We start from the raw sequence: 67,048 nt of genomic DNA, 5'->3' as shown, positions 1-67,048 counted from the left end.
ATGGCCCCCAGTCCTTTTAGGTTTAAAGAGGACGACCACACCAAGCAATGAATGGACACTACAGCGTGTCCCACAAAAATGTTAATGACACTTTAATTAGGTATAATGTGAAAATTATAAAATCCTATTGTATATATGTTTCACAATCGTAAATTACCATGCTTTTCATACAACTGGCTTAAATTTCATGCGATATTATTCATTAAACACAGAGCTATGAGCCTTCTTTCAGATCTCATCAGAAAACCTCTCAATCCAAGTTTCGTTATAAAGAACAAGATGCAGTACAATCACGTGTTCATTCACTCTCTTTTTATTTCCTTTTTAGATTTTTGGCCCACAGCTTGCGGGCCGATACTTAAATTTCAAAAGAAATTAAATGTTTAAGAAGATTGGCATGTCTTTAGTCAAACGTGATTAATCAAACATGAAATTAATTGATTGATTGATTGATTATAGGCCAACTAAAGGATAAATGCAAGGAAATGAATTAAAGTAAATATTTTTAAATCCATGATCCCAAGCATCTAATAATCAGAGGGGAAGAATGAATACGTAATCCCAAGTCCTGAAAAAAAGGGAGATTCAATTCAATTCAATCATGGTTTATTTCGTATAAAGACAATACATGTTACACAGCCAAAAGGCTGAAATTAACATGTTTACAATAAAATTTTAACAAGTCATACATGGGTAAAACAACATGCATTGGGTAAGACAATTACAATTTAAACAGGTACATCTAAAGGATTTGTGATATACATAGATAATAAATAATTTTAAAAGAGCAAGTGTACATAAAAATTCATTAAATATAATAAATAGAATAAAAAAAAGCTATGTAGATACAATATTGAAAAGTTATGAATATTAGACAATTAAAAATTAAAATATTAATTGGATTGAAATGGAGACGAAGATAATGGCAAAATTTTAACTTGATTTGAAGGCTATGAAAGTAAAAATTTGTTCACAATTTAGTAAAATCAATGAAATATGGTATTGCACTTTTTCTAAAACGATCTGTTTTGCATTTTATCTTATCAAAGTTTGGAACACTTCTTAGAGAGATTGAGAAATTTTTCCTTTTTGGTAGCCAGTTATTACAGTGAGGTTTTTAAATCCTTGCAGATTTACGCCCATGGCTGAACGTGTATAAATATAATTTACACCACTTAACATGATTGCGTAACTACACATACTACTTAAAGGTCAAATCCATCTCAGAAAAATGTTGATTGATATCAATCTAGAAAAATCAGATAAGCATAATGCCTTAAATTTCATCAAAATCGGATGTAAAATAAGAAAGTTATGACATTTTAAAGTTTCGCTTATTTTTCACGATATAGTTATATGCACAAGTTAGTTAAATGAAAATGAGAGAATCGATGATGCCCCTCACTCACTATTTCTTTTGTTTTTTATTGTTTGAATTATACAATATTTCAACTTTTACAGAATTGACAGTATAAGGATCGACTTGACTGAACCATAAAATGTTAAACAATGGTAATTCCACAGGTTCAGGGAGAAATGAACATTTTGTTTCACAGGACAATGAGGAGAAAATTATGATATTTCATGTTTCATATAATAAAATACAAAAGAAACAGTGAGTGAGTGAGTGATGTCATCAGTTCCTTTATTTGCATACCGACCAGGATGTGCATATAACTATTTTCTGAAATTAAGCGAAAGTTTAAAATGTCATAACTTTCTTATTCTACATCCGATTTTGATAAAATTTTAGGTGTAATGTTTGTGGGATTTTTCTCTTTTTATTGAAATCAACTTTATGTTGGGTTGGACTTGTCCTAAAAAATTTTGATGGTTATTTCCTGTAGCTTCTTTGTGACTGACCCAATAATTAAACTTGACCGTGAAGGACACGTGCTATAACCAGGAAGTTTGTTTTATCCCATCCAGGGCCGAAGCTACAGGGTAGTCTGATGTGCAAACCCTTCACTCGAGTTAAGGGTCTGAATGTTCAGCCTACTCATGCCTTGTGTACTGAAGGCCCTCTCGCTCAGAATTGAAACAGCAAGTTTTGTTCGTGCGGCTAGTCTTTGCGTGGAGACACACTTGCTGATCAAAGTTTCAATCAGGGTCTGTGCCTGCAGACTAGCTACTGGGGGAGGTGTGATACTCCACCCCCCCCCCCCAACATACCAGTTGGCAAAATGGAGGATAGGGGGAAGGAGAAAAAAAAAGAAAGAAAGAAAGAAAGAAAAAAGAAAGAAAAGAGAAAGAAAGAAAGAAAGAAAGAAAGAGGGAGAATGAAAGAAAGAAAGAAAGAAAGAAAGAAAGAAGGAAGGAAGGAAGGAAAGAAGGACGGACGGACGGACGGAAAGAAAGAAAGAGCCTGGTAGAGGTACTAACTTCGATGAAGGTTACAGTATGTAGACTGAGTATAGACTACCAGTCGGCAAATCCAAGTCCATGTTATTGTAGGCAGGCTGAGGGCCCTACCAGTCAGCAAAATACAAAGGGCAAAAAGATGGAGCTACAAAATACAATTTAGCCCCCCAAAAGCTTGTGTGTTAGCACAATTATTGACAATTTAACATATGCTGTCGCTTTGTAAAATAAAGAGAGGCAAGACAAGGTAAAGAATATGGGGGTATTACCAAATTTGAAGTTAATTATGAAGTCATAGTATAGTTGGCAAATTATGGAGTAGGCCTATACAGTGCGTCTAACAAAAAAACTATACACTTTTGAAAGGGCTACCAAACAAAAAATATGTCACTTTGGGGGAAAATACTTATGTATATGGAAAGCCAATGAAGTCAACTTTCAGATGACACCAAAAAGTTGGAAAACTATTCATGCTTTAGTGAGCACTACCCACTTAAACAAAGGGTATGGAAATTAGGCTGGGCAGGAATTAGCCTTTTGATTTCTTTCAGTTTTTGAGAGGCAAGTCCTTGGAACTTGCCAACTTAGGGTGTTGTAATGAATTAATGGTCATTCATTATCAATTTAAATTGCTAGAGCAAATTTCAAGAATTATCAAATTGAAATTTCATGCATGAGTGAGCGTTAATTGCAATCTTTATTGCAGCATTTTAACTTTACAATGTGGATCACAGCAGTGTGTTCATTGGAGTCAGGAAAATAGGGGTAAGATAGGACTTCAGTGGGTGAAATAAGCTGATGGAAAAAGGGTCAACAGAACGTTTAGTCTCCCTCCTACAGGTCCGTCCCCCCCCCACCCCCCTCCTGTTGAGATTGAGACTGATTGCTATTACATGTATGCATTAAGTCCAGAGCGGACTGTCAATTTGATAATAAATTCTGAAATTAGCTCACCAACTTTTACCTATCAATCATTCAATCAACAATTTGTTAGTAAATCAACTCAATCAATGTGATCAATCAAATATTCATCTTTTTCAATAAATTATCAATAAAAAATTCAACTTTTTCAATAAATTATTTCATAAATCATCATGATAAGTCAAGTTCTTAATAATCATTCAATGGAAAAGAAAGACCAATAAACCATAAGTCATTTGGTATTTAAGTTTGAATGCCATCCAGGAGAACGAAAGGGGGTGGAGGGCGGGGGTGAGCACATGATTTCTAATTTGTAAGAGAACACAAAGAAGAATGCCCCTTTAACCCAGTCTTACCCTATCTCACCCCCTTGCATGTAACAGGTACCATCACATTACTCTGACTCTAACAAGCACACTTGATAAGATCCACATAATAAACTAAAAATGCTACACTAAAATTACAATTCCTGTTTACTCATGCATTGCATTTCAATTTAGTAACTCGTGAAACTTGCTTAAGAAACCAAAACTGATCTTAATTCATCAGTAATTTAGCATAACAACCTTTACTTTGCAAGTTCCAAAGGACTCACCTCTAAAAAAAAAACATGGAAGGCTAATTCCTGCACACCCTAGCAAAGGCTAGTCTCTCAGGAGGGGAGAAAGGGATAGCGAGAGAGAGGGGGGGGGGGGGTTAAGTGTTCAGTTGACCCTTATCCCATCAACCTACTTCCCCCACCTAAGTCCTATCCATATTCTGACTTCCATGAACACATTGCTGAGATCCACTTGAAAAAGTTAAGAATTGTATTTCATGTTCACTCATGCATTACATTTCAATTTAATAATTCTTGAAATTTGCTCTAAAAACCTAAATTGATAATGCTTGATCATTGATTTATCAAAACACCCTTAACTTTGCAAGTTCCAAGAGACTCGCTGCACTCGCATCTCAAAAACTGAAAGAAATTGGAAGGCTAATTCCTGCCCAGCTTAATTTCCATACCCTTTGTTTAAGTGGGTAGTGCTCACTCAAGCATGAATAGTTTTCCAACTTTTTGGTGTCATCTGAAAATTGACTTCATTGGCTTCCCATATACATAAATATTTTCCCCCAGAGTGACATATTTTTGGTTTGGTAGCCATTTCAAAAGTGTATAGTTTTTTTTGAGACGCACTGTAGTTGCAAAACAGAGTTTTTAGTTTTGACAATTTAGACCTAAAAAGGGATATTGTTCCAAATGTTGAAAGAACCTAGCTGTTACGCCAAATAAAATTTAACTGGCCTAGTCGTGTAAGTGAAATATTCAACCCACTGCAAGAGAGAATTTCATATAAGTATAAGCAGACAAAGTGGAATGTAATCATCTTCACATATTTTTACAGACGGATCCGAAATAATCTCTCCATTTTCTTCGACATCTCAATATGATGTTCGCACTGATGTTTGTAACTCTGTAGACGAAAACGTAGAATATAATGCACCATTGATTACCCACGACTTTGTGGTAAAAACTATAAATAATCTCTCGTGCAAGAAAGCTACTGGACATGATAACTTGTCTGTAAAACTGTTAAAACTTTTAATTACCGTCCCTATCGTTCTGTCCACGCTTGTTTATATCTTGAACCTTTCATTAAATGAAGGACTGTTTCCAACCGAATGGAAAACTGCTAGAATTCAACCAATTCCCAAATCAGGTGATAAAGCATTTGTTCAGAATTAAAGACCGATAGCTATTTTACCTGTGCTCTCCAAGATCATTGAAAGAGCTCTAAGTTCAAGCCTTCTAAAACATCTTCTTCAACAAGAAATATTGTCTCCTAATCAGTTTGGCTTTAGGCCTAATCATTCATGCCAGACAGCACTACTTTGTATGGTTGATGATTGGTCGAAGCAAGTTGATGGTGGGAGACTGAACGGTGTTGCATTCATTGACTTACGTCGTGCTTTCGACACAGTAGACCATTCACTTCTCCTCAATAAACTTAAATCATGTGGCTGCTCTCGATCGTGTTTAAAATGCTTTGAATCGTACTTAGAAAACCGCAGACAATTCGTTTCTTTTGGTAATGAAAAGTCTTCTACAAAAGAAATTAATGTAGGTGTCCCTCAGGGCTCAATTCTTGCCCCGGTTCTGTTTTCACTATTTATCAACGACTTATCGAATCATGTTACTAGTGCCTCAGTGTATATGTACGCAGATGACACTACTATTTCAGTATCTGGTAAGACTAAAGCAGAGGTCGAAACCAATCTAACCCAGGCACTATACGAGACCTATTCATGGATAAGAAATAACAAACTGATCTTAAACTATAATAAAACAAATCTTGATTGTTGCTCTTTTTTTGTCTTTCTGTGTTTCCCACTTATTATTTAGACATTAAAGCGTGTCGTGTTTTTTTTTTTCTGTCTTTTTATCTCGATGTATATTAGTGATGAAATTTCCAATGATGCGATATGTCTTCTGCTTGTTTTTTTTAATTCCAAAATTAAATTTATTAGTACTGTGTGATACATTGCCTTATGTTTTAACGATCTTTCATCTTTTTTTTTTAATGTTTTTTTTTAATTTTTTATATATATATATACATGTATAATCACAGGGCCCTGAGGTAGACCAGCTCTTAATGTTAATATTTTGCGTATTTATAATCTTGCCATCTGTAACTCGTAACATATTTTTGTATTTTACTTTGTATTTGTTCCTTTTTTCTGTATCTCATAATGACCTGTTACTATGTTTTTCGTATATTGTACGTTTTTTAATGCTGATCAGGCCACTCTGTATAAATATTCGAGAATAAATAAATAAATAAATAAAAAATATTTGAGTCGGAAATAGGTTTCCGGTTTATCATTGCAGAAACAAAGTTAACCAAAATTAAAAACATATAGGCCTACTACGTAACGTGTCTAGTGAATAAATTTATACGTTTTAATTGTAGATGACCATTTTAAATTTGCAATAATGACGGCCATCTTGGAATTCTTATGGGGAAAACATATTTTTTACCAAAATACCTTGATATCGCTCTAAATGAGACCAGTGTGCCTGTTACAAGAGATTAGCCAAAGTCTTGTGGTGTCACGTGCGTAAAACATTCCCCATAGACTTGTGTGTTGAAATGGCACTTAGGAAAAATTCATAAAAAATAAATGTGAAATTAGAGGGTCGAATGTTTATTACCTTTGGATAGGATATATATCTGACATTCCATATCTGACCAGAGAAGGGTATCGTAGCCAGCTCATTTTACAAATAAATCGCCATTTATGAAGATAACTATGATGGGATCAAATTCATCAGCTGAAACAGTAAGATAGCCCCAATTCCTCCGCCAGTCCAAAAATAGTTCGAATTCATTGAGATATCTTCCCAATTTGGGCAAAGGAAGTTCAGTAGTTACCATTTCTAGAATCAGTGTTAGATTTTGAATCATATTCATACACTTTTGTCAATCAGCAATATCAATTTGAAAAAAAAATGGAATGGGTTGGGTCGAACGAATATCTTTAGCCCTCCTGATGTAATTAGGCTCGTGGCACCTTGTCGCAGGCACACTATCGAATTGCTTCCTGGAATTTACTTGTTGGAATATCATCTATGCCTTGCTCAACCTTGTCTACTGCAATCATTTCATCGCAATTCTCAATATAGGGAAAACTGAACAATGACAACGACTCATTGCTTTGGTTGTAAACTCAGACGCCAATGATAATATAATATTTCGCTATGAACTTTTGAGTTTGGGTGCATTGTACTTAATATTTTTTTAAGTGGATTTAACTGAATTGGTTTTCACAATGATCGATAACTTTGTTTACAACCACTTTCCGTTCTTCAGATTTGGATTGTGTCAATAATGAGCATACGGCTACAACAAGAACTATTTTGTGTGTGTGCTCTTTTCAAGAACAGTAATGTTAAAACTACACCGCCATTGTTTAACCCTAAAAGGACTGGGCTATTTGAGATGTACGAGGACTCAGGGGGCATGATGCCCCCCCCCCTGATCTCGGCCGCCGTTCGTGCGATCGCGCCGAAATTTGGCGCGCACATTTTTTACCACATTAACTACAAGCCAGTATGAAAAGAATTCTGAAAATAATTATTTTTAAATTCATTATGAATAAAATATGCGAATTTCTTCATGAAAAACATTATTTGCATGTTTAACATCCAATTTCACTTCAAATTTTCTTCTTTTTCCAGATGTCACCTTTCCAATCTAATTTAAAGGTTTGATAAAAAAGAAATTGCGAAAGTCAATTTTTTCCTAATGTATTTCTTTATTTTTCGAATTTCTTATGTATTTTTCTGTTTTTTCATCTTTAGTTTATATTGTTTTTTTTCAATGGAAATTGTTATAGACCATTCAAAAAGTGACTAAATTTAACCCAAAAATAATTTAGCAGACCAATTAGAACAAAAAATAATCACCCTTTTATGAATTTCATCTCCCATAGACTTTGTATAAGAGTGAGCCATTTTCGGCATGACATTGTCTCATAAAAGTCACGTGGCGTCTCGATGCTATACCGGTATGTCGCGAATTTGATCTCAAAAGTTGCGCGACACTTTAAAAAAAGTCATAGAATTTTGCGGCGCTATCTTTTTGCGTTTCGGAAATATTGAGCGAAGCGTTGAGGGGGGGGGGCGTCATGGCCCCCAGTCCTTTTAGGTTTAAAGAGGACGACCACACCAAGCAATTGACACTACAGCGTGTCACACAAAAATATTAATGGCACTTTAATTGGGTATAATGTGAAAATTATCAAATCCTATTAAATATATGTTTCACAATCGTAAATTACCATGCTTTTCATACAACTGGCTTGAATTTTATGCGACATTATTCATTAAACACAGAGCTATGAGCCTTCTTTCAGATCTCATCAGAAAACCTCTCAATCCAAGTTTCGTTATAAAGCCAAGACGCAGTACAATCACGCCTTCATTCACTCTCTTTTTATTTCCTTTTAGATTTTTGGCCCACAACTTGCGGGCCGATGCTATCGGCCCGCAAGTTGTGGGCGGCCGATACTTTAATTTCAAAAGAAATTACATTTTTAAGAAGATTGGCATGTCTTTAGTCAAACGTGATTAATCAAACATGAAATGAATTGATTGATTATAGGCCAACTAAAGGATAAATGCAAGGAAATGAATTAAAGTAAATATTGTTTTAATCCATGATCCCAATCATCTAATAATCTAAGGGGAAGAATGAATACGTAATCCCAAGTCCTGAAAAAAGGGAAACTCAATTCAATTATTTCGTATAAAAACAATACATGTTACACAGCCAAAAGGCTGAAATTAACATGTTTACAATAAAATGTTTACAAGTCATACATGGGTAAAACAACATGCATTGGGTAAGACAATTTAAACAGGTACCTCTAAAGGATTTGTGGTATACATAGATAATAAATAATTTTAAAAGAGCAAGTGTACATAAAAATTCATTAAATATAATAAATAGAATAAAAAAAAGCTATGTAGATACAGTATAGAAAAGTTATGAATATTAGACAATTAAAAATTCAAATATTAATTGGATTGAAATGGAGACGAAGATAATGGCAAAAATTTAAGTTGATTTCAAGGCTATGAAAGTAAAAATTTATTCACAATTTAGTAAATCAATGAAATATGGTATTGCACTTTTTCTAAAACGATCTGTTTTGCATTTTATCTTATCAACGTTTGGAACACTTCTTAATAAGATTGAGACATTTTTCCTTTTTGGTAGCCAGTTATTACAGTGAGGTTTTTTTTTAAATCCTTGCAGATTTACGCCCATGGCTGAACGTGAATAAATATAATTTACACCACTTAACATGATTGCGTAACTACACATACTACTTAAAGGTCAAATCCATCTCAGAAAAATGTTGATTTATATCAATCTAGAAAAATCAGATAAGCATAAAATTTCATCAAAATCGAATGTAAAATAAGAAAGTTATGACATTTTAAAGTTTCGCTTATTTTTCACAAAATAGTTATATGCACAATTTAGACACATGGAAATGAGAGAATCGATAATGCCCCTCACTGACTATTTCTTTTGTTTTTTATTGTTTGAATTATACAATATTTCAACTTTTACAGAATTGACAGTATAAGGATCGACTTGACTAAACCATAAAATGTTAAACAATGGTAATTCCACAGGTTCAGGGAGAAATAAAAATTTTGTTTCACAGGACAATGAGGAGAAAATTCGAATATTTTTTGTTTCATATGATAAAATACAAAAGAAATAGTGAATGAGTGATTTCATCAGTTCCCTCATTTGCATACCGACCAGGATGCGCATATAACTATTTTCTGAAATCAAGCGAAACTTCAAAATGTCATAACTTTCTTATTTTACATCCGATTTTGATGAAATTTTCAGTGTTATGCTTATTTGATTTTTCTCTCCTTATTTCAATCAACTTTTTGTTTGGGTGGACTTGTCCTTTAATACAAACATTTGCTGCATGGAGATATTTCATGATGTGTAATGAACAAATGCTCATATCTTTGTTATTGAATATGATTGAATCATATCACATAAAACTCAATCCAGTTGTAGGAAATGAATTCTATTATACGGGCGTAAAGAATATAAACAATATAATGTTGTCATTCTAAAAGTATCCCCATTTAGAGTGCCACCAACATTTTTCGTGGGACACGCTGTTAATTGTGTTAGGTCAACACCACTGGCGCATTATAACACTGTCCATTTGATATTTTAACACCACGCAGGCCTATTTAGTGTCACTTTCAAATTCCGTGGTGTATAAACCTGAGGGTGCATGATTCTCATGAAACCATAGAAAAATTTAGTTAACTACAAACTATATTTACAAAACAAGTAAACATTGTTTTTGTCTTGTCAATCTGAGACACTACACTCAAAACAAAATATACAAAATTATAAGAGGTCTATTGTCTATCAACCTATTAAATGTAAACTGATTTTACATCACTCTAAAAAACGAAGTGCTAATTCAGCTCTTAAAGAGCGTGTATAGTGACTGCACTTCGGAGTGCTGATTTTTTAGTTCAAATTTGAACGAGAAAATCAGCACTCCGAAGTGCAGTCACTATACACGCTCCTTAAGAGCTAAATTAGCACTCCAGTTTTTAGAGTGATGCTTACACATTCTGCCCATGAAACCAGCCAACTCAAACACCTCTTTCTTCTCTCTCGTTCTCTCTCTTCCTTTTCTCACCTATTAATATGTAATAGAGGGAAACTCTGGGGGCCATGCCCACCCCCAAAAGTTCAAGCACCAAGATAAAATTGAGAAAATGAAAGAAAGGAAAGGAAGGGGAGTGAATTATCATTTTCTAGATATATTGTCTCAATCTATCACAAAATAAGCTAAAAGTGTCAATATTTTTGCTCGCTCTCTTCGCTCCCTTAAATGACCTTTTTTATAAATATAATTTCATATAATAAATAACAAAAGAACAAGTGGGGATATGACATCACCAGCCCACCTAATGAATATTCATGAAGACATTTCTAGAATTGCTTCACTGGAATAATGAAAATCTTTAAAATTCAATACCTTTGTTATTTTGTTATCCAATTTTAATCAAACATCCAGCATTTTGCACTGTGAATTTTACTATATTTATTGAAATATAAATATCTTCAGCCTGGAGCATCCGTTTAAATTTTACAAAATTTAGTGAAACTGTGATCCAGTTAACCATTTTTTTCAGAATATCATTCAGAGTAAAACATTCTTGCTGGATAAAAAAGTAGGAAAAAAAAAATTCGTGTAACCTGCATTTGTGATCATTATCTACCGTATTATCCTAATAGTACAAAATAATTGAATTGTATTGTGTTGTTCAGAATGGAATGTCCCATATCAGAGATATTCAAAGAGTTTTGTATCGTATCCTATACAGAGGATATCAGTCTTTAGTTCATAATACGCTCTCATATTGAATAGGCAACGGATGCGGGCAAAAATGCACATTAAAAATACATCGCTAAAACACTCTGTAGATTATAATCCTTGATATAATTACTTAGCATTATCAATAAATGACAACTATTATCATAATTAGTACTATAGGTATGGTGACCTTGATCTTTTATTATCATAATCAACATTATTATCAATTATAATGATTGTCACCATTGTCAGTAGTACTAGTATTATGGTAATATTGGCCATCATTGTCATTAAACATATAAAATAATCAAAATATTTAAGTTTATTATAGAAAAGGCTATAGAAAGTACAAATTAAAAAAAAAGCCTTCAAAAGGCCTTGCAATTTCAGAGCTTATAATCCTCAAGACCAAGGCTTCGAAAAAGTTGGCCTTAAGGTGCCTTAAGGACAAGCATCAGGGCACTACAGCACTGCAAGGGAGACATATCATTCACACGTGTCTTTATCTATATCGGAAATATGTTTCGTTCAGAGCTTCGACATGTTCGAGTCAATAAACATCAAAATACCATAGCAAACATATAAAGCTGTTATTACATAACAAAATCCTACACCTTAGTCAAATTATTCCCCGCTTACCGGGACACACCACCTCGGGATCTGTGTGTGGTTGTGTGATTGTTCCAGTCATTTATTTATTTTTTTAACTGTAGCTTTTTGTGATCAAGCCAATCACTGCGAAGGACATTTGTGATAAACTAGGAAGTTTGTTTAATCCCATCTCATACTCATATTCATTGGTCTTTCTTTCGCCAATTTGTGACTTTGAATTCTGAAACCAAATCATGTGAGGGGCTATAGTCAGGGTCCTGGGAACGATGTCAATTTTGACAAGCAAAAAAAAAAAGAACGGTTTCACAACAAAATGAAGGTCATTTTGGTCCGTTGAAATTCGACAAGAAAAAAAGGTTTTACCACAAAATGTACGTCATTTTGATTATATATTTTTCAATTTTGTCACACCTTTCCAGAATTCCAGGAGGTGCTGCCTATGTATGCTACACCCTAGGAAATTGTTTGGGGTGCCACGCACCACCGCTATACAGTGCCATGGGGTCGGGGGGGGGGGGGGAACTGAAGTTTAAACAAAACACCAATACATTTTGGCACTGTTTTACATAGGTTATGTCTATGGACGTTCCATAACAGTTCATCATCTCTATTTGTAAGAATACCTAAAACTTTAGTACAGTGAACTCTATCTCTGTTCCGAGTGCCAAAAAACACATTTTAAGTTTGCTTCCACGTTTGTTGGATTTCCCTTGATTCCTCAGTTTTCTCCCCGAGAAGCATTGTTGACTATGATTTCCTCTGAACGATTACTTATACTTCTATTTTTTAAAATATCTATATATATATATATATATATATATATATATTACGAATCGGAAGGTTGGCAATTGCTTGAAACCGGAAACAACGAACAATCAAGATCAGCATGAACAAAATAAATCAAAGATGAATAGTTAGGAAACCAATAATCAATAAATCCCGACATACTCAACAATTCCTATTTTGTGGAAATATATAGTATGATGATTTTACAAAATATGTTTAATAGAAGGTCCAACAGAACTGGAAGGGATCTTTCCTTTCACGTTGAATATACCGTTATCTTTCGTCATGATTGTCTTTAAAGATTTTTTTCAAACTCTTCCCAGGCAGTATTCATGGTCTCTGCTTGTAGCTGTAACTTAACGTAGTCTACGGGCCGTTTTTGAGGATGAAGATTTTTGAACCAGCCTTCCCTGTCTCTTATTTTGATGCCCAGCGCCTTTAAAAGTATCCCGCAGTAGACATCATCGAATGGAATTTCGGGCGGCAACTTCCTGGAAGCTTCGTAAAGCTTTTGTGTAACCTTATGTGATAAAATAATTCCATGTCCGAGGGGAAAGGGCGGGTACCAATCCTCGGGGTACAGTTCCTTCGGGCAATACCACTTGCTGTATTCATTTCGATCAACGGGGTTTCCATTCTGCTTACCAGCAACGAAGTTTGTACGTTCCTCTAACGGTAAACCTTGAAGGTCTTTGGCGAGGGTCACGATGTCGACCATGATGTCATCATCCGTCGACATCACAAATTCACAATCGCAAAATTTCGCTGCCCACTTCAAACCCATGACGAATTTTTTGGTGAGATTATAATAATGTTCGACATAGTCTGCCTGTAGAATATCTCCGTGAAGTCTGGCCTCCTCGTTGATTTGTACCTGTTCCTGCTCCCTTTTTGGGTATCCGAGACTAAAAACCACTTTTACAGACATATTATACTTAGTGATGCCAATGACGTACGTATTTCGGATTTTGTCCCTTAAAGCAAAGTGGTAAGTTGCTGACTTTACGAGGACAAGCAGCGTGACACGCCTATTATTGTCCCGATTATTGTGTCCTAACTTGCACTTTTCGATAGGATTCTTCATAAAATCGTATTCATCTGCCCTAGCTCCCGGTATCCACTTGACCCGCTTTAGCCATCCAAGTGCTGGCACATTGAGTTCTCTCTTCGGCTGTTCGGGCTTAGATATTTTTTCCGCCACTGTAAATGTATCCTTTTCGTTTTTTGCTTCACTTTTTCTTCGTCTCTCTGCCACTACAGATTTAGCAGTTTCATTTGTTCCTTCGCCTATTATCGCGTTTTCTCTCGGCGTTCTAGAAGATGTACTGCATTGACACTTGCTTTTGTTTAGGACGGAAACCAACCAGCTACATATCAAAATCATACAAAACGTCTGTAAGGTCCACTTCCACGAGGACGTTGGCACCCGCATGGTCAGTCGTAGCGCAGATCGCAATGGAATACGTATTATTTCCAACACTGTTTTCGTCTCAAAATATTTACAACGGTAGTGTATCGATACAAATCTTATTCCTTGTGATATTAATCAGTTGGAAATCTTTTACTGGAAATTTAGTTTTACTGAAAATTGTAAAGTTGACACTCACAATTCTCTGTAGTCACGACGTTTCACCAACCAATGTTGGCTTCATTTATAGGCGAATAAAACTCCAACACGTCTTTTCATCTGAGTCTGCGTAAAAAAACACCGCCACTTGGTTACCCAGGGGCGGGAAGTTAGTCACGTGAGAGACGGCTTTGAACTTTCCGCAGAATCCCTCCCAGGCATGCGATAGCAGAAACCGGAAACCGCCTCTCCGATTCAAAGTTAGTCTAGTTCTAGACGATTTCAATTGAATTCTATTCTCCGTCGTATCGTACTATATATCCCGTACGTACGTGCGTAAGCCCAAGCCGAGTGAGCGCGCAAATCCGAGAACCTGAACACCCGGATTTGCGCGCTCACTCAGCTTGGGCGTACGCAGGTAATAATAATAATAATAATGATGATGATATAGGTAAATTTATCCAGGAAAACCACTTCAGTTCTGAAAAGTGTTCTTTCAGCGGGCCCTGCTATTATATACCCCGGCTATGGCTGGGCCGCTGCCTAGCTAGGCGCTAAAACATTCAAGGAATTTTTTCCTACCGGGTACCCTTTCTCACCCGGGTTGAGTGCAGAACAATGTGGATCCATTTCCTGCTGAATGAAATTACGCCATGGTTGGGATTCGAACCAACGACCATCTGTTTTGACCGAAGACTTATCCGCTGGGCCACAACGCTACACACTTACGGGATCGATAGTACGATACGACGGAGAATAGAATTCAATTGAAATCGTCGAGACTAATTCAAAATCGACTTTTCCATGGATTTTACGTGGATATTAATGTGGGTTTATGTTTCTTATGCTTCTAGAATTCCCAATCATATCAGTCATTAAAGATTGTTGAGGTACTTCCTAGCTGCATATCAAACGCCTGTAACTCTGTTGGTCACCTACGTTTCACAGACAGTTATGGGCGTACATTCGAGAAAAAATAATTTAATGCAAAATCGGATCCAGTCGGTGCCCATGGAAACACAACTAATTACATCTGTGTATATAACATATTAAGCTCATTTGTCAATTTAATGTCCAAACTCGTTTTTTTCTTATCACGCTCATGGAATAAAAAATAATGGGAGTTGCTATGGTAACTTCGGTCGCTGTCGCGTGACTATTTTTCTAATTTATCAGAGTCCGACCTTAGGGCTTCTCCCAAAATATTAAATGATGGGCTTATTGTGATAATATTATTCCAATGGCGTGGGATGTGTCGTTCTGTGAGGGTGTGCGTACAGTGTGTGTGAGGGTGCCTTGTGTATCTGCTTGATCGGTGAGCATAAATAATGGTCCAATTCTCGGATTAACACCATCATTAGGCGAGGTGCCGTGGCCGAGTGTTCTAAGACACTTCACTACACCATGGAGGTCCTAGGGTTCGATTCCCTGTATTGCCACGCAGGTTGTCTCCATTGCTCTCGCATTACTGGTACCAACGTGTTCAGTTGTTGACAAAATAATCGATGATATACATCTCGCTGATATCGAAAATGTAACTCGTACAGTGATATCCATTCACCATCGACAACATAAACAAAACAGAATGAAGACACACAAACACATGTCCCTTTCAAGGTACAGTTTATTTGATTTAATGTCTCATGTTCCCAGTATAATACTTGCTCATATCACAACATGGAGGTTGTTCTTTTCCCACATATTTCATTTAATATCAGATGCCCGTTACATTTATAGAAATTTTGATGTTAATATTTGGAATACTGGCTTATTGGCTATACAGTGCGTATCAAAAAAAAGTTTACACTTTGAAAAAATCCTGTAAAATTATACATTTGTAATATCCTGAAGATATTTCCACATTTTAACATTGGCACAGATCCATTTAAGCATATGAAGATATAACTATCGAAAAATATTTCCGCTTGAGTGAGCACCACTTACTTTTGAAAAGTTAGTGAAAAATGATTTGCGCAGAACTTTGAAATAGTTATGCGAATAAAAGTAGACCTTAATCATGAAGAACACGTGGAATTTAGCTAGTAAAATTGATTTGAGGATATCTTTTACCTTTTCTAACTTGTTTCCTTGCCCAAAACACTTCGAAGAGTGCATTGCGCCCCACCCCATTCCCCCACAATCCGAGGCCATCAAGACGATATTTGCTTTACACTGAGCTGTGATTTACATGAAATGGCTTAGGCTTGAGTATTATATGAAAAATGAAATGTAAACCCACTTTAAATGATAAAGACTTAGTGAAAAAATCATTGAACCGTATCTTCACACTTTATATAATTATGTAAAATTCGAGCATTTTAACATTGTGACTCATCACGTATTCACACGCACGATACACTGCGTGAATACACTGCATGTAGGTGATCTTTAAAGCAGCTATACACAAAATAAACGTGCATTGCACTGTGGCTAAATTTCTTTGGTAAAGATGCGTTGCACAATAAAAGTTCGTTGCTCTGTGTACCATGCGATGTAGAAGTATATACGCGTAAGAATTGTTTATTGCTTATATTCTTAAGTACATGTCCTGCATCTACATGCATTTGTATCATATTAACGATAACACAAAATAATAAGGCAGTATCATTCCTAGTAACACATATTTTAATGAAACACCATGAATTATTTTCTTATAATTGTTCTGTTTTCATAGTATTTATGATATTCTTATTTGTAACACGACATAGAAAAAGTAAATGGAGGAAATTAAATACTTTAAAATCGATACTCCTCTTTCCTCGAGTATTTTGAAGAAAAAAAAGAAATCGAGATTATTAAAACCATCTTTAGTGTTACACAACGATTTTTTGATAATAGGAAGTCCATTGTGAAATGAAGTTGTTTTTATTGAGAAAAAAAATAAAAGAAACTTTATAGATCCATGAAAATCCGTCTATGAACAGAAATACAATTTTCGTGACGTCACATTCGAACAGCTGCCACGTTATAAGATAATTCTAAATGAGAATTCAGTTTTATGGTCCATTATGACCGAAAATAGTTATATTCACAAGCATGTCTGATGATGTATTGAAAGCACTAGTTGAATCAGTATTTAGACTTTATTAATAATTCTGAGAAAAACTTGAATTTTATGGAAGTTATATCGCATGAAATAGTTGGGAGCTTCTCCCGTCTGACGTCACACAAATTGCAAAAGAAAACAAATCTCTCATTCCCTGATAGATTCTCTCCAAATCTTCATTAATATGCATTTCTTATTTCACAAATTCTTATAAAATCAATTGATGGCGATTCCTTAAGACTTCCACGGACCAGTTCCCGTAAGAAATGTGACCATGATTTTTTTTCGTTACGTCACACACTTACGCCATACCTGAGTCAAATGTCACGGAAGCCGGTTTTATAACGTCACACTGCGAGTTGTTTTGCTCTATGAATCAGTGTTGTCAACAATATTTGGCAAATTCAATCAATCAAACACTATTTACGCAATCAAAATTTGAAAGCAGGCTTGTATACAATCACGACGGAAAAAAGCGGTAAAAATATGCAGGCTATACAAAAAATAGAAAGATGGCAAACGTAGTAAAAATTCAACACATATTAGGATTGCACTGAACATTTCTGAATCAAATGAGTTGTAATGCAACGAATCAAAAGCAATAAGAACTACGTATTGCGCGACATTTCGATAATTCGCAGAATGTCATAATTCTTAAATAAAAAAAAAGACCCATAAAAAACATATATGATATATTGAAAGAAAAGGTACTAATATACGTGCCTTCCATATCAAGTTTTAATATCACCCAATCAAATCAAATAATTTCAGTAGCTTTAAACCGTTATTGAATTTTTAAAAGCAAATTTTGTCAAAGGGGTCCCAGTACTTTTCTATCATTGCAAGTTTAGACATTAAAAGTTTTGCTGAATTCAAGGCCCACCTCTCAACTGCTTTATATCATTTATTATGGTAATACCGTATAAAGAAGAATAAAGGGAATGCAAAATAATGGTAGGCCTAGTTTTGGGCCCCATCTTACACAGAGTTACGATTGATCCAATCAATCGTAACTCTATGGAAATCCATCAGTGTCATCATTTTGTCTAAAGTAAATGGGTACCGGCAGGAAGTTATTCCTTAAAAAGCTGTGCGCACCGTAATCGGTATACTAGCTTAAAGCCGGGGTAATATAGGAGCGCCTTGAGCACCTAGCTAGCATGGTGGATACGTGCGCTATACAAATCCTATATCATTCATTATTTTGTAACAGGAAATTTACAAAATGCCCACTTTAATCAAAGGCAGACACACCAAATTGTCAAGAAAACAATTTATGAATATGCATTCATATTTAGCAAAAAATAAAAATAAAAATTTAGATGTTGATGTTGCTGGCCGTCCATAGTTGTGGTTGTTTGGATCAATCGCAATTCTTTGTAGGACGGGGCCCTGGTGGGTGTTTCATAACGTTGTTTGGAAGTTAAAAGCGGCTTTAAGAAGGACTGGTGACACTTTCTTGTGGTAAATGGTAGTATGTTCATTAGCGATGGTTAAGCACGTATACCGGTCAATCTTAAAGTCCCACTGAACTTACAAACAGCTTTACGAAATGATCCCCAGGTCTTATTGTAATGTCATATTGCAAATAGGTTGAAATAACCTAAACTTTATAAGAAATCTTTGTTAAAACTAAATTTGATCATGTTGGCTTGTGTGCGTAACAATAAATTAACGGAGCCCGACTTAACTCAATATCGAAGGCAACATCTCAGTACACTGTAAAAGTTATAGGCCCGTATTCTGAGGTCGGGTTTAAATTAAACTCTGGTTTTAAGTTGTGGTTTAACTATGGAAAGCCAGTTGTTACGTAAATCTATAACAGTAGAGGTTCAATGTATCAGCTCATTTGACTCCCAAGTATGACAGTTGTCTTCACCATTAAAGAATTAGTGAAGAGCAGAGTAAACATGAGAAGCATTCACTGTAAACAAAATTTTGAAACGTTTGGCTTCCCATAATTTTAGCACAGAGTTAGACCATGGTCGAAGTTAAACCCGACTTCAGAATACGGGCCTATGTGTTCAGACTGACAGTTCGTGTTCAGAGAGGATTCCATCATCAAATGTGTCGTAAAATGTTCGGTCTTTTCCTATGTTAACACCAGTGATCTGCAGGACTGGTGATCTGGACCCCATCTTACAAAGAGTTACCATTGATCCAATCAATCGTAACTCTATGGAAATCCATCCGTGTCTTATTTTTCCAACAGAAACTTTGCAAAATGTCCTAATATAGTAAACAAATGAGAACACACCAAATTGTCAAGAAATCAATGAATTGATGGATATATATTTATATCTAGAGATTTTTATGAACAAACATGCATTTTATATGTTGACTTTGCTGGCTTTCCATAGTTGCAACACTTTGTAAGACGGGTCCCTGGTTTATCACCACTGAGTTTTCAGTGTAAAACACCGGTGATCTGACTTGAACAATACTGAGTTTTCAGGCTAAAACACCGGTGAACTCTACACCACTGAGCTTTCAGTGTGAAACACCAGCTGAATCTGGTTTTAACACCACCGAGTTTTCTAATTCGAACAATACTGAGAATCGGGTATTGCACCCACAGTAAAAAAATTATGCAACGCTGTTTACTATATGAACCTTACAGTAATTGTTTAAACAGTTTAAACAACTGTTTAAATATTAAGCAACAAAGTTTAATTTTCAATAAATTAAACATGATTGTTTAAACGGTTAAACAAATACTGTAAGGTTCATATAGTAAACAGCGTTCTATAAAATCTTAAACAGCGTTTTTACTCTGCCGGTGAACTGGTTTTTACAGCGCTGAGTTTTTAGTGTACAAGGTGTTTCCAAACACCCAGAGTGGAATGTGGTTACATGTATTTGTCATTATTTCACTTTCACTGGCCCAAACATGTACCCTAACAAGCTTAAAGGTCAAGTCCATCCAAGAATGATGTTGATTTGAAGGAAAATCAAACAAGATTAACGGTGCAGATTTAATCAAAATGGGAAGTAAAATAAATAAGTTATGCAGATTTAATCAAAATGGGATGTAAAATAAATAGGTTATGACATATTAATGTTTCGCTCATTTTTCACAAAACACTTATATGAACAAATAACTCAGTGATAATGAAACGAGTCAATGATGTCCTTCACTATTTATTTATTCTTTCTTTTTAATTTGAATATTACAATACCTAACTTTTTTACATATTTGACAGTAAGGGGAAATTTCACTGAACCACAAAATGTCAAAACGATAATAATTCCATACGTTCACGAAGGAATAGAACTTTGTTTCGCTTTACAATGAGGAAACAGAAATATTACATATTTCATGTAATAACATACGACATACATAGTGAGAAAGTGATGCCACCAGTCTCCTCATTTCAATACGACCAGTAGCTTAATATAAATGTTTTGTGAACTTAAGCGAAAATTTAAAATGCCATAACTTTCTTATTTTACATCCAATTTTGATGAAATCTCCAGTGTTATGCTTGTTTGACTTTTCCTTTTTATTCAAATCAATTTTTGTTGAGTTTGGACTTCTCTTTTAATCAGGAATGTATGTCGCTGGGGCAGCATAATTGGCTGGTCCCATGAATAAATCAATATTACAAGCACTTTCCAATAATCAAGTGTCAACGGAGAGTCATTTATTATCCATGAAAGACCATGACACTCGATGCTAACACCCTGTACGGTTATTGAACTATACATCACACTTTAATAGTAAAGATGTTATTGTCCGTCATTATACATCCATTCACCATTAATGAATGGCTAATTAGACACCGGTTTTAGCCGGTGTTAACCGTGACTTTTGAAGTGTAGATGTCATCTTGACGTTAACCCGAAAGCTTTTGATCAAGTGTACACAGGTATTATCGTCCTCCACATCCATTCACTATTGCAGGAAAGCCCAAGGAACTGATGTTAACATTATGACTTTTGAAGTGAACAAAGCTGTTATAGCCCTGTACAGTCATTCACTATTCAGGAAAGCCAAAGACAAGACACCGAGGTAAACACCGTGGCTTTTGAAGTGTACAGATCCTTTACATTCACTCACTATAGAGGAAAGCGCAAGACACTGATGTTAACACCATGACTTTTGAAGTGCACGAATGTGTTGTTCTTCTCATCCATTCCCCATTCATGAAAGCCCAAGACACTGAGGTTAACACCATAGCTTTTAAAGTGTACAAAAGTGTATTCTTCTACATCATTCATCATGCATGAAAGCCCAAGGCACTGATATTAACACCCTTAAGGTGTACAACACTCATAGTATAATAGTTTAATATGCTACTGTCCTTTACACCTTCTCCAACGAGGATTCCAAGGTAACTTTTGGATGTTGACAGAGATGTTGGTATAAAGAGGATGCAGTTCTATTGTCGGTTGTTCATATCTCAAGTTTGATACACCGTCAGTGGTTTGCCTTTGACCGTAGTTACTAAGAAGACAGAACCTGTACAGAAGGGAGGGGAGGAGGGGGGCTACGTTCGTTATTAGTGTTATTACGGCTCTCTTGTATTCTTCTTTCTTCATTTTCAAATATATTTTCTCTGTATACTGTTGTGTAAACTTTTTAAATGTTTACTCTTAGTTTCATTACAAGTGTTTCTCTCAACCCCAGCCCTAATTACTGCGTATTTAACTGCTTTTAAAGAACAATAAAACAAGCAATGAATTAAATTAAAACACGGGTTTAACAAATAGAGTACACAATCTGTCGAAAGAAAGGAAAACTTTTTGCTATTTTGTAAATAGAGGTTTGATTTTTTTTATATTTCGTTTTAATACCCTGTTATTATTATTCTTATTGGTAGTTAACGTTACATCTCTCTTAACTTCTTGGTGATAACATTCATTGATACACGTTGTTATTATTTCAATGTATACGTATTTATATTTTTAAAGGTCAAGTCCGCCCCAGCAAAATGTTGATTTGAATAAATAGAGAAAAATCAATCTAGCATAATGCTGAAAATTTCATCAACATCGGATGTAAAAAAAGAAAGTTATGGCATTTTAAAGTTTCGCTTATTTTGTTCACAAAACAGTGATATGCACAACTCAGTGACATGCAAATTAGTCAGTCGATGATGTCCATCACTCACTATTTCTTTTGTTTTTTATTGTTTGAATTATACAATATTTCATTTTTTACAGATTTGACCATAGGGACCGACTTGACTGAACCATATAGTATTAAACAATGCTAATTCCACATGTTCAGGGAGGAATTAGTCACTGTTTCACTTAACAATGAGGAGAAAATTAGAATATTTCATATTTTATATAATAAAATACAAAAGAAATAGTGAGTGGATGACGTCATCAGTCTCATTTGCATACCGACCAGGGTGTGCATAAAAACTGTTTTGTGAAATTAAGCGACATTTTAAAATGTCATAACTTTCATATTTTACATCCGATTTGATTAAATTTTCAGTGTTATGCTTGTTGGATTTTTCTCATTTTATTCAATTCAATTTTTGTTTGGGGTGGACTTGTCCTTTAAAAAAATTTACAAATATCAAGAAAAAATATGACTTTACCTTGCTTCGTTAAACGGGCTTGACTCCTTTCTTTCGTGAACGACGGAATCGAAGTACCCGATCTCCCCTTTTGGGCGTGATCGTTTGAAACCCTTGGCATTTACCCTGTTTGCGAATTCATCGTCTTCACCGCCCCACCCCCAGTAGACATTGGGCAGACCGTTGATGTCATAGAACTGTTGTTTGGTAAGCCCCGTCACTCCACCAAATAGATTTTCGTATATTATCCTGTAGGGAGATAAAAACGACGGGTAGTATTGAGTTAATTTTTATACCAGCAATGTATGTATATTTGTTTAATTAATTTATAAGCTACTTACCATTAACTGATTAATATAAATCAGGCTTATACTGATTGATTCATTTCTATATTCATCTTAATTAATTAGTTCATTGATTTCCATTAACTTTATCATTCATTAATTCCAGGTTATTCTGCATCCATATTTTTAGAGGCGGTTAATGATATAGAGAGGTCGACACGGAAATGTAAGACGTGAAGAACAATCGAGGGACAACAAGAGAAGAAGAGAGAAAAAGAAAGGAGGAAGAGAAAAACATGGAGAGGAGGGGGATGGGATAATTATGAGAGCTAATAATAATACGCAACAGCTATATTCTGCTTTATAAATGTTTCTATATTAAGGCGCTTCATATTAGGTAAATACCCGGAGTTAGCACGGCTACCCTGATCAGGTGTGCGTGCTCGAGTATTTAAGGACATTCCTTCCTACCGGGTACCCATTTACTACACCTGGGTGAAGAATGGCATTTGTAGCTTAAGGCCGTGGTGGGTTTCGAACCCTGGACCTTGTTGTTCAAAGTCCGGAGACTTATCTACTGAACCACAAGACCCCTACAGGGATTGATAGAGAGCAGACTACAGAGAGAAAGTGGGCCAACGAAGAGTGAGTGTGGGTGTGTGTGTATGTATGAGGAAGAGAGGGATGGAGAGTGGGCCAACGGGTGTTAATGTGTATGACGGAGAGTGGGCCAAAGATCGAGTAGTGAATATTGGTGTCTGTGTGTTTGAGGGACAGTGGGCCAATGAGGAGTGTGTGGGAGTCAGTGTATATGACGCATTGAGGGAGGGTGGGCCAAATAGGAGTGAGTATGTGTGGCTGAGTGTATGAGGGAGAGTTTGCTAACGAGGAGTTAGTGTGGGTGTCTGTGCGTACAAGGGAGAGTAGGCTAATGAGGAGTGAGTGTGGGTGTTTGTGTGTATGGGGGAGAGTGCAGTAACGAGGAGTTTATGTGGGTGTCTGTGTGTACGATGCATTTAGGGAGAGTTGGCTGAGGAGTGAGTGTGGGTGTCTGTGTGTATGAGGGAGAGTTGGCTGAGGAGTGAGTGTGGGTGTCTGTGTGTATGAGGGAGAGTTGGCTGAGGAGTGAGTGTGGGTGTCTGTGTGTATGAGGGAGAGTTGGCTGAGGAGTGAGTGTGGGTGTCTGTTTGTATGAGGGAGAGTTGGCTGAGGAATGAGTGTGGGTGTCTGTGTGTATGAGGGAGAGTGGGCCAACGAGGAGTGAGTGTGGACGTTTGTGTGTATGAAGGAGAGTGGGCCAACGAGGAGAGGGTGTGTGTATGTGTATGAAAGAGAGAGAGAGTGGACTAACGAGGAATGAGTGATGGTGTCTGTGTGTATGAGGGATAGTCAACGAGGAATGAGTGTGGACGTTTGTGTGTATGAGGGAGAATGGGCCAACGAGGAGAGGGTGTGTGTGTGTATGAGGGAGAGTGGGCTAATTAGGAGTGAGTTATGGTTTCTGTGCATGTGCATGAGAGTGGGAAAGTTGGCCGATGAGTAGTGAGTGAGGGAGTGTGTGTGTATGAGAGAGAGTGGGAGGGAGAGTACATTTCAACGAGGAGTGAGTGTGGATGTTAGTGTGTATGGGATAGAGTACGCCACCGAGGAGTGAGTGTGGGTGCTTGTGAGTGAGAGAGAGAGATAAAGACAGAGGGAGAAAAGAGAGGGGAAGCATGAGATAGAAAGAGGCAATAAAAGCAGAAGGGAGAGGGGGAGAGATGTTGGAGAGAGATAGAGAGAGTGAGAGAAAGAGAGAGGGGACGGATCAAGGGGGGGGGGGGCGTGTGCATGTAAATGAAAACAAAGAGATCGATATTGTGGTAAGGGAAAATTGATGATTGAAGAATGAGACGATGATGTGCATGGGCAAATAGAAACCAGACATGGGAAGAGCGAGAAGAGAGCAAATGACAAAAATACACACACAATTAAGCTTACCCCCAACGACCAACACGCGCGCACACACTGTACACAAATGACTCATAGAAAGCAAAACACAAAAGGGATGCAGCCATCTTTGAGTGAAATGATGAGTGGGAAAGATGATAGATAAATAGATGTGATGGTCGGTAATTAATTACAGTCCGAAAGTCTCGATTACCCGACAATGGGCTGAATAGATTACGGAAGTACGGTGTTTTACAGAGTTGTACTTACTTTAGTGCATTGCGTTTAACCCTGCGAAATCAATTTTCAGTCTTTAGAGGCAGGTATCGTAAATTTGCCTGAATTATAGAATTCGATATTGAATGTGCAGATATATATATATATATAAAGGAAGAGGGCCCTTTGCATAACGTGTGATGCAGCGCGTCATGTTCTATGTATATGCGTAAAATAATCCAGGCATTTGACGATAGACGTAACTTTCAAGGTATCTCATTTAATGCCCAGAAACCCAAGTTAATCTCATCGCCGGTAAATACCTTGTCTTTCTTCACAGTTTAAGTTACCAAATCCTTTTCTATTGTACCCAACCATCTCGTTTAATTCATTACCTCCTTTTTTTGGTTAACTTACTGTTATCCTTCTGATCTGTACCTTCTGTTACCCTTTATTTACTTTGTTGTTATTACGAGTTTATTTGTATGGTTTTGTTCTATTTTGTTTTTGTATGTTTCAATACATATAGGCCTGATGAAGGCCCTACTGGCCGAAAGCTAGCATTAAATGAGATACCTTGAAAGCTACGTCTATCGTCAATACCTGGATTATTTTACGCCTATATATATATATATATATATATATATATATATATATATATTGCCAATGCACTCTTTAGGTAATGTTTGAACATCATGTATCATGTTGTTTTGTTCTTTTTCCCCATTAAAGGTCAAGTCCACCTCAGGAAAATGTTGACTTAAATCAATAAAGAAAAATCAGACGATCACAATGCTGAAAATTTCAACAAAATCGGATGTAAAATAAGAAAGTAATGACATTTCAAAGTTTCGCTTAATTTTAACAAAATAGTTATATGAACGAGCCAGTTACATCCAAATGAGAGAGTCGATGACGTCACTCACTCACTATTTCTTTTGTTTTTTATTGTTTGAATTATACAATATTTCAATTTTTACGAATTTGATGATTAGGACCTCCTTGCCTGAAGCACAAAATGTTAAAATAATGGAATTCCACGTGTTCAGGAAAGAATGAAACTTCATTTCACATGACAATGACGAGTAAATCAAAATATTTCATATTTCATATAATAAAATACAAAAGAAATAGTGAGTGAGTGATGTCATCAGTTCCCTCATTTGCATACCGACCGAGATGTGCATATAATGTTTTTTTGAAATGAAGCGAAACTTTAAAATGTCATAACTTTCTCATTTTACATCCGATTTTGATGAAATTTTCAGTGTTATGCTTGTTAAATTTTTCTCTTTTCATTCAAATCAAGTTTTCGTTGGGGTGGACTTGTCCTTTAAAAAAAAAAAAAAAATCATTGGGGCCTTCGCCTCTCGAGCCCGCACCCCCCCCCCTCCGGCTAGTCTGCAGGCGCAGACCTTCATGGTATGCCATTGGAAAGAGTGTAATAGCTTTGATCGGTCTGGGGTTGGTTTCAGTATTGTGGCTTCAGCATATTAGTCTGTAGACACAGACCGTTGGTTTTCGCAACTAGCATAGTGCATGATGCAGAGTCTGAAGTAGTGAGACTAGATTGACTCTACACTGTGATTGCCTCTTATTTGACACAGGCGGATGGTTTGGAGTCTAGTCTTTACTCTAGACATCTTCCGTGGAAGAGCCGTGGTGTGTGGAAGAGCCGTGGTGTAGTGGTTCTGACTCTCGCCTTGTAAACAGAGGGTCGTGTGTTCGAATCCCACCGCGGTCTAGCGTCCTTTGGCAAGGCGTTAATCCACAATTTGCCACTCTCGACCCAGGTGCTAAATGGGTACCCGGTAGGATGCGAAAGATATTGTATGTTTGATTTTGCCAGCGCCATAATGAGGCTGCGATGAATGCAAGGAATGCTCCCCAGGGAGTGGATATTGTGCACTTTTCGTGCGGGATTGAAATGAATCCAATGACCGGGGTAATAATATGCTGTAACGCGCTTTGAGCCATTCAGGGAAAAGCGCTTTATAAAAATTTGCTATTATTATTACTATTATTATGGTACAAATGGTTAAAAATATCAAATTTGAGTCTGTGCCTGCAGACTAGTAGCATGTACTGGAATATAGTAATGTTGAAAGAGCAACTTACTTCCATCCCCATATTGCTTCACCGGATATAAAATGTCGGGGCATGTTCTCACAGCCGAAATAATTTTTAACGTTGATGGCAAGGTGATCGATGTCGTGGAACACCACGCAGTCGTAGTTCGTAAAATTTAGGGCCTCGACGAAGCCGACGTTCATTAACATCGCTCGGTTGAAACGTTCGTCATTTCTCTGTATTGAGTGAGAAAAAAGGAGGAATCATTAGCAAGTTTTACTCGACTACAACAATGTTCTGTATTCTCCGGCGTGAATCCCATGGGTACGTGCCCCCCCCCCCCAAGCAACTCCCCAACCTGTGTACTATTGTACATTGAGCCCCTGCCCCCATTGTGCTTCGATCCCCTTTCATTTCATGTTTTTATTTCTTGATTGATGGACAAATATTTTATGCCGCCATATATACATGAATGTTGGATCTGTCCCTTTAAATATGATCATGCATACGAAATGTTTACAATTGTACAAATGGATATGATAATCTAGACAACATATTTAATCACGCACTGATTGTTATTGACTTCCGTCTTATTCATGGAAGTCATCCATGGAATTTAAGTTGTAGGAGTGAAATGACGTGACATATCCACATTCATGACCGCCCCACTTCATTGCTTATATGTATTTGTCATTGTCATCATTATATTTTGATATTTGGTATTCTAATAATCATGTTCATTACTACCATCATTATCATTGTCATCATCATAGTTATCAGCATCATCATCATCAACATCATCATCATCAACATCATCATCATTATCACCATCATTATCACCATCATTATCATCATCATCATCACCATCATCATCACCATTATCACCATCATCATCACCATCATCATCATTATCACCATCATCATCACCATCATCACCATCACCATCATCATCACCATCATCATTTTTATGATTATAGTAATACTTAATAGTACACTATCTCTGATTATCATTATCATATTATTTACCATTATTATAGTGCATATTATTTCTCATCATCATTATCATGATTATCATTATTATTATTGTGATTAATATAATGATTACTACTACCACCACTACTACTACTACTACTACTACTACTACTACTACTACTACTACTACTACTACTACTACTACTACCACTACTACTACTACTACTACTACTACTACTAGTATTAGTAGTAGTAAAAGTAGTAGTAGTAGTAGTAGTAGAAGTAGTAGAAGTAGTAGAAGTATTATTACCACCATCATCATCCTAATCATCATCACTCGTTATCACTATCAAAATTATCTTTATCATTCATTCAGATCTGCTTCTTCACTTCAAATTCAAAAGTCATTACCTGCTCTGCTATAAAGATGGAGAATTCAAGTTTTTGTCTCTTCAGCAATGGTACAATGTGGCGGAGAAATATCGGGAGGTGGTGAAAGCGATTTCTGAACGGCACGACAATGGCAACCTGTGGCAGAAATAAGAGAAAATGGAAGTTAAGCAATATTTTGTACAACAAAATAAATTCATAAAAATAGCTTCGAGTTAAGGCATGTTATTTAAAGCTAGTTCGGCTTACGGCTGTCACTATGATGAGGCTAATTTGGCCAGGTGATTCTGTTTATTACTTGAGTAAAACATACGAAAATAAAGGTTTAACCCTTTATCTTTGGCAAAGCTCTGATGTTTTTGTGACATTTGTTCTATTATTATTAATTTGATGTCTTTTTGTTAATTTCAAAGTTTTGCTTCGAGAAGTGCTAACGAAAATTTTAGAACATTCATGACTACTGAAGTGAAAAAAAAATGGCAAACTTGCTTTGAATCCATTTTTTAAATTCTTATGAAAGTAATGGAAGCCAGCACCTGATGAAAAGTCACGTGACACTGCCTAATTTGCTGTCAGCCAATGATACGCAGGGATTTCCAGTAGCTTATAACAAACTTCATGAAACATGCCAAATTCGTTATGTTCAAATGCTGCTATATTAGATTTAGATTTATTTATTTCCCTTCAACAAAATAAACAAGGCACTAAGGCACATACCACGACCGGCTCTATGACATTTGCTCAGCTGCATATTCCACACATTAATGGAATGACCAACTTCAAACCTGGATTTAACACGATACCCTATCCTAAACCTAACATAAAATCATATTGGAAACCCAAGCCTATATCTTAAGGCGACCGCACACCTTACGATTGGTCTGCGACCCGATTTCAAAATAAAATGTAGTAGAATTTGATGCTAATATTGAGACTTGGAATATCTTACTGTGTAATGTTCTAAATCATCGTACAAATATCTATGTTCAAATCTGTAACTATGCTATCATCCTTATTAGAATAAAAGCGAATTTAATATCTGGTCGTAATGACGTCATAGCAGTCGTACGATTGGCTACGATTTGAGACTAATTTGGCCTTTACTCTTAAATAAAGGCTTGCAATCTTTCAAAATGGTTATATTAGTATTCTTTCAATTAATTCTAACCTCAAATAAAATGATATGTTCCATTCACAATTTCAGAAAATGAGCAGAATACGATTTGTTCTAAAATCGGATCGCGAATAGTCGTAAGGTGTGCGAAATAAAGCCCGGAGTAATTGTCATCTGAGCAAATGTCGCGTCACCACCACGACCTCACCGTTATCAGACCGCATGTAGCCTTGGTTTTACCATGGGGATATTAAAGAGGCAAGAAATTGACAAAATTATGGGGAAATAGAATCTATAGACATGCAAAAGACCTATTTATTTGCACACTATAATCATGTGAGCCTGTCAGTCTAATGTGATAAAAATTCGGAAGGCACGAGTAGGACCTATCTCGGGATCGCTTATCTCTTTCTTCGAGTTGTCGGAAGTTCTAAACAATCCTCAGTCAGACTTAAAATCCTTTATGGCAATTGGTTGATTGATTGATAAACCATAATAAGCAACATGTATTATGTTTATAGATTTCAAAGTTCAAGCTGGAAAAATTGAGTTTTCTTTTGATTGGGGGGGGGGGGGTCTACGACCCATTTCTCCATCGCTTCCTTTTCTAACTGATGTCGATTACGTAACAAGCTCCATGCCTTGACTGAGTGAGTCTTTGTAATTATGTGTTTCATCAAGGAATCAAAATGTAATACAATATCTTCACCAAGAATTATAAACTGATAAATACATTTCATACAAATTAGTATCAAAACGGACACACCAAACACACATACCGAACAGTTTGCACTATAAATCACGTAACTATAGAAATTAATTGCTTGTCTATATGAACAGCTGCTTGGCTTCATATTGCACGAAATATGAAACGTTGAGCAACAACTCGTGGCACTTATCACAGAATAGAGAGTCTTCGCATTGCAACGGTGAAGGTTTCAAGAACATGGCGGACCATGGTAATTGCATTGAAAATTGCCCGTCTAATCACAATGAACAGCTGAAAGGGCTTGGTCGAAAATTGGTGAACCAGGACAGCAGATCGTCCTAAAATTCTGAGCTGACGAAAAATTGATAATATGTCGTTTGTCCAGAGTCGCGGACGAAACTGTTCCTTTGATTCACAGATTTTCGACAAAGATTGCTTTGACATGAAAGAGTTTAATTTTGACAATAGATTATCTACGCTCCAGAAAGCTTCTGCGTAGTGTTGCGAAAAGTACCCGATTATCCTTGTATCGAACCGAAGCAAACCGCGTCCTCTCGGCTGTGAAAAAAAGATCGGCCCCTACACCCCCACGATTTCTCGGTTAAGAGCGTCTTTGACACCCCTTGGTTTAAAAATGACGATCTGCATTAATTTATTCCCTGCAGCTGCAAAAATAAATGCCAGTTGTGGTAAAGATCTCAAAATGAGTTCGAACAGGATCCCATAAAATGATCATCAAATTGTTTGTATGTATTAATGTATAAGTGCCAAGTGGAAGAAAATGTGCAGTTACTGAGAAGTGAGTAAAATATTAAAAGCACGCAGCTCCATACAATGTCTGGTCTTTTTCCAAGAAATATTGTTACACTGTCCCGCATATGCTTTTCTGTGCTAGTTATCAGAATTATCAGTTTCACCTAAGATTCAATGATTTCGCAAAGATGAATTTACATTAATGTACCAGATCTAGATCTATAATAATATGGAAACCTTGATTTCAAAGCCGTTCTCATGAAATATTTACTGCAACAACATTCTTTTATCTTAGAGAGCAGGGAACAGTCAATTAATGCAATGCCATTGAACTACTTTGAAGAGACACCCCCGAAAAGAGAGAGAGTATAATTAGTTGTTCGTCTTTACATTTCTGTATACATTTATTGAAAGAGGGGTTCGAGGTACAGCGCCTTCAGCCCAGTTTCGAGACCCAAATGGTACATATACACACTACAAATCGGACGCATCCGAGAATGAATCAACAATGGTTCGCTAGGCCTCGCGATCTCACACGAGAGTTGGTAAATCGTGAAACAAATTATTTATAGTTTATAATTAGTATTACGGTGTATATATATATATAGTGCGAATTAAAAAAAAAGTTACACTTACAAAAAATCCTGTAAAATTATACATTTGTAATATCCTAATAGTTTTTCCTCATTTTAACATTGGTACAGATCCATTTAAGCAAATGACGATGTAACTGTCGAAAAATATTTCCGCTTGAGTGAGCACCACTTACTTTTGAAAAGTTAGTGAAAAATGATTTGCGCAGAAATTTGAAATAATTATGCGAATAAAAGTAGACTTTAATCATGAAGAACACGTAGAATTTAGCTAGTAAAATTGATTTGAAGACATCTTTTACCTTTTTTTAACTTGTTTCCTTGCCCAAAACACTTCGAAGAGTGCATTGCGCCCCACCCCACTCCCCCACACACCGATGCCATCGTGACAATATTTCCTTTACACTGAGCTGTGATTTACATGAAATGGCTTGATTGGCTTGATTTTCATTTTGTTAATCATTGTCAAGCTTGGAAAAAGTGTGTAGAGAAACAAGTATTATATGAAAAATGAAATGCAAACCCACTTTAAATGATAAAAACTTAGTGAAAAAATGCTGGAGATGTGTGATATAAACTTTTGTTCAGGTTCAGTTATGTCCTCAGATCCAGCTGGCACAAAAATGGTAAAGGTTGTGCTTACTAAGTGTTGAAGTTTCAATTTGGGTGCCAAGATTGTTACAAAATGCTTGCATGTATCCGTTTTATTTCAATCGACTAAAAGTACAAGGGAAATGTATGATAAATATTTCGCAGGGTGAGTTTGATTTCGCCCTTTCCCCTTGACACAGTGTGAAAACGAGCATTTCTGCGCAAACAGATTTCAACGAGCCTTACAAAAATGGACAGTGCTCACTCAAGTGTAGCATTCTGTCAAAACTTTTACTTTCATTCGATAGATGAGACCCAAACCCAAGATTACATGTGAAAAAATTACCCACATGTTGTTTATTTTTTAATTCCCAGGGCTTTTTCAAAGTGTAAACCTTTTTTGATACGCACTGTATATATATATAACAATAGCAAAGTCAAGTGATCTGCTCGGAGATTATATGAAGGTTCAAACAAAGAAAAGTATTAAAACTCCGTGGACAATACTTTGTTTAACGAATTTTCGACATATATATATGGCCATGCGTTTTGAGTTGGGCCCACTTCCGTTACAACTCAAATTTTCCTCTAAAATCGCACCGTTTCATATTATTGCATTTTTTCTTATGTTTGACATCCTTTACCCATTAAAGTATATATATTCTGAAAGGAAATTGTCTGAGAAATTCTAAAATGCAATAAAAAAAGGCATAGGGTAATGTCATAAAAAGTTAAAGGTCAAAATATGTGGAAAACTGTGAAAAATATACTTCCCAATAAATCTTAGAATTAGATAAACTTTACACCCTTTAGAAAAATAACATGTATATTTCAATTTTTTAGAGTGAGACCTTTCCAATGATATATAACTTGTTAGGGATAACTCTTACCAAAATAATTTTGCGCGATCATCTTTTAAGACAAAATTTCACATCACATTTTTTTCGGGTAAATATGTAACATTGTTTGATTTACCCCCAAAATATTATGTAGTATTGAATTTAGTTGCATAAATACACTTGCAAACACTAACCAGTATATTATAATATATTTGCTGTGGTTATTTATGAATAAAAAATGATTTTATTTGACTCAAATCATGGGATTTGTCATCTCTTGGCTCAGAGACCGGTGGACCAAAGGTTGACAACTGAGAGTCAGGTTTAACATAAATATAGACAAAATATGAATGCACAATAAAAACTTTTCATAATTGCTTTAGCTTATTTAAACTTAGTGTGAACAAAAACAACTAACATGTTATAAATAAATCCATTCACCTGGCAAAAATACTTTGATTATGTTATTTTATAGTGTTATATTTTAAATATATCCTCTTGCTCGACATTCTGCAGGAAATGGTCTCTTGGTACGGTACTGGGTTGAATGTCAATGCACAAAACACATTCTATGGGTACAATTGCCTCTGTTTAGTGTAATCTTTGTACCAGTTTCGTTCTCAAGTAGTTTTGATAATTTTGATAAATATTCTCTGAACAATTTTGTGCCAGCCAATTATGTGTCATCTACTGATTCATAGACGCAGTGTGATGTAACATTAAGAAAAAAAAGTAAACACATGTAGCATCAGATGAGGGCTTTTTTGCTACAAACAAGTTTTCAGCAATCAAAATTGCATAAAAGGTGTACTGGCTATTTGTTATGTTACCAGAATAAACCGGAAGATTCGGACACATCAAAGTCATCACTGTCAGTCTACACTGTCAAAATTGAAACCATGAGGTCATAATTAACAATATATTGATTTATCTCTGAAGTCTTAAATTAGTTTGTGCTTTTTCTTTTGGTAATTTTGCAGCTTCTAAATTTTATTGAAGGTGTGACTCACAATTTAATTCTATCTCTCCTCATTTTCTATACATCAGACAGCCACAATTTCAATCGTGTTAATTTCATGATTTACATCAATTAATTATACTAATTAGCTTAATTAGGTATCCTTTAAACTTAACAGTTCAAATTTGACCCACTTATGGTTAAAGAATAAGCCAGTGAGCCCTAAAACTATTACATATTTAGGTACTGTGATGTTACACATTTAGTTTCTTAATGAAATGAAAATTTATGCTCCCCTCGTCTACCACCATGCAAAAATGGCCAACTGATGTTACATAATTGCTAATTACTGGTAAATGAAGTAATCTCAGGTATTTCTTTTTCTTTCAAGTAATTAGTATAAAGATTCCCTTTGATATGATACCAAATATACCCATGTAGCACATCTATTTCAAGTTTTATACCATTAATCATTTATGTACGCATGGCCATATATATATATATATATATATATATAAATGAGGCAAAGTGGTAATGCATTGTACTTAGTTCCAACAGTTTATTTTGAATTCCAAATTTTCGACGTTAAACATACGTCTTCTTCAGGGATACAATAAAGCTCACAGTGACAAGAACTGAAATAATAACATTCATGATTGTGGTAGTCACGGAACCGCGAACAAAACAGCATCACCATCATAATAATAAAAAAGCATATTGGAGACGCAGGCTGTAAAAATTATCGCATGAGGATATCATTGTGATGTCACAATCACATGTTATGACGCCACCACAATCAAGAAAATGCAATAGAATGGATAAAGGCTTATATATCAAGAAAATAAATTACGATAAAAGGAGGTGACAATGACCTCCCAAATCACTTGAAATCAACTGTTAACATAGTATACATATATATATATGTATATATGATGGTACCAGTAGCGTTAAAACTATACAGGCGGAAATATCTTATAATATGGTTATTGAAACTATAAGTGTGGTATCCGGATGGGGCTAAATATGGGCCAATTCAGTTTCATTGTCGCATTCAGTTTATTTCTAGCATGTTTGGATACTCAACCTCTTCATGATAAGAGCAAGTGCGCATAAATTTTAGTCCGGACTTTTCGCATTTACTACGAAAAAAACTCTCTACAACGCACTAGATTCCTTTGAAAATTATGCAAGTCAAACCACAGCAGAGAGCTGGGAGGCTTTCGTCAAAAGTTGGTGGACCAGGACAGCATCGGAATCTCCTGACTCTGGACAACGACATACTTGCAATTGTTTGTCTGGTGCCAATCTTCGGATGATCTGCTGTCCCAGTCCACCAACTTTCGACAAAAGCCTCTCAGCTCTCCAATGTCATGAATGTGATTTCAATTGCGTTTTCAAAGGAATCGATGCGTTGCAGAGAGCTTCCCCGTAGTAAATGCGAAAACTACATTTGCACAATGAAGGGTGGCTCCCCCAGAAAAAAAATGGAAAAATCAAACCCCATTTATGCGATTTCAGCGTTTCTGAGGTCATTCAATCTATGTAAAAAATTACCGATTTCATAACTAAAATGTGCGTTTTGATGACCTAAAGTTGACAGAATGCGGTGCCACTGCGAGTAGGACTATGCATGGGTCTGGTCGGCCGATTCGAGGGCGTAACTTAAACATGGGTATAGAACATCCTTCCAACATTTCTTTCTGCTTTAAAGCGTTTCTCTCAAGTTGCAGGTTGCCCCAAATAGGGGGCGGGGCCGGCTCGCCCCCCCCCCTCCCGGATCCGTCCCTGACATTTGTGGGCGCCATTACATTTATAAAAGTAACAGCGAGCCTACCCTCAGAGGATATAAAAATACGCGCACGCACAAACTGAGTAGTCAGGGATGCGCCAGCTAGCTGTAGATCACCAAGGCTTACAATAATATTACAAGGCATTGGATTCAGCCTCTAAGATGGCGACCTGATGACGTCACTGCATGAGGCATATACCAAAGCTGATTTCATAGTATGTTGGCCTCTTATGATGGAATGGATATGTTAGCCTGCGCTTCACGATGTATCTTTGACAGTCATTATTTACTATTTTCACAAACCTGCATGGGATCAGTGACTTTACTATCCAAACCAGCGCCGATCGCACAGAATCGTTGCTAGCTAACAGAGCGCCAACAGTAAGCCCAGTCACATCTTTCGGATTGTGAAGTCAAAACATTTGTTTCAGTGTAAGAGTAATGCATTGTTGTAACATTAGGCATCACTGCCACATTGCCGGTTGTAACAGATCCTCTGTGAGCTTTTTTCTTTTTTAACGTGAGCTTATTGTTAGCGTTTCTGTGCGATCACTTTAGGCCTTCAATTTCGATGTTTTAGTGCAAGATCACTTTTCAAGAGGGCACATTTTATATTATGCAGCGCAAATAGGAACAGTAAAAAATGGCAGACAAATTTACTCAAACTAATGAGAGGGGTTGAAGCCAATTAATAGGGCATCGTCCTGGTCCTTGGTTGAACGTGGATTAAATTGAAGCCCTAGTCACACCCAATGGGTTCCATGACATTTTCTCCGGCGACAATTGCTCCGCTCTAAATTCCACACACTAATCGAATGACCACATTTAACACCCTGGGTGTAACACTACACCCTACCCTAAACCTAAAGCTAAAACTAACATAGAACCATATCGCAACCCTAACCCTAAATTTTAGATGAAACTAAGCCCGGAACAATTGTCGCAGGAGCAAATGTCGTGTCATCCTCCTAATGGCATTCAAAGACATAATGCCTGATAAATCAATATATACATGTATATATATAATATTCACCTTCCAACGGGGGTTACACGACAGTGGGATCCAATGACCACCAGGAAGTAGCCGGTAGTCATCGAAGTCGACAGCGAGGTTCAGCTCCGTGAGCGTCTTGTCAATCTCGTCCGCTGCTTCCCTGATCGACTTGCGCTTCGTGATGATGCTCGCGAGAGTTTGATTGGCCACATCAGTCATGGCTTGTGTCTTTGGTAAGAACTTCCCGAATACGAATTCGTTGGCCCTTTGAACGGTCGTTGCTTCTTTGTTTGGTGTAAGCCTCTCATCTTCGAAAGTCAAATGAAAGGTATAGGACAACATTGCAATGGCCTTGTTTTTTTTAAAGAGATAACATTAAACTTTTATTTATGTTGATTTTAATAGTGTTCACATGGATAAAAATAAAACCAAGGAAGAAAAAAAAAATCGCGCATATTTTTACAAGATATCTGTGACTGAAAATCATCATTCACAAAAAATCCTGGGGAGATTGATATAATACAATAGTGCATTGGATGTAATTAAGATGGATGTGTTTCCGGATACTTCATATTTCACTCTTTTGAGCATTCAAAAATGAGTTTGGGGCGAAATGTTTTCAGGGCTTCATTATTGTTTAAAAATATCGCAGACACATGTGACCATTCGGACCTTGCAGCTCAGATTTTTAAAGTTAAATCAATGTTAACTTTAAAACCAATTTTCGACAAAGTCCTCCAAGCTGTTCATTGTAATTTTCACTGGCATTTTCAATATATCTGCTGCGTTCTAGAATTCGTTCTGAGTGGCAGTGTGAAAACTCGCTATTATGTTCAGAATTGACCTCATCAAGCATCCCCTAAAAAAAAACATCATGATAAAAACTGTCCAGATACTTTTTTCTTTGTATTAAAATGGAACCCTTGAACAAGTTCGTTTGTATGAAAGAGAAAAATCAAAGAATGAGATCAACAAAAGTTCAAGAAGAATATTGCACAGACAGTAAGAAAGTTAGCATATGAATGTTGAGAACACTTATGGGGATCCAGCCATTGGCAATGTGAAAAAGATATGTGATGTGACACATGTACAACTCTATATCCCCTTTGGACCCTGAAAATATACCCAAAAGATTGTTTTTCCTCGCTCCAATGAGAGGGCAAACAATTCATCCAGGATATAACAAGAATAATGTTCTGAGACCTTTATGACCTATCCTCACATAAACAAAAGAACGTCAGATCTGGCGATAGACTAGATTAAAAAGGAAAATTTAAGTGAGATATGTACTAAAGTAATCGGGAAGTGATCTTGGAAAGGGAAACCAGCAGGGGGATGGGGTTTCACCCACCCCCACTTCTTTTGATAAATGAAATTAACAGATTGTGATTTTTTTTGCAAGGTCCCCTCCCCACACACACAAACATTTGGCTCAGCCCCGTCCCTCACTTTCAACCCTGAAAGCCCTTGTCCATAGATATATAGAATCAAGTAGGAAATGGGGGTTTCCGGGCAACATCTGAGAATATTTTAACCAACTTTTATGCATTGCCAGAAGTGTCTAGTTAACGACTCTTGATGTTCCCATTGTCAAATCGTGTTCCATGGGGTTCAAACTTGATAATTTTGGCAGCCATCTTAAAAGTTCATGAAAAACAACTATGTTTACAATTTTTTTTACCTAGACAATATAATTTTAATGTTTTTTTACTAAGACATTGATATGCTTCATGACAGTATTTTTTTTATTTGCAATAAAAATCTTCAGGAAAATTACAAGGTTGTATAAAGCATTTTTTACTGCCCCATGGGATTTTATTGACATTTCTTGTTTAGTTGGTCTTAAATTCGGATAAGTGACTTACTTGGGAGGCCATCTTGATTTGGGCATGTCGTCAACACCTGTGCGTGTGCGGGTTGTCGAAAAGATGTTTCTGGATTTAAAGGATTAGGAATACCTGCAGAATAGAAGTTTAAATTTAATACTTAAAATTGATATTACCCTTAAATTAATCATTAAATGAATACAATGAATCAATCGTATAAAGTCCGAACATATTCACAGGTTTTATATAATACACAAAATAAATTTCAGTTACACGAAATCCTTTGTATAACTCTAAATAGATCTCCCCGTCGTTTAAATCTTATTTTTATTGTTTTTTTAAATTTTGTTCTAATTGCATATTGCTCTACCGGTGTATTCCGTTACAATATTTTTGTTTCCTCCAATTTACGCCTTTTTAAACATTATTTGTGAATTACGTATTCACATTTTTATATTTTGTGCTCTAATGAATCTAAATGACTTTATATGAAAACAATAATGTTAACTGGAATGAATGAATGTTAAAGGCTATTTGAATTGAATCTGTAATTTTGGGTTTGAAATAAAAGAAAAAGCATGTAATAATTGTTTTTTTCACAAACAGTAGGTTGGAGCTATTTGACCCCTCCCCGCAATTTACTCTAGACTTAAAAAAAAACGCTGTTTAAAATTTTAAGCATGTTGTTTAAGCCCGTCACTCTAAAAAACTATTTTTGAAACTTTTTAAACAACTGTTTAAACTTTTCAAATAACTGTTTAAAATCTTTAAATAACTGTTTAAACTTTTTAAATAAGTTTTTTAATCTTTAAACAATTACCAAAAAAAAAAATATGTATAAACAACTTGTTGTTAAAGTAGAACTATATTGAAAATCGTAAAAATGGAGAATCATATATCAAATTAAAGGAGAAAATAAGGAGAACACGATGGTGTAAATCATTTATCATGGAGACCGATGGAACTCAGTTAATTGATAGTTTAAAGTTCTCTCTCTGAATGCTTCAAACACGCAGAATTACGTCCGCGAAATTGGGGATTTTTTATGACGTCACTTTCTGTACGAGGGGCGTGATTGGCTCTCCAACGTGAAGCTCCACTTGCATGCAAAACCTGTTGCGAGGGTACGTTTTCTCCACATTGTCACTGAATACTTCGATCCCGAAATGAAAGAAAACCCAGAATTTTAACTAGATTTGGATTTTTAAATTGATGATTATGAAGATGAAGAGAATGATAATGAAGTTTCTAGCTCTAGAAAAACAAAGTGACGTGGATAGAGGTATACATTAGGGGAATTACGCCGGTGATGATGAGTAGGACAATTCAACTTGCATGCCGATTCGCTACCAACACATGCAGCTGATAGCTGCACCGCGGCCAAATCCATGAAAATGAATTCCATCACGACCACATCCAGACAGAGTCTCTTTCTTCTATCAACAACATAATGAGAATGAAAATAATGATATAACTGTACTTACAAACAAGTGAATATATCCAAACCTAGGCTGAAGGTAAATCAACTCAAGGAATAACAGCAGACGATATGCACCGACGATGAATTTCACGTGGCTGGGAGATTGTCACTCGTTCTGTTAGATAAAATTTCTATCTCATTATTTTGACTAAATTACGAAACTCGGAGAATTAGTATTCTACATAAAAATTAAGTAACACCTGGTACTATATTTTTTTAATTACGATAAAACCTTTTTGAAGCAAAGAAAATGAGGTGAATTAAAATTAGATATAAAAGATCATCCGCCTAGCTCGCATTCGATTGTAAACAATCAGCAAGGCGAGCACATAGAGTTGGATAAAGCTACGCTTTATCCAACTCTATGGGCGAGCAAGCCACTGAACTGAAAATACGTATTTTCAGTTCAGAGGAGCAAGCTGGCCATGTGCTTTTGATTGTTTGTTTACAATCGCATGCGGCTAAGTGGATGATCCTTTATATCTTATTTTAATTTACCTCAATTTCTTTGCTTCAAAAATATTTTATCGTAATTCAAAAAATAGTACCAGGTGTTACTTAATTTTTATGTAGAATACTAATTCTCCGAGTTTCGTAATTTAGTCAAAATAATGAGATATACATTTTATCTAACAGAACGAGTGACAATCTATTCCAGCCACGTGAAATTCATTGTCGGTGCATATCGTCTGCTGCTATTCCTTGAGTTGATTTACCTTCAGCCTAGGTTCGGATATATTCACTTATTTGTAAGTACAGTTATTTTATTATTTTCCTTCTCATTATGTTGTTGATAGAGGAAAGAGACTCTGTCTGGATGTGGTCATGCTGCATGGAATTCATTTTCATGGATTTGACCCGCGGTGCAGCTAGCAGCTGCATGCGTTGGTAGCGAATCGGCTTGCAACTTGAATTGTCCTACTCATCATCACCGGCGTAATTCCCTTAATTTACCACCATCCACGTCACTTTGTTTTTCTAGAGTTAGAAACTTTATCACCATTCTCTTCATCTGCATAATCATCAATTTGAAAATCCAAATCTAGATAAACTTCTGGGTTTTCTCTCATTTCATGATCGAAGTATTCAGTGTCAGTGTGGAGAAAACGTACCCTCGCAACAGGTTTTGCATGCAAGTGGAGCTTGACGTGGGAGAGCCAATCACGCCTCTCGTACAGACAGTGACGTCATCAAATTCGAGTCAATTCAGAGACCGATGCGAGGCATATTTCGGAGAGGCATTTTAGCGCTTTTTAATTGGCGATTTCCACCTTATGTATTATTTTCGTTATTTTTGAATGACCTAATGGTAATCCTCACATCATTACCTCTCCACTGATATATAATAAGGCCATATTCATAATCAATATATTTCTCCTTTAAAGTGACAGGCTTAAACAACGTGCTATTTTTTTACTAAGAATATCTATGTTGTGAACCTATTTTTAAGACAATACATTTTAAATAATAATATTAATAGTAATAAATAATATAGGATATCCACCTTGCTAGGTGCTCAAGGCGCTCCTATATTACCCCGGTAAGCTAGTCTACCGATGTTGGTGCGCATAGCTTTTTGGGGAATTACTTCCTGCCGGTATCCATTTACCTCACCTGGGTCGAGTGCAGCACAGTGTGGATAATTTTTTTGCTGAAGGAAAACACGCCATGGCTAGGATTCGAACCCACGACCCTCTGTTTGAAAGGCGAGAGTCAGAACCACTAGACCACGACGCGCCCACCCCATTTTCGTACACCGCGGAGCAAAATCTCCCTATTAGAAACAACCTACCTCCCAAGATATCACCTATGTCCAATTAAGGTGCCGTAACCGAGAGGTTTAAGGCGCCTTGCTATACATAGAAATTCAGGGTTCGATCCCCGGCCACGGCACTTATGCTTTTTTTTTTTTTATCCTGCATTCAAATAAATGCAAAGTAGTAAACAAGTGTGCACTTGTAAAAAAAAAAGGGGGGGCTATTAATGTATAATTTGGGAAGTTGTGCTGGTATTTTTAGTCAATTTCCTGTCGGGATATAACCAGCAATTGTGTTTGATGCTATTATAAATGGTGAATTATGCCAGCAGAATTCACGAAATCCGGATCACAATCTTATTTGAACTGGAGGAAAAAAGTAGGTTTTTTTCAGCACACTTATGACTGCTTTCTTTCTTCTTCTTTTTTAGTCGCCATCAAATAATAACTATGCCACTCAATCCTTTAAAGTGTCCTTATATAATTGAACATTACTTCTATGAAAATTTGAGAGAGGTTATTTCAGTTAACAACTCTCTTTTAAGCATTCATAATCAACGTATTAACACTCTAGGGGGTTTCAGACTATCTCGATCTACATGTTCAAGTGCAATTTTATATGTTGACGAATGAGTCAAAACATGCGGTAGAATACTATATAGGATGTCTACATGTTTGGTAAGGGGGTCTTCAATCTACCTTTGAAGGATTTAGTTACAACATAACACGGATATAAGTTCAATGCGACCAAATTGTAAAATATTGTTCTCCATGTAGTTCCACAGCAGTATTACAGGGATGCAAAGTAATAATTTTGAAAGAATGCAAAGGAAAGTATGTAGAGGAAACATGCTTATATCACATACATGTATACAAATGAATTTCAAGCATGTAATTTACTAGCTCTGGGGGGGGGGGGGGACTGTGACTGTGTGAACAATTTGCAAACTGATTTTGATATCACGTTTTTAGAAGTGGTTACCTAGGAAAACACACAAATCTCTTCGATAGTAAGATAATGCGACAGGCCCAAGTTCATGGACTTTTTCGGGCATTTTTATTTTTTTCACCATTGTGAAATCATAGGGTGATTGACCCATGACACCAGTACCCTTATTTACTCCCTGCTTGAAATAAAAAAACCCGAAAAACTCACCTTTCTCTCTCTTTACACCTTTGGTCTGTGTTTGTTCCGTTAAATTATCTTGACCTGTGACATCCAATGTCGAATTAGATGACATCACAATAGACGTTGATGGTTTTGAACTTCCGGTATTAGTTTGATCGCCGCTTCCGGTTTGTGGTGGGTAATTTGAATTGATTCTTGAGCGGATAGAACCTCTGGAAAAGTCTGAAGATAAAGAGATTTTTTTTAATGGTGTTGTTATACACCCAAAAACTGGAGTGTTAAACAAACACCAGTTGGTGTCAAGGAACAATCCTTAAGGTAGACCACAGACTTTGTATGTAACACCTGAGAAGTCGTTTACGCTCGAAAAATTGTGTTTAAAAGTAACCGACACTAGTCCCGAGAGCAGCACATACTATTAAGGCGTTAAAATTACAACACATGATGTGAATGTAAAACCATAGGTATTGCTGCCCTCGAAAAATTGGGGTATTAAGCCCGGCACCAGTTCCTGTCCCGAGAAGTATTATCCTAAGGTGTTAGGCGTTACACCATGTAGTTTGAACGGACTAACACTAAAGATTTTTAGAATAACAACCAGACCAGGCAATAATAATAATGATGATAATAATAATAATGACAATCATAAAAATAGTAATAAGAATAATAATGACAATGATAACAATAATGATAATGATAATAACAATAAGAGTAGTAATGATACTAATGATACTGATAATAATAGTAATAATAATAATAATAATAATAATAAACGATACAGATATAATCACATCAACATTATATGAATAAAAAAGAAAAAGGCCCCAAGACAAAAAAAGGCACGAAACAGATAAAACGCAATTTCCAATGTAATTTATGAGTAAACCATATATATGTATAAACACCTGGTTTATCATTTGATTTGCAATAAATGAACACTTATGAATGTCATAACTCTCAATAAGTACATGATGTATATGCCACTTGAAATTGGAAAGCACAGTCAGTGGCGTACCGTGAGTCACGGCATTGGGGGGGGGGCACCAGCAAAAAATTTGAGTCACTTCGTGAGCGCGCGAAGCGCGCTCAGTTGCAAGGTGTACTGACGTAATAGAGGCATTTTAAGGACAGTGCTATTAAACGGATATGTATCTCACTGATCAAATAATGCGAGCGCGAAGCGCGAGCTGAAAATTTTTGATATTCAGACCTAAAAGGGACATCATAATCAAATTTTTGTAATCACGATACGTACCTGTTTCGCTAAACAATGTGAGCGCGAAGCGCGAGCTGAAATTTTTGTATACATTGACCCCAAACAGGAAGATTTTAAGGACTATATTTTAAGAATCCATGAAGAGTATATATATCTCACCATAGTTATCTTAGCGAGCGCCAAGCGCTTGCTGATTTTGTTAGAATACATGAAGCACTTGCAGTCATTGTAATCATGAATATCATACGCATCTCACCAATCAAATATTGCAAGCGCGAAGCGCGAGCTGAAAATTTAGATAATTCAGACCTGAAGAGGGGCATTTTAAGGCTTGTTTGTAGGAATTCACGAAGACCATACGTATTTCACTAACCAAGTGATGCGAGCGCGAAACGCGAGCTGAAAATTTTTGATACTTAAATCAGAAAAATAGACATTTTAAGGACTGATCCTTATTCATGGAGAGCAGACATATCTCACCAATCCACTAATGTGGACGTAACCAAAGACAGGAAATGTTTTATATTAAAACCTTAACATGGGGCAATCACTTTAAGTAGTCATGAAAAAGAAGCATATGTCACTACAAAAAATGATAACTCGAAGTGCGAGGAAATATATTTGTTGTATATTGACTTGAAAACGGGAGGTTTTAGTACAACAGGATCATATATCTCATTAAACAGACAATGCAAGCACCAGGAACAGTGAAGACATAGACCCTGAGAAAATTATGTTTCATAAAGTTTCGATAAAATTGTTTCTATGTATATAACATAACAAAATTAGAATATAACATTATAATGAATAATAAGTTCTTCTTTCCCACTTCGTTTCTCTTCCTTTCTCCCTCTTTTTCTCCTTTTCCCGTTTTTTTTTGTCAGCCCCCCGTAGTTACGCCACGGAGTACAGCAATAAGTGGTCTCTTTGTCAATGGAGAAGATAACTTGCGAAAATTTTGGAGTGCAACTCATGAAAACCCGCACCTATTGTTATTTTAAAATCATTATAGAACATGGTAAAGGATTTCTATTCCGAATGAAAACTGCCTCAGTAACAACTGAGTACTAGGATCACGCTTGTCTACATATGACGTTTGTTTTAAGATGTTCAATTTCCTGTGAAAATCTGCACTTCCTAATTTCTCAGAAATATTTCAAACTGTCTGGGCATTAATTGGAATTGGAAAATAGGCCTATCAGAAAGTTAGGCAGATTAAGGTAAAGTGAGTTTTCATAGTTAGCCCAAGTAGACCTACATACTCTGGGCAATATAAAATGAACAACCGATGCGTTTATGATCATGGTCTAGGCATGGTCTAGGCACGATACCGTTAATTTTACCACCTAACAACAGTAAGCGTGTTGCCCCCATTTGACCGTAACTTTGTCAGACAGTGTCAAGCATCCAGAACCATCCCTCACACACACACCCTCCTACCCACACACTCTAACCAAGAAGATTCTATGACTGGAGTTCCAACAGGCAACACATTTATTCAAGCAGCTGCTAATTTCTAAAGAAGCACAAAAGAAAGAACGGCAATAAGGACCTTTTGATGTCCGCCTTCGAAGCCGCCAGTTTCAGTGAAGAAAGCAGAGGGGTGAAATTTTACGAATATCCATTTGTATCAATTTTCCATCTTTCATATTAATGAACAAACTGAAATTTGAATGCATGACAAAACATCAATAACCAAGCACTATTATGACGAGATATTTTGCCCAGATTATATCAATTAACCTGTAATTAGTGGAAAAAGAAAGAATTTGACCTTTACTGAAACCAGATTTTAACACTTTTCCGATCGTTTGAAAATTTCAAATGTGGTCTGTAGAATATTGTTGTTCATTACTGTATATGCCAGATGAGTGCCCGCACATGCCCAGTCGAGCAAATTTGAGTCATATTTCAGGACATATTGCATAGTTTATTTTCGCATGCCTCCGAATTATGTACTACACATATAACCAGGCCAAGATGCGGCGAAAAAGTAACTATCATCACAAAAGCATATTTCCCTTTACGTATGACCTACATGTATAGCTGCGGAGTCATGCGGGAATAATTTGTCTACACAATTGCAAGAGATGTTGAGCAAAGTGCATGCCTGACATACTTTCTGCTGGCGGCTTTTAACCTTGTTCAAAGAAATTTTATTTGCTGTTACTCCATCTCATTTGATACCTCCTTGCTCTAACACATACACACATTCGAGGCTTGCAACGTTTACTCACGTAATCACGTCATCGTAATAAGCTGTCACGTGTTGCGTACATTCGTAAAACAAGGAAGAGTTGGGTTATGCGACCCCAAAAGTCGGTGAAATGCTACAAGCAAAAAACGAATCATCACGTAACGTTAACAAAATAAATGTAAATTGTCATTGAGAACAGACTTTCATCCTCGCACGGTAAACGGCCAACCGCCGTGCACAGGTACTTTTGACCTCAATTATTTTGGAGTAGTTTTAATTTTGGCCTCAAAATAGCGCTGCCTTTGTTGCTATATCCAGTTTTCTTATATCGATGGACCGGTGCCGGCCCGTTTTTGGAGTACTTTTAAGTGGAGCCTCGAAATAGAGCCTTGTTGCTTTATCCTTTTCTATATATCGATGGGTGCCGCATCATTTTACAAATAAAATTATTAGTCCTAAGAATTGTACCTGGCGACTTACACGACCTGAGTTACACGACCAGGACATCTCTTTTCCAGCTTTTGATTCCCCCTTCTCTTCTCCTTTTCATATACTTGAAAAAATAGGGACAGCTGCTATCTGCCCCCTCCCAATGTTCACAAAGAACTTGCTCTTAAAAACTTACCTGGAGATTTAAAGGGCATTAATCCTGTCGAGTCGGTAGTTATCGAGAGTACTACCACGAGAGCCACCACACAGCATAGACAGAAGACTAGGACTACTTTAAAGGCAGTTTGACTTCCCTGAAGCGTCATTCTAAAGGATTCTGGGAAATTAAAGAAAATTGTGGTGTCGTTAAGAGAGGTATGAAAGGGGAAACAGTTGCTACAACCCGGGAATTAGCATGATTAGTGTTGATAACATTTATATAGCGCTTGATACATATGTTCCTGGGAGCTGCATACCAAATGACCCCCGGATTTAGTATATTCTGCTGTGCAAACCCTTCACTTACGGAAAGTAGTCTGAATATGCAGTATGGCCTAAACAAGGATCTGTCTTGGCTGGACAAATACAATTTTTATAAATAATTTCAAGAATTTCTCATAGGTTTATTATTATTGCTCTACTCTACTCCATACATATTAACAGTTGGTTTCAAGATAGAGTGATTTGGGAGGTCATTGTCACCTCCTTTTATCGTAATTTATTTTCTTGATATATAAGCCTTTATCCATTCTATTATTGCATTTTCATGATTGTGGTGGCGTCTAATAAGTGATTGTGACATAACAATGATATCCTCACGCGATAATTTTTACAGCCTGCGCCTCCAATATGCTTTTTTTTTAATTATTATGATGGTGATGCTGTTTTGTGCGCGGTTCCATGACTACCACAATCATGAATGTTATTATTTAAGTTCTTGTCACTGTGAGATTTATTGTATCCCTGAAGAAGAAAAAAAATTGGAATTCAAAATAAACTGTTGGAACTAAGTACAATGCACTACCACTTTGCCTCATTAATATATATATATATATACATATATATGTATATATAGATATATATATATATATATATATATATAGATATATATATATATAGATATATATATATATAGATATATATATATATAGATATATATATAATATATATAAATGTGAGACATTATACATGTACACCAGCTTTCGCAACTCTTTGTAATTAAATATGTTGTGAATGAAGAGAACAATGGTAGGCGTAGCTTCAAATCAAGGTTCCCCAGAGCTTTTTCCGAAAGGGCAGATTGCTCTGGGGAACCTTGATTTGAAGCTACGCCTACCATTATATATATATATATATATATATATATATATATATATATATATATATATATATATATATGTATATGTATATATATACAATATATATATATATATATATATATATGGGAATAGGCGGGATGAGCCGCCCGTCATTGAGGCGAGAAACCATTTGTAGACATGTGGTAGACCAGGGGGGGCGTTTCATTAATATTTTCGTCCGACAAGTTGTCAGATCTGACAACTTTCCTGGATTCTGATTGGTTGAGAAGCACTGTTACTATGGTAACTGTCGGATAAAATAAGACTTGTCGGATAAAACGTCCGACAAGTTTCATGAAACGCTCCCCAGAGGTGAGGAAAATTCCTATAACGTTATGCTTCAATTAAAACATCGAGCACTTTTCGCGACCAATGGCAATGTGGAGAACGGACACGCCTTTCTGTCCGAGCTCGACCATTCCCTATCCCTATGGGACCGAAGCAGCAGCAGCTAGCCCGGTATCTTCGGGGGACGAGGCTCGCGATAGTTTGCATGATGATTTTGAATTATACGTTCGTAAAACTTTTGAAACTTTGGTTGGAGGTCAGAAGCAGTTAGAAATTAAGCTCGCAGCCTCAACTGAATTCAACTCTATGGAGAATAGCAGAACTAGAAACAGCTAAAGACAAATTGGAACAGAAAGTAGAGGAGATGAAATCCAAGATGGGTTTACTTCAAGTTGAAGTCGGGAAACAACGTGAAAGTATCAACAAGCAAAAACGTTTCTCGAGGAGGAATGATTTGAGAATAGTTGGAATGGAAAGGTCTCCAAATGAAAACTGTGTTGAAAAGGTTAAGATGCTACTGAGAGAAGAGTTCAACTGGGTTGGAGAGATAAACATCGAGCGGGCCCACAGAGATTGCAAACCAGTGAATGATAAGCCACCACATGTGCTTATGAAGATGCTTTCATATCGAGACAAACTAAGAATCCTGAATGAAAGTAGACAAGCCCTGGAAGGTCTTCAGGTGTTCACCACAGATGATCTGACAGCTATTGACATGTGAGAGAAGAGAAAGTGGAGGAAAGAAGTAAAGGAACTCTATGACCAGGGTACAAAACTCAGGTTCTTTGCTGGAAAATGGAGATCGGGCAATGGAGCGATTTTAAACTTCTAATGAAGCGAACAGTTTCACCGAGTCTGGGATCATTATATCTGGATTTACTCTTTCATGTGGATATACCCAAAAGTGATTAGGAAGTTGCCATGATGCCCCCCCCCCCCCTCAAAGCTTTGCGCAATATTTCCGAAACGCAAAAAGATAGCGCCGCAAAATTTTATGACTTTTTTTCGTGCAACTTTTGAAACCAAATTCGCGACATACGGGTCTAGCATCGCGACGCCACGTGTCTGTTTACGAGACAATTTCATGCCGAAAAAGGTTCATTATTATATTGTTGTGTTCTAATTGGTCTGCTTAATTAGTTTAGGGTTTAATTTAGTTGTTAAATGGTCTGTAATAATTTCCATTGAAAAAACAATGAAAAACAAAAGCTGGAAAAACAAAGAAATACATAAGAAATTCGAAAAACGAAATACATAAGGAAAAAATTGGCTTTCGAAATTTCTTTTTGTTGAAACCTTTAAATTAGATTACAAAGATGACATCAGGGGGAAAAAAGAAGAAAAATTTAAGTGAAATTGGGAGTTAAATATGCAAATAATGTTTTTCATGAATAAATTTACATTATTATTCATAATAATATATAAAATAATTATTTTCAGATTTTTTTTTATACTGGCTTGTAGTTTATGTGGTAAAGGGTGTGCGTGCCAAATTTCGGGGCGATCGCACGAACGGCGGAAGAGATCAGAAGGGGGGGGGGGGCATCATGCCCCCCGTCCTAATACATCTCAAATAGCCCAGTCCTTTTAGAGTTAAACACTGGCGGTGTAGTTTTAACATTACTGTTTTTGAAAAGAGTACACAAAACAAATAATTCTAGTTGTGGCCGTATTTTTTTGACACACTCCAATTCTGAAGAACAGAAAGTGGTTGTAAACAAAGTTCTAGATCATTGCGAAAACCAATTCAGTTAAATCCACTTTTTATAAATACTAACAGTATAATGCGCCCAAAATTCAAAAGTTCATAGCGAAATATTATATTATCATTGGTGTCTGAGTTTATAACCAAAGCAAAGAGTCGTTGTAATTGATAAACGTCAAGTCCACCTCAGGAAAATGTTGATTTGAATTAATAGAGAAAAATCAAACTAGCATAACGCTGAAAATTTCATCAAAATCGGATGTAAAATAAGAAAGTTATGACATTTCAAAGTTTCGCATATTTTTCACAAGACAGTAATATGCACAACTCAGTGATATGCAATGAGACAATCGATGATGTCCCTCACTCACAATTTCTTTTGTTTTTTATCATTTGAATTTATACAATTTCATTTTGACAACTTTGACAATAGGGACCAACATGACAGAACCATATAGTATTAAACAATGCCAATTCCAAGGAATTAATCATTGTTTCACTTGACAATGAGGAGAAAATCAGAATATTTTATATTTCATATAACAAAATACAAAAGAAACAGTGAGTGGATGATGACTTTTTGTCACCAATCTCCTCATTTGCATACTGACCATGATGTGCATATAACTGTTTTGTGAAATTAAGCAAAACTTTAACATGTCATAACTTTGGGCTTCCAAAGAAGAATAAAAGCACTTCCAGTGTGTTATGCAATGAACCAGGGGCCATTTCATGAAGCTGATCGTAAGTTAAGAGTGACTTTAAGAACGACTGGTGATCCTTTCTTGTGGTAAATGATATTGACTATTAATGTTCATTTGTGATTATTTAGAGCGTAAGAAAGGTTCATCAGTCGTTCTTAAAGTCGCTCTTAACTTACGGACAGCTTTATGAAACACCCACCAGGTGCGTTGCTATGATAATGGATACATTATATTTTGTTACCTAAACTTGAACCCCCCCCTCCGTTAGAAATGATACATTTACATGTATCATTGACCTACATGTATGAGAGCTGGATATTCATCGGTTAGCCAATTAATTTACTAACTGTCATTTTCATCTGTATACATTTCTCTTCATAATTATTTATTGTGATGTAGGTAATGTAGGAACGCCTCGAGCACCTAGCAAGGTGGATATGTGCGCTCCCCGGGGGGGGGGGGCACTCGACCAAAAAAGTGGTAGGGGTGTGCCGCGGGCGAGACAAAAAACGGGGGCCTTGGAGCGGGCTAATTGTAAAAAGGAGGGTCCTCGGAGCAGGCTTCGGAACTACAAATGTTTGTGAAAACGGGGGTCCTTGGAACGGATCGCCAGCGTGTGATGAGTGCGTATGCATCCCTATGGAACGGGCATGCGTGCATGATGCAGCTAGCGCGGCCTCCGCCGGGTGCGCTCGCGCAGAGGCGATGGTCGGACAGCACTCTGCGGCCGCTTTTCACCAAAATGCAGCTCCTTGTAGCAGATCAATGCGACCGGAACGGCGTAACGAAAAATATGCGAAGCTTTGGAGCGGATTTCTTTCTTCTTTCTTCTCGATAAGAAGAAAATGCTATGCTTTGGAGCGGCTTTCTTTGTTCTTTTTCTCAATAAGACAAAAATGCTATGCCTTGGAACGGAACTTTGAGTGTAAAAAATGGGGGTCCCCTCCGCGGCACATACCCACTATGCATTATATACTGAGTGCCCCCTGGCGTGCGCTATACAAATCCTGTATTATTTATTTTATTCTTAGTGATCCAATCATGGTTGCCGTCAATTAGACCCCAAATAATGAGTTGACAGATGCTTACCGTGATTAGACATTAACATGGGCGGAAATCCCAGGGGACAGGGGGACGCGTCCCCCCTACCCAAAAATTGTATGGGGCACACAATATCAAAGTCCCCCTTACTATTTTTGGTCTTTTATGATGGAAGGAAATACATCATTTAAAATCGAAATAAAACATGTATTTTGGACGAGATGACCTTACTTTTTGGTGATAACCTTTTTTTTCCTTTTTTTTGCTTGTCGAATTTTCCAGCCCCTGGTCCCCCTACCTTTGGGGAGAGATTTCTGCCCTTGGATATTAACATTACACAAATATTGTACGAGCAGAAGATAACTTAAAAAACTGGAAAGTCAATGTGCTGTTCTGGTTTACAAATGGTTATTTCACTTCCATGGGTTTTATTTTGAAAAATGTATGCATATTTCAAGATATAGAGGCTGGAATTGGATTGATTGTATATAATTTTATGATCACCTATTTTTAAAGATTTCCTCATAATATTCCAGAAGAACATGGCACACGTATACAGCTTGTAGGGGACGTGTAAATCTCGTTATTTAGGTCATTATGTGCCATCGATAAAACAAATTTTGTATCACAAAAATCGTTTGCTTCTCAATTGTGCAGCTCCAAATCTGAAGCTTGTTGATTGAAAGGTATATTCTGATACAGAATATCAGCCAACAAACGCAAAGACTAGGAAAAATATACTTTTCTAAAAAGATAAGATACGCCGAGGTAGCCGCTATTGTAAAAAACAACTGTATGTTCCATTAACATAATCAGGATACGGCGACAATTATTTTCAAAAGAATCCTCGCGTTGATCATCCTTTTCTTATATAGGTCCATGACAGCAACCACGCCGAATATGTCAATAGGATGAGTACCATTATCCGAACCTCTTTCCGTAATTCATCCGTGCTGTCATGACAACGTAGGTAAATCAAGGGCTAATCTCACCGTTTGCAGTTTATTTCATAAAGATTGAAAATAACAGAGTTATCTTACTGCCTTAGTACAAAATGTTAAGGGATATTTTGAGGACAATTCGATTAAATCACTGATTCGGTTGTAGGGTAATATATAATTTTGAGGAGATTATACAAAAAAATCCAGTTAGCTCCACACTCGATCATACGAGGTTTTTTGTTTTCTTTGATATTTATCACGCACTTGATAAACATACGAAGCGCAAACGTTAGAATATTTATATTAATAACATTAATGACAGTCATATAACGTTATTGGCCTATGCATCAATGAAGCCTTTGATTTTTTTTCTTTCAAATTTGTTCCGAGTCAAATTGGAAAGGTTTAATTAGGTTCGTGAATTAATGCGGAGGCTGTATATATTAACCCTGCACAACGGACGTACAATACATGTTGGCCTACAGTACATGATATACAGTCAAGAGGATAGTGTAATTTACCGACTCACGGAATTGTGATATACCAATTAGACATGCGTGTATGAAAATCGCATGTACCGGTGACTGTACTGGCCTCCTGTGTAACTGTAAGTCCACATCAACAAAAGTCTCAGTTGAATATGGAACGTAAATGAATTGAGAACACTGGAAATTTCATAGAAAATATTCGATTTTCGCTTATTTTATACACAGTAAAACGCTTTCAAAATTATATTAATTTAACATTGTTTACGACATGAACCTTACAGTAGTTGGTTAAAATTTTAAGCAATGCTTAATTTATTGAGAATTGAATATTAAAAAATGAACATTGTTGTTTAAGATTTTAAACACTTGTTTAAACTGTTTAAACAACTACTGTACGAAATTGGAGGCATATAAATGAGGGAGCCAATTAATTCACTTCGTATTTCATTTGCATCCTATACTAGGTCACTTTAAGATTTTCCTCAATAATAATAATAATAATAATAATGTTATATTTATTAAGTTCATATTAATAAACTCATGTGAAGCGTTGTGGCCCAGTGGATTAGTCTTCGGACTTTGAAACAGAGGGTCGTCAGTTCGAATCCCAGCTATGGCACAATTTCCTTCAGCAAGAAACTGATCCACAGTGTGCTGCACTCAACCCAGGTGAGGTAAATGGGTACCGGTAGGAAGTAATTCCTTAAAAAAGCTGTGTGCGCTATGAACGCCTAGCTTAGCCGGGTAATAACGGAGCGCCTTGAGCACCTAACAAGGTGGATATGTGCGCAATATAAATGCCCTATATTATTATATAATTATTATTATTAATTAATACTTAATTATCTATGCGCTTACATAAAACATAATAAACTTAACTCTTACCATCTACAGGAGCTACAACAATAACTAAAAAGTCTAAATAACAAAATAGCATACATATAATATTAGGATTCAAAAAGATGATAATGATAATAGTATAAAGCATTGTTTGTTTCATCAAGGCCCGTAAAATCATCATTATTATAATTTATTGTGAATCCGCGCTCTAGATTTTTTTATCACGAACTTCTTACCGGAAATACCTGATATCACAATTTTAAGTAAATAATGGGATGTGTGTAATCATCACCGCTTCAACCATTTCATGCATACATACACATACACATACATACATACAAGTCATGTACAACCCAGGATGTGCTGATATGTGACAAAAGAAACCTACAGGAAGGGACACAGTGTCACACAGTGTGTTCACAGAGTGGACTATGTGAAAACATTGTTCACACCGTTAACATGCTCAAATTCAACAGTGTGAAGATATTTTCACACCGTTTCACACAGTGTGATCACAGTTTGTTCGCAGAGTGTTCACAGAGTGGACGATGTGAGAATATTATTCACACTGTTAAAATACTCAAATTCAACAGTGTGCAGATATTTTCACACAGTGTCATCACATTGTGTTCACAGAGTAGACGATGTGAGAATATTATTCACACTGTTAAAATACTCAAATTCAACAGTGTGCAGATATTTTCACACAGTGTCATCACATTGTGTTCACAGAGTGGACGATGTGAGAATATTATTCACACTGTTAAAATGCTCAAATTCAACATTGTGAAGATATTTTCACACAGTGTCATCACATTGTGTTCACAGAGTGGACGATGTGAGAATACTATTCACACTGTTAAAATGCTCAAATTCAACAGTGTGAAGATATTGTCACAGTTGCACAGTGTGATCACAGTGTGTCACAGAGTGTTCACACAGTGGACGATGTGAGATTATTATTTACGCTGTTAAAATGCACAAATTCAACAGTGTGAAGATATTTTCACAGTGTCACAAAGTGTGATCATAGTGTGTTCACATAGTGGACTATGTGAAAACATTGTTCACACCGTTGAAATGCTCAACAGTGTGAAGATATTTTCACACTGTGGACACAACGACAGTGTGGCCGTCCACAGCGTAATCACATAGTCTAACAGTGTGTAGGTGGTGTCACATCGTGCTGAACACTGTGGCGCACACTGTGGGGCGTGTGTACTTTCAAGTAGGGAATAGAAACTATAAATACAAAATTTTCATATTTTACATTTGATTCTGATAAAATTTTCCGGGCCAGTGATATTCTTAATTAATTACACTCTAAAAAATATTGGGTAAAAATGCTGAGGGTAATTATGTGTCCCACCATCATTGGGTATTTCTTTTGGGCATTTTTATTTATCCAGTGTGATGAAAAAATTGCCTATTCTAAAGTAATTGCTGCTTATTTTTTAACATTACTGGACATTACGCTTCCCGCATTTGGTAAAATACTGCCCCAAATTAGTTGGACACATAATTACCCTCGTGCTGGTTAAAATTTTACTCAATATTCTTTTTACAGTATATAGGGCCACCTGATAACAAAGTTTAATGCTCATTAATATGCAAATGAGATTGATCAGCTCTCACATTTCTATTGGTATTGGATAATGTATGTCTACTGTGGACCTATTAGACATCTAATCATATTTCTGCGGGTATGCATTAAAAAGATATGAATGGAAAATATTAAAAAGGTGGCCTCATTCACCCCCACTTTCCCCTATTATACCAAGGCGTATATGATTATTTACAAAGGGATATATTCCCCTTTTCTCTGTTTTTGTTGGCTGATGTCCAGTGTCAGAATATGCCTTGCAGAAAAATTGAGAAGCAGACGAGTTTGTTATATAAAATATGTTATCATTCCATCCGCAAACTTCCGCACACACATAATGACCTCAATAACAATGAAAGATACACGATCTCTACAAGCTATGTGCTATGTACCTCTGGAATATTAGGAGGAAACTTGGCAATAACAGAAGGGATTATAAACAAGAAGCAATCAATCACAATATTGTCTCCATCTTAAAATCTGCATTCATTTTCTCAAATAAATGGAGCTAAGATAATCAAATGTAAACCAGAAGTGCATATCGATTTTCCAGGATTTCAGTGATATATCATACAATTTGTGCAATATTAATGTCTGATAACGGCCTGCTTCTTTCAGCTCATGGCCTTATTGACGGCTCAACACAGTCAGTAGACAATATGAAGAGAATGTTAATCGGAGTACAATGACAGTCACATACATGTTAGTGAATCCATGAAATGATCGATGAATGTCCATCTCTATACTAGTTCCATATAGGATTAGCCAGGCGGCTTCTAGCGAGCGTCGCGTAACGTTGGGGAAGTACAATAAGAAACAAGATGGCGGCGTAAACATCGGGCAAGTCTCTTCCGTCTTTTCACAATATTTTTTCATTTTTTTGATGAATTCTTGTTTTAAAAATAACAACGAGAGCGTAGAAATCTCGGAAATTAAGTTTTATCCCATGTACATGATTTAGAGCTATAGATCTTTTAGAAGGAAAGTAGAAATCTCGGGGGTGAAAGTTTCAGGTTGTGGCTGGCTCTGGTGGGTCTATGAGATAGAAGGCCTGGCTTCGTATGAGAGTGACCTTACGTTAGTAAATGATTTTTACTCTCTCTAGAAGCCGCCTGGCTATATAGGATCACGTGAACGTACATGTAGATTGGATTTAGGCCAATTGTTTCCTCTAAATATCACACACATTTTTAATTTGCATTAATCATTATTACGCTGTTAGCCAGCTAGGGGACGTTTCTTGAAAGTGAAACCATTAGTATTCGCCAACGCTCGTGTTTTGTAAATAGCGTGTAGTGAATGAATTCTTCCCCAAAACACCTTCCCGTATTGGGAAGAACACAGCACCCCACAGTGTGTGCCACAGTGTGGAATACAATGGGGATTCACATTCACACTGTTAAAGGTCAAGTCCACCCAAGAAAAATGTTGATTGGAATCAATAATCAAGCAAGCATAACGCTGAAAATTTCATCAAAATAGGATGTCTAATAAGAAAGTTACAACATTTTAAAGCTTGGCTTATTTTTCACAAAACAGTTATACTGTATACACATCTCAGTGACACGTATGATGGGTGAACTCCCCTTTGAACGAACCTTTGAATTGTCGTAACTTACTTTTTTCACATTCGATTTTGATGATTTTTTCACTGTTATGCTCATTTGATTTTTTTCAAATTCAAATTAACCTTTTGTTGGGGTGGACTTGTCCTTTAAATTTGAGTATTTCAACCGTGTGAATCACATATTCACAAAGTCGACCATGTGAACACGCTGTGAACAGTCGCACTGTCAAGTTGGCAACAGTGTGAAAATATCTTCACGTTGTTGATTTTGAGCATTTTAACAGTTTGAATAATATTTTCACATAGTCCACTATGTGAACACACTGTGATCACATTGTGTGATACTGCGTTCTTTCTAGCAGTGTCTGGCTACCCCCCCCCCCACCTTCCCGCTTAAAGGAGGAGAAAAATAAGGACACAACAAAAAACGAAACCTCTAAGATTTTACATTTTGATAGTATAATGCAGAACGACTTATCTTACTTTGTATCAAAAAATCAATATCATTTTCGAAGATGTTTTCATAATAATCAAATAGAAATTACTCAAGAAAACCACAAAAACATACTTTATGACATTGTTTATAGGCCTGCATAGAGAGACGGAAACTTTCATTAAAGGACAAGTCCACCCCAACAAAAGGTTGATTTGAATAAAAAGAGAAAAATCCAACAAACGTAACACTGAAAATTTCATCAAAATCGGATATAAAATAAGAAAGTTATGATATTTTAAAGTTTTGCTTAATTTCACAAAACAGTTATATGCACATCCTGATCGGTATGCAAATGAGGAGACTGGTGACGTCATCCACTCACTCTTTCTTTTGTATTTTATTATGTGAAATATGAAATATTCTAATTTTCTCCTCATTGTCAAGTGAAACAACGATCAATTCCGCCCTGAACATGTGGGACTAACATTGTTTAATACTACAGGTATATGGCTCAGTCAAGTTGGTCCTTTTTGTCGAATCCGTAAAAAATGAAATATTGTATAATTCAAACAATAAAAAACAAAAGAAATAGAGAGTGATGGACATCATCGACTGTCTCATTTGCATGCAACTGAGTTGTGCATATCACTGTTTTGTGAAAAATAAGTGGAACTTAAAAATGTCATAACTTTCTTATTTTACATCCGATTTTGATGAATTTTCAGCGTTATGCTAGTTTGATTTTTCTCTATTATTCAAATCAACATTATTCTGGGGTGGACTTGACCTTTAAGAAGCTGCATCAAACGCGCAAAAATATAATGAAACATAACAAAAATTCTTAAATGGATTCCTACCTGTTTTGGGTGCTCACTTTGGGGGAAATGCCGGCTCCAATATACTTGATCCAGTAGGCAATAGCGTGTGTATTAATCAAATCCGAAGATAACCAATGGAACTCGAGATATTATAAAACTCGCCTTATATATATATATATATATATATATATATCCTGATCTTGGCCTGAACAATATTTACCGTTAGTGCAGCATGACCACAAGAAGATGGTAATTGCCGATGTTTTAATCTGTTGTGTACGCGCACCTTTGATTCCACCCCGAGTCGGGGAAAAGACACGCCGTGGAAAAAAAGTGAGACTCGAGAGAGTTCCACTCGTACTTTCATTAACAAAAATAATTTATTCTATATCGTACGGCTCGGCGAATCCTCAGGTCGGAATGCGTTCGACGGATGAAGAATTCACAAACACATGATGTCGTTGAAAGGTGTTCTTTCATGCAAGGCATAACCGAATCCCATTTATCTTTTTAAGCTGACCAGTGATCCATTAACTACTGGTCATGCGTCTGAATATTTTTATATGTATAATATATCACGATAGGCAACGGCGTGCTACAGACCTTTCCGCCAGTTCAATTTGTCTGCTCTGTCCGTTTTGGTGGTGTGTGCGGGTATATGTAACATGAAACTATGTATGTAAAGCTCGGTCACATTGCAACCCAAACGCACCAAACGATATCCGGTCACATGCATACTGAGCGTTGCACGTAGTGCTCTTGGTCTCGGTTTTGTGAGGACGTGGAGTCATGGTGTGGCCGAGCCCGAGCGTGATGAACAGGAAATTCATATTAACTCTAAACCTCCGGACCTCCGGACTAGTCTTTCAAGAAGGAAATACACATTATTTATTTTCAAACATTGTCAAAGGTAAAGGGTTCCCGGGGGGCACTTACATTGACGAGTGGATACCATGCGCGACCAAAAAAACACGTAAAAAGGATGTCTTTTTCAATAGAGGGCACGTTACTAATAAGGGTGTCAAAAACACTAAAATAATGAAAAAAGGGTATCTATTTTCGCTAGGGAAGCTAAGTGTTTAGGGTCAAATTTGCGAGGGTGTAAAAAATTAAGACTAAAATGTTTTATAAAGGATGTACTTTTCGCCCCAAGAGTCAACACTACGTGTTTAGAGTTCGATTTTGCGCGAGATGTGGGAGGTGGGGCTGTACTAAACCCAATCAGGTAGAGGTAAAACCGACGACTGAGTGACATAACAATGAAAATATCGTTGTACTTGTTTAGGGGAGGGGGGGCACTTCCATTGACGAGTGGATACCATGCGCGACCATGGTGTCTCGAAAAGCACCCTAAACACGTATTTTCCATATTCTGAAAATGCACCCCTAAACAAGTATTGGCGTCTCAAACCCTACCCTTAACAAGTATTGGAAACGAAACAATACTCTTGGCAAGTATTCCCAGAATTGAACCCCTAAACAAGTACAGCGATATTTTATTGTTATGTCACGGGTCCGTCGACCGTCGGTTTAACCTTTACACACCATTTGGTTTAGTACGGCCCACCTTCCACACCTCGCGCAAATCGGACTCTAAACACGTAGTGTTGGGGCAAAAAGGACATCCCTTATAAAACATTTTAATTTTGTTTTATCTTCCCCGCAAATTTGACCCTAAACAAGTAGCTTTCCTCGCGAAATAGATACCCATTTTTTTAACACCCCCGCGGAATCAAACAAACAAACAAACAGTAAGCCTGCTTATAGATCGAGTGAGTTAAATTTGAGAAATGTTCCTTTCTCGGTAATACCTCATTCACATTTGCTCTTCGCCAGCCGCACGGCGAGTCGGAAACATCCGTTTTAGCATTTTTTGTTCTGGCTACATAATAGGTGGTTTGAATAAAAATGAATACAACGGCCCACTTCGACTCGCCGTACGGCAAATGTGACTGAGGTTTTACCTAAATATTAACGAGGTATTTACATTTTAATTCCACGTTCTGCATACTTCAGGTGATGCTATGTCTTGCAAGATTCTGTTTTGTCAAGATTGACCTTTCTTGAAAACATGTTTTACAAAATACAGTTGAAATATACTTTGCTAAGATGTTAAAAAATAGGAAGTTACGCAAGACTTCACTTAGGCAGTACAGCGCTGTTGAATAATAATAATAAATAACGTTTTAATTACCCAGGGTAGCCACCTCAATCATAAGACTGCTCTTCCAGCGGGCCCTGCATAACATAATATGTTATTATTACCCTTCTCCAGTCTAAATGCTGAGCGCCAACCAAGAAGGCAGAAGGTCCCATTTTTATAAGTCTTTGGTATGACTCGGCCGGGGATCGGCCGAGTCATTTGATAATAAATAACATTTTAATTACCCAGGGTACCCACTCCAATCATAAGACTGCTCTTCCAGCGGGCCCTGCATAACATAATATGGTATTTATAATATGTTATTATTACCCTTCTCCGGTCTAAATGCTGAGCGCCAAGCAAGAAGGCAAAAGTTCCCATTTTTATAAGTCTTTGGTATGACTCGGCCGGGGTTCGAACCCACGACCCCCCGTTCATGAGGCGGACGCTCGACAACTGAGCCAACTTACCCTGTTGTTCTCCTTTCATTATGAGATGCCCAAATTTCCAATAATTATACAACAAAGAAAGTATGTCTTAGAATTCACAAAGCGGTTATGAAAGATTTTATATTCAATAATTCAAATGAATCTGAAAAGGATGTTAATCTACCATGAGTCACAAAAAAAACACCTCACAAATCCCTACTTTAAGGGGAAAAATATGCCATGAACACATAATTATTAAAATATATGGCCAGAAGGAAGTATTTTCTCCCAAATTATGTGGTATGTGTTAACGCTTGGATAATCAGGAGTATCTTTACGGTCACGGTGATGTGAAGTTCGATTTGCGCCAAAGTAAGACATGGCTGCAATGAATGAATCCAGATGCCAATGATTTCATAATCCTGCATGCATTAGTAAACATATTTGCAAATTCTTTGTCAATGAAATTAATTTGAGAATTGATACTAAAGAGTGTTGATGAAATAATACTAATGTTAATTATTGAAAAGGTGTTATGCAATACATTTTAATGCAATTCGTGTAGGATTATGACACGATTGACATCCGAATTCGTTAATTGCAGTCATCAATGAAAAGAATGTATATTGATTATCTAAGCGTGAGGACATACCACATATATATGGCATATCAAATTACTTGGAAAAACATTCTCTTTCCATTTACCAGGATCTAAATATCCATATATAGTGCGTCCCACAAAAAAGGATATCCGTTTTCAGAGATAGATGTCACAATTTGTCAAACATGTTTTTTTACTATAAATTTGATACTTATGCTAAAAGTGGAATCTCATATTTAATTTAAGACCAACAACTTAGCAAATTATTCATTAGCATATTTATTTTGTTCTTTGTTAAGTTTCTTTCACCAGTAATTGATGAGAGTGGGTGCTCATTCACATGTGATTTTCGGCGCAAGTTGTTTCTAAAATGCCTTATTTATTTGGTATCGAATCAGAAGAGAGGCAATTCTTACGACTAATGTAAATTCTTTACCGAAACACACCAAATTAAATGAGACATCTTACTTCAATGACGGGTTTCCTTTTTGTGTGGGCCGCACCGTACAGGTACCATTCAGATAATGAAAATGTATAATGGTATCATTCTCCATAACAATCATGATAATGATATGTATTATCTTTCATTCGGAGCGACCTTCTCTAACTTGATCGAGCGCGCAATTTTGGTTTTCATGGGTATAGTGTCTGTGAATAATACATCGCAATTAAGTAACGACCTCTCAACAACAATGCATTTGTAGCAGTGGTTGCTTAGCAACGGGAATGGTGGTTGTTTCGCATCGAGACAGTTGCCAACTCTACCGCTCTACATATTCTAACTACCGCTTTTTTAAATAGTTGATAAGAATTCACCCAATATAATACAAAATGGACGGTAAAATAATATTGCTTTCGTAGAAACTCGACAGGACAGCTTTTAGCTGGTATAACGTCAAGCTGGTTTACGAAAGCTACCTTCACAGCCGTCAAGTACATGCACTTTCCATTCTTCATATTTTATTTTATTTATTTATTTATTCATTTTATTTGATTTTATTTATTTATTCATTTATTTATTCATTTATTTATTTATTATTATTATTATTATTATTATTATTATTATTATTATTTTTTTTTTTTGGGGGGGGGGTTCTTCCTCTCCTCTGTCCTCTGTCACAGAAAACTCTCTTGCACAGGCCGAATCACCCCCGCCCATACAGCAAAGAAATGAAGATACTCATGCGAAATGCAGATCTTAAATTCGGCTGACTGCCCAAAAGGGGAACATTCAAAAGAGAGTAAATGTTTATAATACTATCAGTTAATTGTAGATTGTAGCTAAATGTGAAAATAAAATATTGATTTTTTTTTTCAAAACGAATTTTCTCATTTTTGGTCAGTTACTCTTCCTTAAAATTAAGGAATGCATAACAATATGACACAAAACAGCTTGAGTGCATGGGAGTTCGGTATTTGGCACAAATACATATTCATGAGGCGGATGTGTTAAGGGGAGATTGGCCATGTGCAAATACGGACAAAAAAACGTAGAAAAAACGACGAACTGGCCCGCCTTTATCCAGTCATACCAGATCGTTGCTCCGCTCCCTCGCTGAGTTTCGACCGGTTTTTTTTCATTCATCAGTGTCGACAAGGTACATGTATGCATAGGATATCATCCATATCGACTACGACCATGATCACTCCGACCTTGGTAACCATCGTTAAAGGGGAAGTTCAACCTGGCATCAAGTTGTTTTTAATAAATGCAAAGAAATTAGAAATGAATATTGGTGACGATTTGATGAATATTCGTCAAAGAATAATGCATTTATAATTTAATTCTTTAGTTTTTATTCTGCGACGTCACAAACGAGCAGCTCCTCCATAATCCATGAGATAGGCCTATATATGTCAATTCCCTGAAACTGTCATTTTCAATAATATTCTATAGTGACTGCATTTGTGCAGTGGATAGATCATCATGGCACATCATTTCATACCCCCTTCTATAAGAAATTGCAATTATTCACAACATTGATCTGGTTTATATTTTTATAGGACTTACATATTATTTGATTTGTCTTGCTATTTACAATTTTTTTCTTATATACATATTTTTCTAGTTTTAAATATGCATTACTTTTAATCATGTTTTATAAGTGTAAATGTTAATTTATATATGTTTTTAATACTCGCAACTTTGCTTATTTAATTTTGACAATGATAGTTTTACAATATTATAATTCCGATCAATTTTAATCTTTTTTTTTAATTGTCCAAAATGATTTTTTTCTGGCTTTATTTGATTATTTGTCTAGCACTAGAATTGTGATATATTGTAATCTTTTTTTACTTTGTAAATATGACAATATGAGTCTTCGGACTTTTGTCATGTACCATTTTCACAATAAAACCAGAATTGAATTGAATTGAATTGAATTGAATTGTTATTCATTGCTTTCCATTACTATTTCCCCCCTTTTTATTATTAAACCCAAACTTATCACTAGGATGAAATTGCACTTGGACACACAATAATTTTGACCTTGACTGCACTACAATATCAGTCCAGAATCGATAGTGCTCTCTCCGTTCACTGGTAATATAGGTCCATCTCAGTTGATTGACTCGTATATCAATGTGTGTAGCCATGCGTTGAGGATGGGTGGGTTGGGAGGGGACCTGTCTGGAATGAACGAATGCGAATTTGACATTAATTTTGCTCGGTTTTCAGGTTCTCGATATTCTCATGAAAAGAAAACCCTTTCACCGTGTTAGTTTAAATATGTGATAGCCATTGATTTAATGGAAAGTAATTATCATGGTTCGCTAACACAAAGGAACTGTGGCCATGCAGCATCTGCTTATATGAATAATACATAGCATGTTTGAAATAAACAATGAAACTCTAAACTATACATAAATACAATATATCATCTTCATTTTTTCATTATCATTGTTTTTTCTTGATTATATATCATCGCAAGTGTTGGCTTGTTTGATTTTTTATATATATATTATACTTAATTGATACTTAAATAATTCTTAATTATCCATTCTGCTCATAATATGATTAAATAATTAATATATGTTTCGGTTTGTAATATTTTCAGTAATTTTTTGCTTACAATTGCAATCCATCTTTTGCTACTGATTGTATGGTAAATGATATATGCCTGATTTATTGTCAGTATATATCCTTTTTTCTTAATTGGTTGGTGGAGAGAAAAAGGGACGTCTTTTCCTTTGCCAATTGTGCACCTTTTCTCCGCTAACAAGGATACTTTTAACTTTTATTTGGGTGCCAGGTAAAAATGGCAGAGGTAAAAATGGCAGAGGTAATAATGGCAGAGGTAAAAATGGCAGAGGTAAAAATGGCAGAGGTAAAAATGGCGGAGGTAAAAATGGCAGAGGTAAAAATGGCAGAGGTAATAATGGCAGATGTAAAAATGGCAGAGGCAAAAATGATAGAGGTAAAGATCACGACATGCTAAACAAATCTTTCGGGAGCGGATGTGAAATGATTTGTAAGTTGATATACTTAAGGTACAATAAAAACCATTAAAATTTTTTTTTTAGAAAATGACATTTCATTGATATTGTTATTACACCATATATGGGAAAAACTGCTCCCAAATGACGTCACCATTAAAATATAAAACTCGAATTGCTTTTTAAATCTTTGATAGGTTTCCTAAAACCCTCAAAAATATCATTTTCATTTTTTTCTATTACAATAAACTTTATATGTCAGGGTGAATTTCCCCTTTAATGAATTAAGTACAATACTTGGGATTCAAAGTGTGCTTCAAATTTGAATATTAGAAGAGCGATTTGACATGAGATGTACATGTAAGTCCAGGAAAAAATAAGAAATACCAACTCAAGTGTTATCAATTTGGTGCAGAAGATCGAAAGTATGATCTAAAAATGTTACTCTTTCCATTAGTCCAACATTATAATTCTTATTTTCTTCTCAGAACCTTTCTTATTTATTCTGCTGTAAATGGAGGGGCTTTTGGACTTTTTGGCATGGGAGTTTAAGACTGGCCATTTTTACCTCTGCCATTTTTACCTTTGCCATTTTTACCTCTGCCATTTTTACCTCTGCCATTTTTACACCGAGCCTTTATTTGTGCTCATCCTGTTTTGTATAAGTTTTGTCATCATATTAGTGCGTACATTTTCTTTAAAACGTAACATCATCTCGTGAAACTTTTGAGGTATAATTTTACTGAAGTATGCAGCCCATCGCAATTTTGCTCCACGGCCTTCTACTGTGCTCGCTATCCAGTGGTTCAGCGGTCATGATACCGGTAATGTCCGCTGCCTGTTCAATCGCGGCCTTTATACGGTTTGCTCTACCAGAATTGCATTGGAATGACCTTGACAGCGACCTTGCCAAACGAGTCGCACCCCTTCATCATGACCAATCTTCGGGGGCTATCCCCCCCTCAGAAGCAGGAGACTGCTTTTCGATTCTGCTGCAGGAATTTTTCGGCGAGATAAAAGATTTTGAACCGAAAAATAGCACATCGCCCTATTTTGAAAGGCCCCCCAAAACCCTCAATCAAGTGAAAAGAATGAAGAATAGATTAAAGGAAGAAAGCTTTCGCTAAAGACGCCACGGAAATGATCGCCGGAATTTTTACGATGCGCTCCATACATACGACCATCTTAGGGGTTTAGACAGACGCCAGGAAAGACAGCGAACTACTGCCCGGGAAGAAAAACGCTTCACTTCAAATTTTTGGGACTATTGTAAAAAGCTCGTCAACGGTTCGCTATATAGTGATACTCCAAGGCCTTCTTTTTCCTAGGAATTTGCCGACGAATACTTCACTTCCCGCTACCATTCGCCTTCAGAAATTAAAACTTCAGATCTTAATTGGATTCCAGAGACAGCCCGTCCCAGTACACAGGCAACCCCACCCCAATTTGACACTACTCCAATTCGTCCATCAATTGTGAAGAATGTTCTACGGAAGAAGAGTTCGCATTCCTCACCTGGACCCGATGGACTGTACTATGGTATGTTAAAGAAGTTACCTTGCATGCACCACTTTTTAGCTACCCTCTACACCATGGTGATGCAAACTGGTATTCCTCCACCTAATTGGTCTAAAAGTAAAGTTTCACTAATATACAAATCTGGCG

At 36.4% G+C, this 67,048-nt stretch overlaps 2 protein-coding genes across 3 annotated transcripts; both read right to left on the bottom strand.

Annotated features, from left to right (window-relative positions):
- Positions 1–12,898: 12,898 nt before the first annotated feature.
- LOC129267732 (beta-1,3-galactosyltransferase 5-like) lies at positions 12,899–13,531 on the bottom strand. The gene has a single exon (XM_054905362.2). It carries the CDS (start codon positions 13,529–13,531, stop codon positions 12,899–12,901), a length of 633 nt encoding a protein of 210 aa, XP_054761337.2.
- Positions 13,532–20,342: 6,811 nt separating this feature from the next.
- LOC129267733 (beta-1,4-galactosyltransferase 5-like) lies at positions 20,343–57,015 on the bottom strand. 2 transcript variants are annotated; one of them, XM_064104715.1, is made up of 9 exons: positions 56,653–57,015; positions 47,181–47,321; positions 43,170–43,364; positions 38,817–38,909; positions 36,991–37,259; positions 28,633–28,749; positions 27,298–27,485; positions 22,772–22,999; positions 20,343–21,678 (listed from the first exon to the last, which is right to left on the bottom strand). In XM_064104715.1, the coding sequence occupies exons 2-9, from the start codon at positions 47,308–47,310 to the stop codon at positions 21,513–21,515; spliced, it is 1,386 nt and encodes a 461-aa protein (XP_063960785.1). In that variant the 5' UTR covers positions 47,311–47,321; positions 56,653–57,015; the 3' UTR covers positions 20,343–21,512. The 2 variants fall into 2 exon arrangements, with proteins under 2 accessions (XP_063960785.1, XP_063960786.1); XM_064104716.1 differs by having other exon boundaries at positions 56,905–57,015.
- Positions 57,016–67,048: the final 10,033 nt, after the last annotated feature.

Source organism: Lytechinus pictus, chromosome 9 (assembly GCF_037042905.1).
Source record: "Lytechinus pictus isolate F3 Inbred chromosome 9, Lp3.0, whole genome shotgun sequence".
Lineage (NCBI taxonomy): Eukaryota > Metazoa > Echinodermata > Echinoidea > Temnopleuroida > Toxopneustidae > Lytechinus > Lytechinus pictus.
Note: the sequence above shows the minus strand (reverse complement) of the source record. Positions and strands in the feature narration are given on the sequence as shown.

What these genes read in the sequence shown, in the direction of transcription:
- LOC129267732 (XM_054905362.2), bottom strand. Translation starts at nt 13,531, where the DNA reads ATGTCTGTAAAAGTGGTTTTTAGTCTCGGATACCCAAAAAGGGAGCAG.
- LOC129267733 (XM_064104715.1), bottom strand. Translation starts at nt 47,310, where the DNA reads ATGACGCTTCAGGGAAGTCAAACTGCCTTTAAAGTAGTCCTAGTCTTC. An exon ending in CGTGTAACCCCCGTTGGAAG is followed by an intron (nt 28,750 to 36,990) that starts GTGAATATTATA and finishes TTTCTGCCACAG; the next exon opens with GTTGCCATTGTCGTGCCGTT. An exon ending in CCATCTTTATAGCAGAGCAG is followed by an intron (nt 27,486 to 28,632) that starts GTAATGACTTTT and finishes CACTCAATACAG; the next exon opens with AGAAATGACGAACGTTTCAA.